The following is a 68,618-nucleotide window of genomic DNA, read 5'->3' as shown; positions in this document are numbered from 1 at the left end:
CCAGTTCCTGTCCTTTGCTCCGACCAAGCGGGAGCAGCTTGCCCAGTTCCTGTCTCTGTGTCCGACCATCCGGGAACCCGTGCCCAGTTTCCGTCTCTGATGCTGGGAGCGACTACACCGGGAGCCCCGTGCCCAGTTCCCGTCTCTATTACTGGGAGCGACTACACCGGGAGCCCCGTGCCCAGTTCCTGTCCCTGGGTCTGACCTCACCGGGAGCCCCGTGCACAGTTCCTGTCCCTGGGTCCGACCATCCGGGAGCCCCGTGCCCAACCGGGAGCCCCGTGCCCAGTTCATGTCCCTGGGTCCGACCAACCGGGAGCCCCGTGTTCAGTTCCTGTCCCTGGGTCCGACCAACCGGGAGTCCCGTGCCCAGTTCCTGTCCCTTGGTCCGACTACACCGGGAGCCCCGTGCACAGTCCCCGCCTCTGTGTTGCTGTGAGCGACTACACCGGGAGCCCCGTGCACAGTTCCAGCCTCTGTGTTGCTGGGAACGACTACACCGGGGCCCCGTGCACAGTTCCCAACTCTGTGTCGCTGGGACAGACCACACTAGGTGCCCCGTGCCCAGTTCCTGTCCCTGGGTCCGACCAACTGGGAGCCCTGTGCCCAGTTCCTGTCCCTGGGTCCGACCTCACCGGGAGCCCCGTGCACAGTTCCTGTCCCTGGGTCCGACTGCAACGGGAACCCCGTGCCCTGTTGCTGTCCCTGGGTCTTAATGCACCGTGAGTCCCGTGCATAGTTCCCATCTTTGTGTCGTTGGGACCTACCACACCCGGAGCCCCGTGCCCAGTTTCTATCCCTGGGTCCGCCCAACCGGGAGCCCCATGCCCAGTTCCTGTCTCTGGGTCCGACCAACCGGGAGCCCCGTGCCCAGTTCTTGTCCCTGGGTCCGAGCATGCGGGAGCTCCGTGCCCAGTTCCTGTCTCTGGGTCCGACCAACCGGGAGCCCAGTGCCCAGTTCCTGTCCCTGGGTCCGACCAACCGGGATCCTCGTGCTCAGTCTCTGTCCCTGGGTTCGTCCAACCGGGAACTCCGTGCCCAGTTCCTGTCCCTGGGTCCGACTACACCGGTAGCCCTGTGCACAGTTCCCGTCTCTGGGTCCGACCAACTGGGAGCCTCGTGCCCCGTCCCTGTCCTTAGGTCCGTCTCACCGAGAACCCCGTACCCAGTTCCTGTCCCTGGGTCCGACCAACCGGGATCCTCGTGCGCAGTCTCTGTCCCTGGGTTCGTCCAACCGGGAACTCCGTGCACAGTTCCCGTCTCTGGGTCCGACCAACTGGGAGCCTCGTGCCCCGTCGCTGTCCTTCGGTCCGTCTCACCGAGAACCCCGTACCCAGTTCCTGTCCCTGGGTCCGACTGCACCGGTAGCCCCGTGCACAGTTACCGTGTCTGTGTCGCTGGGACCGACCACACCGAGAGCCACGTGCCCAGTTCCTGTCCCTGGGTCCGACCAACCGGGTGCCCTGTGCCCAGTTCCTGTCCCTGGGTCCGACCAACCGGGAGCCCCGTGCCCATTTACTGTCCCTGGGTCCGAACATCCGGGATCCCCGTGCCCAGTTCCTGTCCCTTGCTCGGACCAAGCGGGAGCACCGTGCCCAGTTCCTGTCTCTGTGTCCGACCATCCGGGAACCCGTGCCCAGTTTCCGTCTCTGATGCTGGGAGCGACTACATCGGGAGCCCCGTGCCCAGTTCCCGTCTCTATTACTGGGAGCGACTACACCGGGAGCCCCGTGCCCAGATCCCGTCCCTGGGTCCGACCTCACCGGGAGCCCCGTGCACAGTTCCTGTCCCTGGGTCCGACCATCCGGGAGCCCAGTGCCCAGTTCATGTCCCTGGGTCCGACCAACCGGGAGCCCCGTGCCCAGTTCCTGTCCCTGTGTCCGACCAACCGGAGCCTCGTGCCCAGTCCCTGTCCTTGGGTCCGTCCAACCGAGAACCCCGTGCCCAGTTCCTGTCCCTGGGTCCGAATACACCGGTAGCCCCGTACACAGTTACCGTCTCTGTGTCGCTGGGACCGACCATACCAGGAGCCACGTGCCCAGTTCCTGTCCCTGGGTCCGACCAATCGGGATCCTTGTGCGCAGTCCCTGTCGCTGGGTTCGTCCAACCAGGAACCCCATGCCCAGTTCCTGTCCGTGGGTCCGACCAATCGGGAGCCTCGTGCCCAGTCCCTGTCCTTGGGTCCGTCCAACCGAGAACACCGTGCCCAGTTCCTGTCCCTGGGTCCGACTACACCGGTTGCCCCGTGCACAGTTACCGTCTCTGTGTTGCTGGGACCGACCACACCGGGAGCCACGTGCCCAGTTCCTGTCCCTGGGTCCGACCAACCGGGAACCCCGTGCCCAGTTCTTGTCCCTGGGTCCGACTACACCGGTAGCCCCGTGCATAGTTACTGTCTCTGTGTCGCTGGGACTGACCACACCGGGAGCCCCATGCCCATTTACTGTCCCTGGGTCCGACCATCCGGTAGCCCCGTGCCCATTTCCTGTCCCTTGCTCTGACCAACTGGGAGCCCCGTGCCCAGTTCCTGTCCCTGGGTCCGACTACACCGGTAGCCCCGTGCACAGTTCCTGTCCCTGGGTCCGACTGCAACGGGAACCCCGTGCCCAGTTCCTGTCCCTGGATCCGAATGCACCGTGAGCCCCTTGCACAGTTCCCATCTTTGTGTCGTTGGGACCTACCACACCCGGAGCCCCGTGCCCAGTTCCTATCCCTGGGTCCGCCCAACCGGGAGCCCCATGCCCAGTTCCTGTCTCTGGGTCCGACCAACCGGGAGCCCCGTGCCCAGTTCTTGTCCCTGGGTCCGAGCATGCGGGAGCTCCGTGCCCAGTTCCTGTCTCTGGGTCCGGCCCACCGGGAGCCCCGTGCCCAGTTCCTGTCCCTGGATCCGACCAACCGGGATCCTTGTGCGCAGTCTCTGTCCCTGGGTTCGTCCAACCCGGAACCCCGTGCCCAGTTCCTGTCCCTGGGTCCGACTACACCGGTAGCCCTGTGCACAGTTCCCATCTCTGGGTCCGACCAACTGGGAGCTTCGTGCCTCGTGCCCCGTCGCTGTCCTTAGGTCCGTCTCACCGAGAACCCCGTACCCAGTTCCTGTCCCTGGGTCCGACTGCAACGGTAGCCCCGTTCACAGTTACCGTGTCTGTGTCGCTGGGACCGACCACACCGGGAGCCACGTGCCCAGTTCCTGTCCCTGGGTCCGGCCAACCGGGTGCCCCGTGCCCAGTTCCTGTCCCTGGGTCCGACCAACCTGGAGCCCCGTGCCCAGTTCCTGTCCCTGGGTCCAACCAACCGGGACCCCGGGACCAGTTCTTGTCCCTGGGTCCGAGCATGCGGTAGCTCCGTGCCCAGTTCCTGTCTCTGGGTCCGGCCAACCGGGAGCCCCGTGCCCAGTTCCTGTCCCTGGGTCCGACCAACCGGGATCCTCATGCGCAGTCTCTGTCCCTGGGTTCGTCCAACCGGGAACCCCGTGCCCAGTTCCTGTCCCTGGGTCCGACGACACCGGTAGCCCTGTGCACAGTTCCCATCTCTGGGTCCGACCAACTGGGAGCTTCGTGCCTCGTGCCCCGTCGCTGTCCTTAGGTCCGTCTAACCGAGAACCCCGTGCCCAGTTCCTGTCCCTGGGTCCGACTACACCGGTAGCCCAGTGCACAGTTACCGTCTCTGTGTCGCTGGGACCGACCACAATGGGAGCCACGTGCCCAGTTCCTGTCCCTGTGTTAGTCCAACTGGGAACACCGTGCCCAGTTCCTGTCCCTGGGTCCGACCATCCGGGATCCTCGTGCGCAGTCCCTGTCCCTGGGTTAGTCCAACTGGGAACCCCGTGCCCAGTTCCTGTTCCTGGGTCCGACTACACCGGTAGCCCCGTGCATAGTTACCGTCTCTGTGTCGCTGGGACCGAACACAACGGGAGCCCCGTGCCCATTTACTGTCCCTGGGTCCGACCATTCGGGATCCCCGTGCCCAGTTCCTGTCCTTTGCTCCGACCAAGCGGGAGCAGCTTGCCCAGTTCCTGTCTCTGTGTCCGACCATCCGGGAACCCGTGCCCAGTTTCCGTCTCTGATGCTGGGAGCGACTACACCGGGAGACCCGTGCCCAGTTCCCGTCTGTATTACTGGGAGCGACTACACCGGGTGCCCCGTGCCCAGTTCCTGTCCCTGGGTCCGACCTCACCGGGAGCCCCGTGCACAGTTCCTGTCCCTGGGTCCGACCATCCGGGAGCCCCGTGCCCAACCGGGAGCCCCGTGCCCAGTTCATGTCCCTGGGTCCGACCAACCGGGAGCCCCGTGTTCAGTTCCTGTCCCTGGGTCCGACCAACCAGGAGTCCCGTGCCCAGTTCCTGTCCCTTGGTCCGACTACACCGGGAGCCCCGTGCACAGTCCCCGCCTCTGTGTTGCTGTGAGCGACTACACCGGGAGCCCCGTGCACAGTTCCAGCCTCTGTGTTGCTGGGAACGACTACACCGGGGCCCCGTGCACAGTTCCCGACTCTGTGTCGCTGGGACAGACCACACTAGGTGCCCCGTGCCCAGTTCCTGTCCCTGGGTCCGACCAACTGGGAGCCCTGTGCCCAGTTCCTGTCCCTGGGTCCGACCAACCGGGAGCCCCGTGCCCAGTTCCTGTCCCTGGGTCCGACCTCACCGGGAGCCCCGTGCACAGTTCCTGTCCCTGGGTCCGACTGCAACGGGAACCCCGTGCCCTGTTGCTGTCCCTGGGTCTTAATGCACCGTGAGTCCCGTGCATAGTTCCCATCTTTGTGTCGTTGGGACCTACCACACCCGGAGCCCCGTGCCCAGTTTCTATCCCTGGGTCCGCCCAACCGGGAGCCCCATGCCCAGTTCCTGTCTCTGGGTCCGACCAACCGGGAGCCCCGTGCCCAGTTCTTGTCCCTGGGTCCGAGCATGCGGGAGCTCCGTGCCCAGTTCCTGTCTCTGGGTCCGACCAACCGGGAGCCCAGTGCCCAGTTCCTGTCCCTGGGTCCGACCAACCGGGATCCTCGTGCGCAGTCTCTGTCCCTGGGTTCGTCCAACCGGGAACTCCGTGCCCAGTTCCTGTCCCTGGGTCCGACTACACCGGTAGCCCTGTGCACAGTTCCCGTCTCTGGGTCCGACCAACTGGGAGCCTCGTGCCCCGTCCCTGTCCTTAGGTCCGTCTCACCGAGAACCCCATACCCAGTTCCTGTCCCTGGGTCCGACTGCACCGGTAGCCCCGTGCACAGTTACCGTGTCTGTGTCGCTGGGACCGACCACACCGAGAGCCACGTGCCCAGTTCCTGTCCCTGGGTCCGACCAACCGGGTGCCCTGTGCCCAGTTCCTGTCCCTGGGTCCGACCAACTGGGAGCCCTGTGCCCAGTTCCTGTCCCTGGGTCCGACCAACCGGGAGCCCCGTGCCCAGTTCCTGTCCCTGGGTCCGACCTCACCGGGAGCCCCGTGCACAGTTCCTGTCCCTGGGTCCGACTGCAACGGGAACCCCGTGCCCAGTTGCTGTCCCTGGGTTTGAATGCACCGTGAGTCCCGTGCACAGTTCCCATCTTTGTGTCGTTGGGACCTACCACACCCGGAGCCCCGTGCCCAGTTCCTATCCCTGGGTCCGCCCAACCGGGAGCCCGGGCCCAGTTCTTGTCCCTGGGTCCGAGCATGCGGTAGCTCCGTGCCCAGTTCCTGTCTCTGGGTCCGGCCAACCGGGATCCCCGTGCCCAGTTCTTGTCCCTGGGTCCGAGCATGCGGGAGCTCCGTGCCCAGTTCCTGTCTCTGGGTCCGACCAACCGGGAGCCCAGTGCCAAGTTCCTGTCCCTGGGTCCAACCAACCGGGATCCTCGTGCGCAGTCTCTGTCCCTGGGTTCGTCCAACCGGGAACTCCGTGCCCAGTTCCTGTCCCTGGGTCCGACTTCACCGGTAGCCCTGTGCACAGTTCCCGTCTCTGGGTCCGACCAACTGGGAGCCTCGTGCCCCGTCGCTGTCCTTCGGTCCGTCTCACCGAGAACCCCGTACCCAGTTCCTGTCCCTGGGTCCGACTGCACCGGTAGCCCCGTGCACAGTTACCGTGTCTGTGTCGCTGGGACCGACCACACCGAGAGCCACGTGCCCAGTTCCTGTCCCTGGGTCCGACCAACCGGGTGCCCTGTGCCCAGTTCCTGTCCCTGGGTCCGACCAACCGGGAGCCCCGTGCCCATTTACTGTCCCTGGGTCCGAACATCCGGGATCCCCGTGCCCAGTTCCTGTCCCTTGCTCCGACCAAGCGGGAGCACCGTGCCCAGTTCCTGTCTCTGTGTCCGACCATCCGGGAACCCGTGCCCAGTTTCCGTCTCTGATGCTGGGAGCGACTACATCGGGAGCCCCGTGCCCAGTTCCCGTCTCTATTACTTGGAGCGACTACACCGGGAGCCCCGTGCCCATTTACTGTCCCTGGGTCCGAACATCCGGGATCCCCGTGCCCACTTCCTGTCCCTTGCTCCGACCAAGCGGGAGCACCGTGCCCAGTTCCTGTCTCTGTGTCCGACCATCCGGGAACCCGTGCCCAGTTTCCGTCTCTGATGCTGGGAGCGACTACATCGGGAGCCCCGTGCCCAGTTCCCGTCTCTATTACTGGGAGCGACTACACCGGGAGCCCCGTGCCCAGTTCCCGTCCCTGGGTCCGACCTCACCGGGAGCCCCGTGCACAGTTCCTGTCCCTGGGTCCGACCATCCGGGAGCCCCGTGCCCAGTTCATGTCCCTGGGTCCGACCAACCGGGAGCCCCGTGTTCAGTTCCTGTCCCTGGGTCCGACCAACCAGGAGCCCCGTGCCCAGTTCTTGTCCCTGGGTCCGAGCATGCGGGAGCTCCGTGCCCAGTTCCTGTCTCTGGGTCCGACCAACCGGGAGCCCAGTGCCCAGTTCCTGTCCCTGGGTCCGACCAACCGGGATCCTCGTGCGCAGTCTCTGTCCCTGGGTTCGTCCAACCGGGAACTCCGTGCCCAGTTCCTGTCCCTGGGTCCGTCTTCACCGGTAGCCCTGTGCACAGTTCCCGTCTCTGGGTCCGACCAACTGGGAGCCTCGTGCCCCATCGCAGTCCTTCGGTCCGTCTCACCGAGAACCCCGTACCCAGTTCCTGTCCCTGGGTCCGACTGCACCGGTAGCCCCGTGCACAGTTACCGTGTCTGTGTCGCTGGGACCGACCACACCGAGAGCCACGTGCCCAGTTCCTGTCCCTGGGTCCGACCAACCGGGTGCCCTGTGCCCAGTTCCTGTCCCTGGGTCCGACCAACCGGGAGCCCCGTGCCCATTTACTGTCCCTGGGTCCGAACATCCGGGATCCCCGTGCCCAGTTCCTGTCCCTTGCTCCGACCAAGCGGGAGCACCGTGCCCAGTTCCTGTCTCTGTGTCCGACCATCCGGGAACCCGTGCCCAGTTTCCGTCTCTGATGCTGGGAGCGACTACACCGGGAGCCCCGTGCCCAGTTCCCGTCCCTGGGTCCGACCTCACCGGGAGCCCCGTGCACAGTTCCTGTCCCTGGGTCCGACCATCCGGGAGCCCCGTGCCCAGTTCATGTCCCTGGGTCCGACCAACCGGGAGCCCCGTGCCCAGTTCCTGTCCCTGTGTCCAACCAACCGGGAGCCTCGTGCCCAGTCCCTGTCCTTGGGTCCGTCCAACCGAGAACCCCGTGCCCAGTTCCTGTCCCTGGGTCCGAATACACCGGTAGCCCCGTACACAGTTACCGTCTCTGTGTCGCTGGGACCGACCATACCAGGAGCCACGTGCCCAGTTCCTGTCCCTGGGTCCGACCAATCGGGATCCTTGTGCGCAGTCCCTGTCGCTGGGTTCGTCCAACCAGGAACCCCATGCCCAGTTCCTGTCCGTGGGTCCGACCAATCGGGAGCCTCGTGCCCAGTCCCTGTCCTTGGGTCCGTCCAACCGAGAACACCGTGCCCAGTTCCTGTCCCTGGGTCCGACTACACCGGTTGCCCCGTGCACAGTTACCGTCTCTGTGTTGCTGGGACCGACCACACCGGGAGCCACGTGCCCAGTTCCTGTCCCTGGGTCCGACCAACCGGGATCCTTGTGCGCAGTCCCTGTCCCTGGGTTCGTCCAACCGGGAACCCCGTGCCCAGTTCTTGTCCCTGGGTCCGACTACACCGGTAGCCCCGTGCATAGTTACTGTCTCTGTGTCGCTGGGACCGACCACACCGGGAGCCCCATGCCCATTTACTGTCCCTGGGTCCGACCATCCGGTAGACCCGTGCCCATTTCCTGTCCCTTGCTCTGACCAACTGGGAGCCCCGTGCCCAGTTCCTGTCCCTGGGTCCGACTACACCGGTAGCCCCGTGCATAGTTACCGTCTCTGTGTCGCTGGGACCGACCATACCGGGAGCCCCATGCCCATTTACTGTCCCTGGGTCCGACCATCCGGGAGACCCGTGCCCAGTTCCTGTCCCTGGGTCCGACCTTACCAGGAGCCCCGTGCACAGTTCCTGTCCCTGGGTCCGACTGCAACGGGAACCCCGTGCCCAGTTCCTGTCCCTGGGTCCGAATGCACCGTGAGCCCCGTGCACAGTTCCCATCTTTGTGTCGTTGGGACCTACCACACCCGGAGCCCCGTGCCCAGTTCCTATCCCTGGGTCCGACCAACCGGGAGCCCCGTGCCCAGTTCTTGTCCCTGGGTCCGAGCATGCGGGAGCTCCGTGCCCAGTTCCTGTCTCTGGGTCCGGCCAACCGGGAGCCCCGTGCCCAGTTCCTGTCCCTGGGTCCGACCAACCGGGATCCTTGTGCGCAGTCTCTGTCCCTGGGTTCGTCCAACCCGGAACCCCGTGCCCAGTTCCTGTCCCTGGGTCCGACTACACCGGTAGCCCTGTGCACAGTTCCCATCTCTGGGTCCGACCAACTGGGAGCTTCGTGCCTCGTGCCCCGTCGCTGTCCTTAGGTCCGTCTCACCGAGAACCCCATACCCAGTTCCTGTCCCTGGGTCCGACTGCAACGGTAGCCCCGTTCACAGTTACCGTGTCTGTGTCGCTGGGACCGACCACACCGGGAGCCACGTGCCCAGTTCCTGTCCCTGGGTCCGGCCAACCGGGTGCCCCGTGCCCAGTTCCTGTCCCTGGGTCCGACCAACCTGGAGCCCCGTGCCCAGTTCCTGTCCCTGGGTCCAACCAACCGGGACCCCGGGCCCAGTTCTTGTCCCTGGGTCCGAGCATGCGGTAGCTCCGTGCCCACTTCCTGTCTCTGGGTCGGGCCAACCGGGAGCCCCGTGCCCAGTTCCTGTCCCTGGGTCCGACCAACCGGGATCCTCATGCGCAGTCTCTGTCACTGGGTTCGTCCAACCGGGAACCCCGTGCCCAGTTCCTGTCCCTGGGTCCGACGACACCGGTAGCCCTGTGCACAGTTCCCATCTCTGGGTCCGACCAACTGGGAGCTTCGTGCCTCGTGCCCCGTCGCTGTCCTTAGGTCCGTCTAACCGAGAACCCCGTGCCCAGTTCCTGTCCCTGGGTCCGACTACACCGGTAGCCCCGTGCACAGTTACCGTCTCTGTGTCGCTGGGACCGACCACAATGGGAGCCACGTGCCCAGTTCCTGTCCCTGTGTTAGTCCAACTGGGAACACCGTGCCCAGTTCCTGTCCCTGGGTCCGACCATCCGGGATCCTCGTGCGCAGTCCCTGTCCCTGGGTTAGTCCAACTGGGAACCCCGTGCCCTGTTCCTGGGTCCGACTACACCGGTAGCCCCGTGCATAGTTACCGTCTCTGTGTCGCTGGGACCGAACACAACGGGAGCCCCGTGCCCATTTACTGTCCCTGGGTCCGACCATTCGGGATCCCCGTGCCCAGTTCCTGTCCTTTGCTCCGACCAAGCGGGAGCAGCTTGCCCAGTTCCTGTCTCTGTGTCCGACCATCCGGGAACCCGTGCCCAGTTTCCGTCTCTGATGCTGGGAGCGACTACACCGGGAGCCCCGTGCCCAGTTCCCGTCTCTATTACTGGGAGCGACTACACCGGGAGCCCCGTGCCCAGTTCCTGTCCCTGGGTCCGACCTCACCGGGAGCCCCGTGCACAGTTCCTGTCCCTGGGTCCGACCATCCGGGAGCCCCGTGCCCAACCGGGAGCCCCGTGCCCAGTTCATGTCCCTGGGTCCGACCAACCGGGAGCCCCGTGTTCAGTTCCTGTCCCTGGGTCCGACCAACCGGGAGTCCCGTGCCCAGTTCCTGTCCCTTGGTCCGACTACACCGGGAGCCCCGTGCACAGTCCCCGCCTCTGTGTTGCTGTGAGCGACTACACCGGGAGCCCCGTGCACAGTTCCAGCCTCTGTGTTGCTGGGAACGACTACACCGGGGCCCCGTGCACAGTTCCCAACTCTGTGTCGCTGGGACAGACCACACTAGGTGCCCCGTGCCCAGTTCCTGTCCCTGGGTCCGACCAACTGGGAGCCCTGTGCCCAGTTCCTGTCCCTGGGTCCGACCTCACCGGGAGCCCCGTGCACAGTTCCTGTCCCTGGGTCCGACTGCAACGGGAACCCCGTGCCCTGTTGCTGTCCCTGGGTCTTAATGCACCGTGAGTCCCGTGCATAGTTCCCATCTTTGTGTCGTTGGGACCTACCACACCCGGAGCCCCGTGCCCAGTTTCTATCCCTGGGTCCGCCCAACCGGGAGCCCCATGCCCAGTTCCTGTCTCTGGGTCCGACCAACCGGGAGCCCCGTGCCCAGTTCTTGTCCCTGGGTCCGAGCATGCGGGAGCTCCGTGCCCAGTTCCTGTCTCTGGGTCCGACCAACCGGGAGCCCAGTGCCCAGTTCCTGTCCCTGGGTCCGACCAACCGGGATCCTCGTGCTCAGTCTCTGTCCCTGGGTTCGTCCAACCGGGAACTCCGTGCCCAGTTCCTGTCCCTGGGTCCGACGACACCGGTAGCCCTGTGCACAGTTCCCGTCTCTGGGTCCGACCAACTGGGAGCCTCGTGCCCCGTCCCTGTCCTTAGGTCCGTCTCACCGAGAACCCCGTACCCAGTTCCTGTCCCTGGGTCCGACTGCACCGGTAGCCCCGTGCACAGTTACCGTGTCTGTGTCGCTGGGACCGACCACACCGAGAGCCACGTGCCCAGTTCCTGTCCCTGGGTCCGACCAACCGGGTGCCCTGTGCCCAGTTCCTGTCCCTGGGTCCGACCAACTGGGAGCCCTGTGCCCAGTTCCTGTCCCTGGGTCCGACCAACCGGGAGCCCCGTGCCCAGTTCCTGTCCCTGGGTCCGACCTCACCGGGAGCCCCGTGCACAGTTCCTGTCCCTGGGTCCGACTGCAACGGGAACCCCGTGCCCAGTTGCTGTCCCTGGGTTTGAATGCACCGTGAGTCCCGTGCACAGTTCCCATCTTTGTGTCGTTGGGACCTACCACACCCGGAGCCCCGTGCCTAGTTCCTATCCCTGGGTCCGCCCAACCGGGAGCCCCATGCCCAGTTCCTGTCTCTGGGTCCGACCAACCGGGAGCCCCGTGCCCAGTTCTTGTCCCTGGGTCCGAACATCCGGGATCCCCGTGCCCAGTTCCTGTCCCTTGCTCCGACCAAGCGGGAGCACCGTGCCCAGTTCCTGTCTCTGTGTCCGACCATCCGGGAACCCGTGCCCAGTTTCCGTCTCTGATGCTGGGAGCGACTACATCGGGAGCCCCGTGCCCAGTTCCCGTCTCTATTACTGGGAGCGACTACACCGGGAGCCCCGTGCCCAGTTCCCGTCCCTGGGTCCGACCTCACCGGGAGCCCCGTGCACAGTTCCTGTCCCTGGGTCCGACCATCCGGGAGCCCCGTGCCCAGTTCATGTCCCTGGGTCCGACCAACCGGGAGCCCCGTGTTCAGTTCCTGTCCCTGGGTCCGACCAACCAGGAGCCCCGTGCCCAGTTCCTGTCCCTGGGTCCGACTACACCGGGAGCCCCGTGCACAGTCCCCGCCTCTGTGTTGCTGTGAGCGACTACAACGGGAGCCCCGTGCACAGTTCCAGCCTCTGTGTTGCTGGGAACGACTACACCGGGACCCCGTGCACAGTTCCCGACTCTGTGTCGCTGGGACAGACCACACTGGGTGCCCCGTGCCCAGTTCCTGTCCCTGGGTCCGACCAACCGGGAGCCCCGTGCCCAGTTCCTGTCCCTGTGTCCGACCAACCGGGAGCCTCGTGCCCAGTCCCTGTCCTTGGGTCCGTCCAACCGAGAACCCCGTGCCCAGTTCCTGTCCCTGGGTCCGAATACACCGGTAGCCCCGTACACAGTTACCGTCTCTGTGTCGCTGGGACCGACCATACCAGGAGCCACGTGCCCAGTTCCTGTCCCTGGGTCCGACCAATCGGGATCCTTGTGCGCAGTCCCTGTCGCTGGGTTCGTCCAACCAGGAACCCCATGCCCAGTTCCTGTCCGTGGGTCCGACCAATCGGGAGCCTCGTGCCCAGTCCCTGTCCTTGGGTCCGTCCAACCGAGAACACCGTGCCCAGTTCCTGTCCCTGGGTCCGACTGCACCGGTTGCCCCGTGCACAGTTACCGTCTCTGTGTTGCTGGGACCGACCACACCGGGAGCCACGTGCCCAGTTCCTGTCCCTGGGTCCGACCAACCGGGATCCTTGTGCGCAGTCCCTGTCCCTGGGTTCGTCCAACCGGGAACCCCGTGCCCAGTTCTTGTCCCTGGGTCCGACTACACCGGTAGCCCCGTGCATAGTTACTGTCTCTGTGTCGCTGGGACCGACCACACCGGGAGCCCCATGCCCATTTACTGTCCCTGGGTCCGACCATCCGGTAGCCCCGTGCCCATTTCCTGTCCCTTGCTCTGACCAACTGGGAGCCCCGTGCCCAGTTCCTGTCCCTGGGTCCGACTACACCGGTAGCCCCGTGCATAGTTACCGTCTCTGTGTCGCTGGGACCGACCATACCGGGAGCCCCATGCCCATTTACTGTCCCTGGGTCCGACCATCCGGGAGACCCGTGCCCAGTTCCTGTCCCTGGGTCCGACCTTACCGGGAGCCCCGTGCACAGTTCCTGTCCCTGGGTCCGACTGCAACGGGAACCCCGTGCCCAGTTCCTGTCCCTGGGTCCGAATGCACCGTGAGCCCCGTGCACAGTTCCCATCTTTGTGTCGTTGGGACCTACCACACCCGGAGCCCCGTGCCCAGTTCCTATCCCTGGGTCCGCCCAACCGGGAGCCCCATGCCCAGTTCCTGTCTCTGGGTCCGACCAACCGGGAGCCCCGTGCCCAGTTCTTGTCCCTGGGTCCGAGCATGCGTGAGCTCCGTGCCCAGTTCCTGTCTCTGGGTCCGGCCAACCGGGAGCCCCGTGCCCAGTTCCTGTCCCTGGGTCCGACCAACCGGGATCCTTGTGCGCAGTCTCTGTCCCTGGGTTCGTCCAACCCGGAACCCCGTGCCCAGTTCCTGTCCCTGGGTCCGACTACACCGGTAGCCCTGTGCACAGTTCCCATCTCTGGGTCCGACCAACTGGGAGCTTCGTGCCTCGTGCCCCGTCGCTGTCCTTCGGTCCGTCTCACCGAGAACCCCGTACCCAGTTCCTGTCCCTGGGTCCGACTGCACCGGTAGCCCCGTGCACAGTTACCGTGTCTGTGTCGCTGGGACCGACCACACCGAGAGCCACGTGCCCAGTTCCTGTCCCTGGGTCCGACCAACCGGGTGCCCTGTGCCCAGTTCCTGTCCCTGGGTCCGACCAACCGGGAGCCCCGTGCCCATTTACTGTCCCTGGGTCCGAACATCCGGGATCCCCGTGCCCAGTTCCTGTCCCTTGCTCCGACCAAGCGGGAGCACCGTGCCCAGTTCCTGTCTCTGTGTCCGACCATCCGGGAACCCGTGCCCAGTTTCCGTCTCTGATGCTGGGAGCGACTACATCGGGAGCCCCGTGCCCAGTTCCCGTCTCTATTACTGGGAGCGACTACACCGGGAGCCCCGTGCCCAGTTCCCGTCCCTGGGTCCGACCTCACCGGGAGCCCCGTGCACAGTTCCTGTCCCTGGGTCCGACCATCCGGGAGCCCCGTGCCCAGTTCATGTCCCTGGGTCCGACCAACCGGGAGCCCCGTGTTCAGTTCCTGTCCCTGGGTCCGACCAACCAGGAGCCCCATGCCCAGTTCCTGTCCCTGGGTCCGACTACACCTGGAGCCCCGTGCACAGTCCCCGCCTCTGTGTTGCTGTGAGCGACTACAACGGGAGCCCCGTGCACATTTCCAGCCTCTGTGTTGCTGGGAACAGCTACACCGGGACCCCGTGCACAGTTCCCGACTCTGTGTCGCTGGGACAGACCACACTGGGTGCCCCGTGCCCAGTTCCTGTCCCTGCGTCCGACCAACTGGTAGCCCCGTGCCCAGTTCCTGTCCCTGTGTCCGACCAACCGGGAGCCTCGTGCCCAGTCCCTGTCCTTGGGTCCGTCCAACCGAGAACCCCGTGCCCAGTTCCTGTCCCTGGGTCCGAATACACCGGTAGCCCCGTACACAGTTACCGTCTCTGTGTCGCTGGGACCGACCATACCAGGAGCCACGTGCCCAGTTCCTGTCCCTGGGTCCGACCAACCGGGAGCACCGTGCCCAGTTCCTGTCCCTGGGTCCGACCTCACCGGGAGCCCCGTGCACAGTTCCTGTCCCTGGGTCCGACTGCAACGGGAACCCCGTGCCCAGTTGCTGTCCCTGGGTTTGAATGCACCGTGAGTCCCGTGCACAGTTCCCATCTTTGTGTCGTTGGGACCTACCACACCCGGAGCCCCGTGCCCAGTTCCTATCCCTGGGTCCGCCCAACCGGGAGCCCCATGCCCAGTTCCTGTCTCTGGGTCCGACCAACCGGGAGCCCCGTGCCCAGTTCTTGTCCCTGGGTCCGAGCATACGGGAGCTCCGTGCCCAGTTCCTGTCTCTGGGTCCGACCAACCGGGAGCCCAGTGCCCAGTTCCTGTCCCTGGGTCCGACCAACCGGGATCCTCGTGCGCAGTCTCTGTCCCTGGGTTCGTCCAACCGGGAACTCCGTGCCCAGTTCCTGTCCCTGGGTCCGACTACACCGGTAGCCCTGTGCACAGTTCCCGTCTCTGGGTCCGACCAACTGGGAGCCTCGTGCCCCGTCGCTGTCCTTCGGTCCGTCTCACCGAGAACCCCGTACCCAGTTCCTGTCCCTGGGTCCGACTGCACCGGTAGCCCCGTGCACAGTTACCGTGTCTGTGTCGCTGGGACCGACCACACCGAGAGCCACGTGCCCAGTTCCTGTCCCTGGGTCCGATCAACCGGGTGCCCTGTGCCCAGTTCCTGTCCCTGGGTCCGACCAACCGGGAGCCCCGTGCCCATTTACTGTCCCTGGGTCCGAACATCAGGGATCCCCGTGCCCAGTTCCTGTCCCTTGCTCCGACCAAGCGGGAGCACCGTGCCCAGTTCCTGTCTCTGTGTCCGACCATCCGGGAACCCGTGCCCAGTTTCCGTCTCTGATGCTGGGAGCGACTACATCGGGAGCCCCGTGCCCAGTTCCCGTCTCTATTACTGGGAGCGACTACACCGGGAGCCCCGTGCCCAGTTCCCGTCCCTGGGTCCGACCTCACCGGGAGCCCCGTGCACAGTTCCTGTCCCTGGGTCCGACCATCCGGGAGCCCCGTGCCCAGTTCATGTCCCTGGGTCCGACCAACCAGGAGCCCCGTGCCCAGTTCCTGTCCCTGTGTCCGACCAACCGGGAGCCTCGTGCCCAGTTCCTGTCCTTGGGTCCGTCCAACCGAGAACCCCGTGCCCAGTTCCTGTCCCTGGGTCCGAATACACCGGTAGCCCCGTACACAGTTACCGTCTCTGTGTCGCTGGGACCGACCATACCAGGAGCCACGTGCCCAGTTCCTGTCCCTGGGTCCGACCAATCGGGATCCTTGTGCGCAGTCCCTGTCGCTGGGTTCGTCCAACCAGGAACCCCATGCCCAGTTCCTGTCCGTGGGTCTCACCAATCGGGAGCCTCGTGCCCAGTCCCTGTCCTTGGGTCCGTCCAACCGAGAACACCGTGCCCAGTTCCTGTCCCTGGGTCCGACTACACCGGTTGCCCCGTGCACAGTTACCGTCTCTGTGTTGCTGGGACCGACCACACCGGGAGCCACGTGCCCAGTTCCTGTCCCTGGGTCCGACCAACCGGGATCCTTGTGCGCAGTCCCTGTCCCTGGGTTCGTCCAACCGGGAACCCCGTGCCCAGTTCTTGTCCCTGGGTCCGACTACACCGGTAGCCCCGTGCATTGTTACTGTCTCTGTGTCGCTGGGACCGACCACACCGGGAGCCCCATGCCCATTTGCTGTCCCTGGGTCCGACCATCCGGTAGCCCCGTGCCCATTTCCTGTCCCTTGCTCTGACCAACTGGGAGCCCCGTGCCCAGTTCCTGTCTCTGGGTCCGACCAACCGGGAGCCCAGTGCCCAGTTCCTGTCCCTGGGTCCGACCAACCGGGATCCTCGTGCGCAGTCTCTGTCCCTGGGTTCGTCCAACCGGGAACTCCGTGCCCAGTTCCTGTCCCTGGGTCCGACTACACCGGTAGCCCTGTGCACAGTTCCCGTCTCTGGGTCCGACCAACTGGGAGCCTCGTGCCCCGTCGCTGTCCTTCGGTCCGTCTCACCGAGAACCCCGTACCCAGTTCCTGTCCCTGGGTCCGACTGCACCGGTAGCCCCGTGCACAGTTACCGTGTCTGTGTCGCTGGGACCGACCACACCGAGAGCCACGTGCCCAGTTCCTGTCCCTGGGTCCGATCAACCGGGTGCCCAGTGCCCAGTTCCTGTCCCTGGGTCCGACCAACCGGGAGCCCCGTGCCCATTTACTGTCCCTGGGTCCGAACATCCGGGATCCCCGTGCCCAGTTCCTGTCCCTTGCTCCGACCAAGCGGGAGCACCGTGCCCAGTTCCTGTCTCTGTGTCCGACCATCCGGGAACCCGTGCCCAGTTTCCGTCTCTGATGCTGGGAGCGACTACATCGGGAGCCCCGTGCCCAGTTCCCGTCTCTATTACTGGGAACGACTACACCGGGAGCCCCGTGCCCAGTTCCCGTCCCTGGGTCCGACCTCACCGGGAGCCCCGTGCACAGTTCCTGTCCCTGGGTCTGACCATCCGGGAGCCCCGTGCCCAGTTCATGTCCCTGGGTCCGACCAACCGGGAGCCCCGTGCCCAGTTCCTGTCCCTGTGTCCGACCAACCGGGAGCCTCGTGCCCAGTCCCTGTCCTTGGGTCCGTCCAACCGAGAACCCCGTGCCCAGTTCCTGTCCCTGGGTCCGAATACACCGGTAGCCCCGTACACAGTTACCGTCTCTGTGTCGCTGGGACCGACCATACCAGGAGCCACGTGCCCAGTTCCTGTCCCTGGTTCCGACCAATCGGGATCCTTGTGCGCAGTCCCTGTCGCTGGGTTCGTCCAACCAGGAACCCCATGCCCAGTTCCTGTCCGTGGGTCCGACCAATCGGGAGCCTCGTGCCCAGTCCCTGTCCTTGGGTCCGTCCAACCGAGAACACCGTGCCCAGTTCCTGTCCCTGGGTCCGACTACCCCGGTTGCCCCGTGCACAGTTACCGTCTCTGTGTTGCTGGGACCGACCACACCGGGAGCCACGTGCCCAGTTCCTGTCCCTGGGTCCGACCAACCGGGATCCTTGTGCGCAGTCCCTGTCCCTGGGTTCGTCCAACCGGGAACCCCGTGCCCAGTTCTTGTCCCTGGGTCCGACTACACCGGTAGCCCCGTGCATTGTTACTGTCTCTGTGTCGCTGGGACCGACCACACCGGGAGCCCCATGCCCATTTACTGTCCCTGGGTCCGACCATCCGGTAGCCCCGTGCCCATTTCCTGTCCCTTGCTCTGACCAACTGGGAGCCCCGTGCCCAGTTCCTGTCCCTGGGTCCGAGCATGCGGGAGCTCCGTGCCCAGTTCCTGTCTCTGGGTCCGACCAACCGGGAGCCCAGTGCCCAGTTCCTGTCCCTGGGTCCGACCAACCGGGATCCTCGTGCGCAGTCTCTGTCCCTGGGTTCGTCCAACCGGGAACTCCGTGCCCAGTTCCTGTCCCTGGGTCCGACTACACCGGTAGCCCTGTGCACAGTTCCCGTCTCTGGGTCCGACCAACTGGGAGCCTCGTGCCCCGTCGCTGTCCTTCGGTCCGTCTCACCGAGAACCCCGTACCCAGTTCCTGTCCCTGGGTCCGACTGCACCGGTAGCCCCGTGCACAGTTACCGTGTCTGTGTCGCTGGGACCGACCACACCGAGAGCCACGTGCCCAGTTCCTGTCCCTGGGTCCGATCAACCGGGTGCCCTGTGCCCAGTTCCTGTCCCTGGGTCCGACCAACCGGGAGCCCCGTGCCCATTTACTGTCCCTGGGTCCGAACATCCGGGATCCCCGTGCCCAGTTCCTGTCCCTTGCTCCGACCAAGCGGGAGCACCGTGCCCAGTTCCTGTCTCTGTGTCCGACCATCCGGGAACCCGTGCCCAGTTTCCGTCTCTGATGCTGGGAGCGACTACATCGGGAGCCCCGTGCCCAGTTCCCGTCTCTATTACTGGGAACGACTACACCGGGAGCCCCGTGCCCAGTTCCCGTCCCTGGGTCCGACCTCACCGGGAGCCCCGTGCACAGTTCCTGTCCCTGGGTCTGACCATCCGGGAGCCCCGTGCCCAGTTCATGTCCCTGGGTCCGACCAACCGGGAGCCCCGTGCCCAGTTCCTGTCCCTGTGTCCGACCAACCGGGAGCCTCGTGCCCAGTCCCTGTCCTTGGGTCCGTCCAACCGAGAACCCCGTGCCCAGTTCCTGTCCCTGGGTCCGAATACACCGGTAGCCCCGTACACAGTTACCGTCTCTGTGTCGCTGGGACCGACCATACCAGGAGCCACGTGCCCAGTTCCTGTCCCTGGTTCCGACCAATCGGGATCCTTGTGCGCAGTCCCTGTCGCTGGGTTCGTCCAACCAGGAACCCCATGCCCAGTTCCTGTCCGTGGGTCCGACCAATCGGGAGCCTCGTGCCCAGTCCCTGTCCTTGGGTCCGTCCAACCGAGAACACCGTGCCCAGTTCCTGTCCCTGGGTCCGACTACCCCGGTTGCCCCGTGCACAGTTACCGTCTCTGTGTTGCTGGGACCGACCACACCGGGAGCCACGTGCCCAGTTCCTGTCCCTGGGTCCGACCAACCGGGATCCTTGTGCGCAGTCCCTGTCCCTGGGTTCGTCCAACCGGGAACCCCGTGCCCAGTTCTTGTCCCTGGGTCCGACTACACCGGTAGCCCCGTGCATTGTTACTGTCTCTGTGTCGCTGGGACCGACCACACCGGGAGCCCCATGCCCATTTACTGTCCCTGGGTCCGACCATCCGGTAGCCCCGTGCCCATTTCCTGTCCCTTGCTCTGACCAACTGGGAGCCCCGTGCCCAGTTCCTGTCCCTGGGTCCGAGCATGCGGGAGCTCCGTGCCCAGTTCCTGTCTCTGGGTCCGACCAACCGGGAGCCCAGTGCCCAGTTCCTGTCCCTGGGTCCGACCAACCGGGATCCTCGTGCGCAGTCTCTGTCCCTGGGTTCGTCCAACCGGGAACTCCGTGCCCAGTTCCTGTCCCTGGGTCCGACTACACCGGTAGCCCTGTGCACAGTTCCCGTCTCTGGGTCCGACCAACTGGGAGCCTCGTGCCCCGTCGCTGACCTTCGGTCCGTCTCACCGAGAACCCCGTACCCAGTTCCTGTCCCTGGGTCCGACTGCACCGGTAGCCCCGTGCACAGTTACCGTGTCTGTGTCGCTGGGACCGACCACACCGAGAGCCACGTGCCCAGTTCCTGTCCCTGGGTCCGATCAACCGGGTGCCCTGTGCCCAGTTCCTGTCCCTGGGTCCGACCAACCGGGAGCCCCGTGCCCATTTACTGTCCCTGGGTCCGAACATCCGGGATCCCCGTGCCCAGTTCCTGTCCCTTGCTCCGACCAAGCGGGAGCACCGTGCCCAGTTCCTGTCTCTGTGTCCGACCATCCGGGAACCCGTGCCCAGTTTCCGTCTCTGATGCTGGGAGCGACTACATCGGGAGCCCCGTGCCCAGTTCCCGTCTCTATTACTGGGAGCGACTACACCGGGAGCCCCGTGCCCAGTTCCCGTCCCTGGGTCCGACCTCACCGGGAGCCCCGTGCACAGTTCCTGTCCCTGGGTCCGACCATCCGGGAGCCCCGTGCCCAGTTCATGTCCCTGGGTCCGACCAACCGGGAGCCCCGTGCCCAGTTCCTGTCCCTGTGTCCGACCAACCGGGAGCCTCGTGCCCAGTCCCTGTCCTTGGGTCCGTCCAACCGAGAACCCCGTGCCCAGTTCCTGTCCCTGGGTCCGAATACACCGGTAGCCCCGTACACAGTTACCGTCTCTGTGTCGCTGGGACCGACCATACCAGGAGCCACGTGCCCAGTTCCTGTCCCTGGGTCCGACCAATCGGGATCCTTGTGCGCAGTCCCTGTCGCTGGGTTCGTCCAACCAGGAACCCCATGCCCAGTTCCTGTCCGTGGGTCCGACCAATCGGGAGCCTCGTGCCCAGTCCCTGTCCTTGGGTCCGTCCAACCGAGAACACCGTGCCCAGTTCCTGTCCCTGGGTCCGACTACACCGGTTGCCCCGTGCACAGTTACCGTCTCTGTGTTGCTGGGACCGACCACACCGGGAGCCACGTGCCCAGTTCCTGTCCCTGGGTCCGACCAACCGGGATCCTCGTGCGCAGTCTCTGTCCCTGGGTTCGTCCAACCGGGAACTCCGTGCCCAGTTCCTGTCCCTGGGTCCGACTACACCGGTAGCCCTGTGCACAGTTCCCGTCTCTGGGTACGACCAACTGGGAGCCTCGTGCCCCGTCGCTGTCCTTCGGTCCGTCTCACCGAGAACCCCGTACCCAGTTCCTGTCCCTGGGTCCGACTGCACCGGTAGCCCCGTGCACAGTTACCGTGTCTGTGTCGCTGGGACCGACCACACCGAGAGCCACGTGCCCAGTTCCTGTCCCTGGGTCCGATCAACCGGGTGCCCAGTGCCCAGTTCCTGTCCCTGGGTCCGACCAACCGGGAGCCCCGTGCCCATTTACTGTCCCTGGGTCCGAACATCCGGGATCCCCGTGCCCAGTTCCTGTCCCTTGCTCCGACCAAGCGGGAGCACCGTGCCCAGTTCCTGTCTCTGTGTCCGACCATCCGGGAACCCGTGCCCAGTTTCCGTCTCTGATGCTGGGAGCGACTACATCGGGAGCCCTGTGCCCAGTTCCCGTCTCTATTACTGGGAGCGACTACACCGGGAGCCCCGTGCCCAGTTCCCGTCCCTGGGTCCGACCTCACCGGGAGCCCCGTGCACAGTTCCTGTCCCTGGGTCCGACCATCCGGGAGCCCCGTGCCCAGTTCATGTCCCTGGGTCCGACCAACCGGGAGCCCCGTGCCCATTTCCTGTCCCTGTGTCCGACCAACCGGGAGCCTCGTGCCCAGTCCCTGTCCTTGGGTCCGTCCAACCGAGAACCCCGTGCCCAGTTCCTGTCCCTGGGTCCGAATACACCGGTAGCCCCGTACACAGTTACCGTCTCTGTGTCGCTGGGACCGACCATACCAGGAGCCACGTGCCCAGTTCCTGTCCCTGGGTCCGACCAATCGGGATCCTTGTGCGCAGTCCCTGTCGCTGGGTTCGTCCAACCAGGAACCCCATGCCCAGTTCCTGTCCGTGGGTCCGACCAATCGGGAGCCTCGTGCCCAGTCCCTGTCCTTGGGTCCGTCCAACCGAGAACACCGTGCCCAGTTCCTGTCCCTGGGTCCGACTACACCGGTTGCCCCGTGCACAGTTACCGTCTCTTTGTTGCTGGGACCGACCACACCGGGAGCCACGTGCCCAGTTCCTGTCCCTGGGTCCGACCAACCGGGATCCTTGTGCGCAGTCCCTGTCCCTGGGTTCGTCCAACCGGGAACCCCGTGCCCAGTTCTTGTCCCTGGGTCCGACTACACCGGTAGCCCCGTGCATAGTTACTGTCTCTGTGTTGCTGGGACCGACCACACCGGGAGCCCCATGCCCATTTACTGTCCCTGGGTCCGACCATCCGGTAGCCCCGTGCCCATTTCCTGTCCCTTGCTCTGACCAACCGGGAGCCCCGTGCCCAGTTCCTGTCCCTGGGTCCGACTACACCGGTAGCCCCGTGCATAGTTACCGTCTCTGTGTCGCTGGGACCGACCATACCGGGAGCCCCATGCCCATTTACTGTCCCTGGGTCCGACCATCCGGGAGACCCGTGCCCAGTTCCTGTCCCTGGGTCCGACCTTACCGGGAGCCCCGTGCACAGTTCCTGTCCCTGGGTCCGACTGCAACGGGAACCCCGTGCCCAGTTCCTGTCCCTGGGTCCGAATGCACCGTGAGCCCCGTGCACAGTTCCCATCTTTGTGTCGTTGGGACCTACCACACCCGGAGCCCCGTGCCCAGTTCCTATCCCTGGGTCCGCCCAACCGGGAGCCCCATGCCCAGTTCCTGTCTCTGGGTCCGACCAACCGGGAGCCCCGTGCCCAGTTCTTGTCCCTGGGTCCGAGCATGCGTGAGCTCCGTGCCCAGTTCCTGTCTCTGGGTCCGGCCAACCGGGAGCCCCGTGCCCAGTTCCTGTCCCTGGGTCCGACCAACCGGGATCCTTGTGCGCAGTCTCTGTCCCTGGGTTCGTCCAACCCGGAACCCCGTGCCCAGTTCCTGTCCCTGGGTCCGACTACACCGGTAGCCCTGTGCACAGTTCCCATCTCTGGGTCCGACCAACTGGGAGCTTCGTGCCTCGTGCCCCGTCGCTGTCCTGAGGTCCGTCTCACCGAGAACCCCGTACCCAGTTCCTGTCCCTGGGTCCGACTGCACCGGTAGCCCCGTTCACAGTTACCGTGTCTGTGTCGCTGGGACCGACCACACCGGGAGCCACGTGCCCAGTTCCTGTCCCTGGGTCCGCCCAACCGGGAGCCCCATGCCCAGTTCCTGTCTCTGGGTCCGACCAACCGGGAGCCCCGTGCCCAGTTCTTGTCCCTGGGTCCGAGCATGCGGGAGCTCCGTGCCCAGTTCCTGTCTCTGGGTCCGACCAACCGGGAGCCCAGTGCCCAGTTTCTGTCCCTGGGTCCGACCAACCGGGATCCTCGTGCGCAGTCTCTGTCCCTGGGTTCGTCCAACCGGGAACTCCGTGCCCAGTTCCTGTCCCTGGGTCCGACTACACCTGTAGCCCTGTGCACAGTTCCCGTCTCTGGGTCCGACCAACTGGGATCCTCGTCCTCCGTCGCTGTCCTTAGGTCCGTCTCACCGAGAACCCCGTACCCAGTTCCTGTCCCTGGGTCCGACTGCACCGGTAGCCCCGTGCACAGTTACCGTGTCTGTGTCGCTGGGACCGACCACACCGAGAGCCACGTGCCCAGTTCCTGTCCCTGGGTCAGACCAACCGGGTGCCCTGTGCCCAGTTCCTGTCCCTGGGTCCGACCAACCGGGAGCCCCGTGCCCATTTACTGTCCCTGGGTCCGAACATCCGGGATCCCCGTGCCCAGTTCCTGTCCCTTGCTCCGACCAAGCGGGAGCACCGTGCCCAGTTCCTGTCTCTGTGTCCGACCATCCGGGAACCCGTGCCCAGTTTCCGTCTCTGATGCTGGGAGCGACTACATCGGGAGCCCCGTGCCCAGTTCCCGTCTCTATTACTGGGAGCGACTACACCGGGAGCCCCGTGCCCAGTTCCCGTCCCTGGGTCCGACCTCACCGGGAGCCCCGTGCACAGTTCCTGTCCCTGGGTCCGACCATCCGGGAGCCCCGTGCCCAGTTCATGTCCCTGGGTCCGACCAACCGGGAGCCCCGTGTTCAGTTCCTGTCCCTGGGTCCGACCAACCAGGAGCCCCGTGCCCAGTTCCTGTCCCTGGGTCCGACTACACCGGGAGCCCCGTGCACAGTCCCCGCCTCTGTGTTGCTGTGAGCGACTGCAACGGGAGCCCCGTGCACAGTTCCAGCCTCTGTGTTGCTGGGAACGACTACACCGGGACCCCGTGCACAGTTCCCGACTCTGTGTCGCTGGGACAGACCACACTGGGTGCCCCGTGCCCAGTTCCTGTCCCTGCGTCCGACCAACTGGTAGCCCCGTGCCCAGTTCCTGTCCCTGGGTCCGACCAACCGGGAGCCCCGTGTCCAGTTCCTGTCCCTGTGTCCGACCAACCGGGAGCCTCGTGCCCAGTCCCTGTCCTTGGGTCCTTCCAACCGAGAACCCCGTGCCCAGTTCCTGTCCCTGGGTCCGAATACACCGGTAGCCCCGTACACAGTTACCGTCTCTGTGTCGCTGGGACCGACCATACCAGGAGCCACGTGCCCAGTTCCTGTCCCTGTGTCCGACCTCACCGGGAGCCCCGTGCACAGTTCCTGTCCCTGGGTCCGACCATCCGGGAGCCCCGTGCCCAGTTCATGTCCCTGGGTCCGACCAACCGGGAGCCCCGTGCCCAGTTCCTGTCCCTGTGTCCGACCAACTGGGAGCCTCGTGCCCAGTCCCTGTCCTTGGGTCCGTCCAACCGAGAACCCCGTGCCCAGTTCCTGTCCCTGGGTCCGAATACACCGGTAGCCCCGTACACAGTTACCGTCTCTGTGTCGCTGGGACCGACCATACCAGGAGCCACGTGCCCAGTTCCTGTCCCTGGGTCCGACCAATCGGGATCCTTGTGCGCAGTCCCTGTCGCTGGGTTCGTCCAACCAGGAACCCCATGCCCAGTTCCTGTCCGTGGGTCCGACCAATCGGGAGCCTCGTGCCCAGTCCCTGTCCTTGGGTCCGTCCAACCGAGAACACCGTGCCCAGTTCCTGTCCCTGGGTCCGACTACACCGGTTGCCCCGTGCACAGTTACCGTCTCTGTGTTGCTGGGACCGACCACACCGGGAGCCACGTGCCCAGTTCCTGTCCCTGGGTCCGACCAACCGGGATCCTTGTGCGCAGTCCCTGTCCCTGGGTTCGTCCAACCGGGAACCCCGTGCCCAGTTCTTGTCCCTGGGTCCGACTACACCGGTAGCCCCGTGCATAGTTACTGTCTCTGTGTCGCTGGGACCGACCACACCGGGAGCCCCATGCCCATTTACTGTCCCTGGGTCCGACCATCCGGTAGCCCCGTGCCCATTTCCTGTCCCTTGCTCTGACCAACTGGGAGCCCCGTGCCCAGTTCCTGTCCCTGGGTCCGACTACACCGGTAGCCCCGTGCATAGTTACCGTCTCTGTGTCGCTGGGACCGACCATACCGGGAGCCCCATGCCCATTTACTGTCCCTGGGTCCGACCATCCGGGAGACCCGTGCCCAGTTCCTGTCCCTGGGTCCGACCTTACCGGGAGCCCCGTGCACAGTTCCTGTCCCTGGGTCCGACTGCAACGGGAACCCCGTGCCCAGTTCCTGTCCCTGGGTCCGAATGCACCGTGAGCCCCGTGCACAGTTCCCATCTTTGTGTCGTTGGGACCTACCACACCCGGAGCCCCGTGCCCAGTTCCTATCCCTGGGTCCGCCAAACCGGGAGCCCCATGCCCAGTTCCTGTCTCTGGGTCCGACCAACCGGGAGCCCCGTGCCCAGTTCTTGTCCCTGGGTCCGAGCATGCGGGAGCTCCGTGCCCAGTTCCTGTCTCTGGGTCCGGCCAACCGGGAGCCCCGTGCCCAGTTCCTGTCCCTGGGTCCGACCAACCGGGATCCTTGTGCGCAGTCTCTGTCCCTGGGTTCGTCCAACCCGGAACCCCGTGCCCAGTTCCTGTCCCTGTGTCCGACTACACCGGTAGCCCTGTGCACAGTTCCCATCTCTGGGTCCGACCAACTGGGAGCTTCGTGCCTCGTGCCCCGTCGCTGTCCTTAGGTCCGTCTCACCGAGAACCCCGTACCCAGTTCCTGTCCCTGGGTCCGACTGCAACGGTAGCCCCGTTCACAGTTACCGTGTCTGTGTCGCTGGGACCGACCACACCGGGAGCCACGTGCCCAGTTCCTGTCCCTGGGTCCGGCCAACCGGGTGCCCCGTGCCCAGTTCCTGTCCCTGGGTCCGACCAACCTGGAGCCCCGTGCCCAGTTCCTGTCCCTGGGTCCAACCAACCGGGACCCCGGGCCCAGTTCTTGTCCCTGGGTCCGAGCATGCGGTAGCTCCGTGCCCAGTTCCTGTCTCTGGGTCCGGCCAACCGGGAGCCCCGTGCCCAGTTCCTGTCCCTGGGTCCGACCAACCGGGATCCTCATGCGCAGTCTCTGTCCCTGGGTTCGTCCAACCGGGAACCCCGTGCCCAGTTCCTGTCCCTGGGTCCGACGACACCGGTAGCCCTGTGCACAGTTCCCATCTCTGGGTCCGACCAACTGGGAGCTTCGTGCCTCGTGCCCCGTCGCTGTCCTTAGGTCCGTCTAACCGAGAACCCCGTGCCCAGTTCCTGTCCCTGGGTCCGACTACACCGGTAGCCCCGTGCACAGTTACCGTCTCTGTGTCGCTGGGACCGACCACAATGGGAGCCACGTGCCCAGTTCCTGTCCCTGTGTTAGTCCAACTGGGAACACCGTGCCCAGTTCCTGTCCCTGGGTCCGACCATCCGGGATCCTCGTGCGCAGTCCCTGTCCCTGGGTTAGTCCAACTGGGAACCCCGTGCCCAGTTCCTGTCTCTGGGTCCGACCAACCGGGAGCCCCGTGCCCAGTTCTTGTCCCTGGGTCCGAGCATGCGTGAGCTCCGTGCCCAGTTCCTGTCTCTGGGTCCGGCCAACCGGGAGCCCCGTGCCCAGTTCCTGTCCCTGGGTCCGACCAACCGGGATCCTTGTGCGCAGTCTCTGTCCCTGGGTTCGTCCAACCCGGAACCCCGTGCCCAGTTCCTGTCCCTGGGTCCGACTACACCGGTAGCCCTGTGCACAGTTCCCATCTCTGGGTCCGACCAACTGGGAGCTTCGTGCCTCGTGCCCCGTCGCTGTCCTGAGGTCCGTCTCACCGAGAACCCCGTACCCAGTTCCTGTCCCTGGGTCCGACTGCACCGGTAGCCCCGTTCACAGTTACCGTGTCTGTGTCGCTGGGACCGACCACACCGGGAGCCACGTGCCCAGTTCCTGTCCCTGGGTCCGCCCAACCGGGAGCCCCATGCCCAGTTCCTGTCTCTGGGTCCGACCAACCGGGAGCCCCGTGCCCAGTTCTTGTCCCTGGGTCCGAGCATGCGGGAGCTCCGTGCCCAGTTCCTGTCTCTGGGTCCGACCAACCGGGAGCCCAGTGCCCAGTTTCTGTCCCTGGGTCCGACCAACCGGGATCCTCGTGCGCAGTCTCTGTCCCTGGGTTCGTCCAACCGGGAACTCCGTGCCCAGTTCCTGTCCCTGGGTCCGACTACACCTGTAGCCCTGTGCACAGTTCCCGTCTCTGGGTCCGACCAACTGGGATCCTCGTCCTCCGTCGCTGTCCTTAGGTCCGTCTCACCGAGAACCCCGTACCCAGTTCCTGTCCCTGGGTCCGACTGCACCGGTAGCCCCGTGCACAGTTACCGTGTCTGTGTCGCTGGGACCGACCACACCGAGAGCCACGTGCCCAGTTCCTGTCCCTGGGTCAGACCAACCGGGTGCCCTGTGCCCAGTTCCTGTCCCTGGGTCCGACCAACCGGGAGCCCCGTGCCCATTTACTGTCCCTGGGTCCGAACATCCGGGATCCCCGTGCCCAGTTCCTGTCCCTTGCTCCGACCAAGCGGGAGCACCGTGCCCAGTTCCTGTCTCTGTGTCCGACCATCCGGGAACCCGTGCCCAGTTTCCGTCTCTGATGCTGGGAGCGACTACATCGGGAGCCCCGTGCCCAGTTCCCGTCTCTATTACTGGGAGCGACTACACCGGGAGCCCCGTGCCCAGTTCCCGTCCCTGGGTCCGACCTCACCGGGAGCCCCGTGCACAGTTCCTGTCCCTGGGTCCGACCATCCGGGAGCCCCGTGCCCAGTTCATGTCCCTGGGTCCGACCAACCGGGAGCCCCGTGTTCAGTTCCTGTCCCTGGGTCCGACCAACCAGGAGCCCCGTGCCCAGTTCCTGTCCCTGGGTCCGACTACACCGGGAGCCCCGTGCACAGTCCCCGCCTCTGTGTTGCTGTGAGCGACTGCAACGGGAGCCCCGTGCACAGTTCCAGCCTCTGTGTTGCTGGGAACGACTACACCGGGACCCCGTGCACAGTTCCCGACTCTGTGTCGCTGGGACAGACCACACTGGGTGCCCCGTGCCCAGTTCCTGTCCCTGCGTCCGACCAACTGGTAGCCCCGTGCCCAGTTCCTGTCCCTGGGTCCGACCAACCGGGAGCCCCGTGTCCAGTTCCTGTCCCTGTGTCCGACCAACCGGGAGCCTCGTGCCCAGTCCCTGTCCTTGGGTCCTTCCAACCGAGAACCCCGTGCCCAGTTCCTGTCCCTGGGTCCGAATACACCGGTAGCCCCGTACACAGTTACCGTCTCTGTGTCGCTGGGACCGACCATACCAGGAGCCACGTGCCCAGTTCCTGTCCCTGTGTCCGACCTCACCGGGAGCCCCGTGCACAGTTCCTGTCCCTGGGTCCGACCATCCGGGAGCCCCGTGCCCAGTTCATGTCCCTGGGTCCGACCAACCGGGAGCCCCGTGCCCAGTTCCTGTCCCTGTGTCCGACCAACTGGGAGCCTCGTGCCCAGTCCCTGTCCTTGGGTCCGTCCAACCGAGAACCCCGTGCCCAGTTCCTGTCCCTGGGTCCGAATACACCGGTAGCCCCGTACACAGTTACCGTCTCTGTGTCGCTGGGACCGACCATACCAGGAGCCACGTGCCCAGTTCCTGTCCCTGGGTCCGACCAATCGGGATCCTTGTGCGCAGTCCCTGTCGCTGGGTTCGTCCAACCAGGAACCCCATGCCCAGTTCCTGTCCGTGGGTCCGACCAATCGGGAGCCTCGTGCCCAGTCCCTGTCCTTGGGTCCGTCCAACCGAGAACACCGTGCCCAGTTCCTGTCCCTGGGTCCGACTACACCGGTTGCCCCGTGCACAGTTACCGTCTCTGTGTTGCTGGGACCGACCACACCGGGAGCCACGTGCCCAGTTCCTGTCCCTGGGTCCGACCAACCGGGATCCTTGTGCGCAGTCCCTGTCCCTGGGTTCGTCCAACCGGGAACCCCGTGCCCAGTTCTTGTCCCTGGGTCCGACTACACCGGTAGCCCCGTGCATAGTTACTGTCTCTGTGTCGCTGGGACCGACCACACCGGGAGCCCCATGCCCATTTACTGTCCCTGGGTCCGACCATCCGGTAGCCCCGTGCCCATTTCCTGTCCCTTGCTCTGACCAACTGGGAGCCCCGTGCCCAGTTCCTGTCCCTGGGTCCGACTACACCGGTAGCCCCGTGCATAGTTACCGTCTCTGTGTCGCTGGGACCGACCATACCGGGAGCCCCATGCCCATTTACTGTCCCTGGGTCCGACCATCCGGGAGACCCGTGCCCAGTTCCTGTCCCTGGGTCCGACCTTACCGGGAGCCCCGTGCACAGTTCCTGTCCCTGGGTCCGACTGCAACGGGAACCCCGTGCCCAGTTCCTGTCCCTGGGTCCGAATGCACCGTGAGCCCCGTGCACAGTTCCCATCTTTGTGTCGTTGGGACCTACCACACCCGGAGCCCCGTGCCCAGTTCCTATCCCTGGGTCCGCCAAACCGGGAGCCCCATGCCCAGTTCCTGTCTCTGGGTCCGACCAACCGGGAGCCCCGTGCCCAGTTCTTGTCCCTGGGTCCGAGCATGCGGGAGCTCCGTGCCCAGTTCCTGTCTCTGGGTCCGGCCAACCGGGAGCCCCGTGCCCAGTTCCTGTCCCTGGGTCCGACCAACCGGGATCCTTGTGCGCAGTCTCTGTCCCTGGGTTCGTCCAACCCGGAACCCCGTGCCCAGTTCCTGTCCCTGTGTCCGACTACACCGGTAGCCCTGTGCACAGTTCCCATCTCTGGGTCCGACCAACTGGGAGCTTCGTGCCTCGTGCCCCGTCGCTGTCCTTAGGTCCGTCTCACCGAGAACCCCGTACCCAGTTCCTGTCCCTGGGTCCGACTGCAACGGTAGCCCCGTTCACAGTTACCGTGTCTGTGTCGCTGGGACCGACCACACCGGGAGCCACGTGCCCAGTTCCTGTCCCTGGGTCCGGCCAACCGGGTGCCCCGTGCCCAGTTCCTGTCCCTGGGTCCGACCAACCTGGAGCCCCGTGCCCAGTTCCTGTCCCTGGGTCCAACCAACCGGGACCCCGGGCCCAGTTCTTGTCCCTGGGTCCGAGCATGCGGTAGCTCCGTGCCCAGTTCCTGTCTCTGGGTCCGGCCAACCGGGAGCCCCGTGCCCAGTTCCTGTCCCTGGGTCCGACCAACCGGGATCCTCATGCGCAGTCTCTGTCCCTGGGTTCGTCCAACCGGGAACCCCGTGCCCAGTTCCTGTCCCTGGGTCCGACGACACCGGTAGCCCTGTGCACAGTTCCCATCTCTGGGTCCGACCAACTGGGAGCTTCGTGCCTCGTGCCCCGTCGCTGTCCTTAGGTCCGTCTAACCGAGAACCCCGTGCCCAGTTCCTGTCCCTGGGTCCGACTACACCGGTAGCCCCGTGCACAGTTACCGTCTCTGTGTCGCTGGGACCGACCACAATGGGAGCCACGTGCCCAGTTCCTGTCCCTGTGTTAGTCCAACTGGGAACACCGTGCCCAGTTCCTGTCCCTGGGTCCGACCATCCGGGATCCTCGTGCGCAGTCCCTGTCCCTGGGTTAGTCCAACTGGGAACCCCGTGCCCAGTTCCTGTCTCTGGGTCCGACCAACCGGGAGCCCCGTGCCCAGTTCTTGTCCCTGGGTCCGAGCATGCGTGAGCTCCGTGCCCAGTTCCTGTCTCTGGGTCCGGCCAACCGGGAGCCCCGTGCCCAGTTCCTGTCCCTGGGTCCGACCAACCGGGATCCTTGTGCGCAGTCTCTGTCCCTGGGTTCGTCCAACCCGGAACCCCGTGCCCAGTTCCTGTCCCTGGGTCCGACTACACCGGTAGCCCTGTGCACAGTTCCCATCTCTGGGTCCGACCAACTGGGAGCTTCGTGCCTCGTGCCCCGTCGCTGTCCTGAGGTCCGTCTCACCGAGAACCCCGTACCCAGTTCCTGTCCCTGGGTCCGACTGCACCGGTAGCCCCGTTCACAGTTACCGTGTCTGTGTCGCTGGGACCGACCACACCGGGAGCCACGTGCCCAGTTCCTGTCCCTGGGTCCGCCCAACCGGGAGCCCCATGCCCAGTTCCTGTCTCTGGGTCCGACCAACCGGGAGCCCCGTGCCCAGTTCTTGTCCCTGGGTCCGAGCATGCGGGAGCTCCGTGCCCAGTTCCTGTCTCTGGGTCCGACCAACCGGGAGCCCAGTGCCCAGTTTCTGTCCCTGGGTCCGACCAACCGGGATCCTCGTGCGCAGTCTCTGTCCCTGGGTTCGTCCAACCGGGAACTCCGTGCCCAGTTCCTGTCCCTGGGTCCGACTACACCTGTAGCCCTGTGCACAGTTCCCGTCTCTGGGTCCGACCAACTGGGATCCTCGTCCTCCGTCGCTGTCCTTAGGTCCGTCTCACCGAGAACCCCGTACCCAGTTCCTGTCCCTGGGTCCGACTGCACCGGTAGCCCCGTGCACAGTTACCGTGTCTGTGTCGCTGGGACCGACCACACCGAGAGCCACGTGCCCAGTTCCTGTCCCTGGGTCAGACCAACCGGGTGCCCTGTGCCCAGTTCCTGTCCCTGGGTCCGACCAACCGGGAGCCCCGTGCCCATTTACTGTCCCTGGGTCCGAACATCCGGGATCCCCGTGCCCAGTTCCTGTCCCTTGCTCCGACCAAGCGGGAGCACCGTGCCCAGTTCCTGTCTCTGTGTCCGACCATCCGGGAACCCGTGCCCAGTTTCCGTCTCTGATGCTGGGAGCGACTACATCGGGAGCCCCGTGCCCAGTTCCCGTCTCTATTACTGGGAGCGACTACACCGGGAGCCCCGTGCCCAGTTCCCGTCCCTGGGTCCGACCTCACCGGGAGCCCCGTGCACAGTTCCTGTCCCTGGGTCCGACCATCCGGGAGCCCCGTGCCCAGTTCATGTCCCTGGGTCCGACCAACCGGGAGCCCCGTGTTCAGTTCCTGTCCCTGGGTCCGACCAACCAGGAGCCCCGTGCCCAGTTCCTGTCCCTGGGTCCGACTACACCGGGAGCCCCGTGCACAGTCCCCGCCTCTGTGTTGCTGTGAGCGACTGCAACGGGAGCCCCGTGCACAGTTCCAGCCTCTGTGTTGCTGGGAACGACTACACCGGGACCCCGTGCACAGTTCCCGACTCTGTGTCGCTGGGACAGACCACACTGGGTGCCCCGTGCCCAGTTCCTGTCCCTGCGTCCGACCAACTGGTAGCCCCGTGCCCAGTTCCTGTCCCTGGGTCCGACCAACCGGGAGCCCCGTGTCCAGTTCCTGTCCCTGTGTCCGACCAACCGGGAGCCTCGTGCCCAGTCCCTGTCCTTGGGTCCTTCCAACCGAGAACCCCGTGCCCAGTTCCTGTCCCTGGGTCCGAATACACCGGTAGCCCCGTACACAGTTACCGTCTCTGTGTCGCTGGGACCGACCATACCAGGAGCCACGTGCCCAGTTCCTGTCCCTGTGTCCGACCTCACCGGGAGCCCCGTGCACAGTTCCTGTCCCTGGGTCCGACCATCCGGGAGCCCCGTGCCCAGTTCATGTCCCTGGGTCCGACCAACCGGGAGCCCCGTGCCCAGTTCCTGTCCCTGTGTCCGACCAACTGGGAGCCTCGTGCCCAGTCCCTGTCCTTGGGTCCGTCCAACCGAGAACCCCGTGCCCAGTTCCTGTCCCTGGGTCCGAATACACCGGTAGCCCCGTACACAGTTACCGTCTCTGTGTCGCTGGGACCGACCATACCAGGAGCCACGTGCCCAGTTCCTGTCCCTGGGTCCGACCAATCGGGATCCTTGTGCGCAGTCCCTGTCGCTGGGTTCGTCCAACCAGGAACCCCATGCCCAGTTCCTGTCCGTGGGTCCGACCAATCGGGAGCCTCGTGCCCAGTCCCTGTCCTTGGGTCCGTCCAACCGAGAACACCGTGCCCAGTTCCTGTCCCTGGGTCCGACTACACCGGTTGCCCCGTGCACAGTTACCGTCTCTGTGTTGCTGGGACCGACCACACCGGGAGCCACGTGCCCAGTTCCTGTCCCTGGGTCCGACCAACCGGGATCCTTGTGCGCAGTCCCTGTCCCTGGGTTCGTCCAACCGGGAACCCCGTGCCCAGTTCTTGTCCCTGGGTCCGACTACACCGGTAGCCCCGTGCATAGTTACTGTCTCTGTGTCGCTGGGACCGACCACACCGGGAGCCCCATGCCCATTTACTGTCCCTGGGTCCGACCATCCGGTAGCCCCGTGCCCATTTCCTGTCCCTTGCTCTGACCAACTGGGAGCCCCGTGCCCAGTTCCTGTCCCTGGGTCCGACTACACCGGTAGCCCCGTGCATAGTTACCGTCTCTGTGTCGCTGGGACCGACCATACCGGGAGCCCCATGCCCATTTACTGTCCCTGGGTCCGACCATCCGGGAGACCCGTGCCCAGTTCCTGTCCCTGGGTCCGACCTTACCGGGAGCCCCGTGCACAGTTCCTGTCCCTGGGTCCGACTGCAACGGGAACCCCGTGCCCAGTTCCTGTCCCTGGGTCCGAATGCACCGTGAGCCCCGTGCACAGTTCCCATCTTTGTGTCGTTGGGACCTACCACACCCGGAGCCCCGTGCCCAGTTCCTATCCCTGGGTCCGCCAAACCGGGAGCCCCATGCCCAGTTCCTGTCTCTGGGTCCGACCAACCGGGAGCCCCGTGCCCAGTTCTTGTCCCTGGGTCCGAGCATGCGGGAGCTCCGTGCCCAGTTCCTGTCTCTGGGTCCGGCCAACCGGGAGCCCCGTGCCCAGTTCCTGTCCCTGGGTCCGACCAACCGGGATCCTTGTGCGCAGTCTCTGTCCCTGGGTTCGTCCAACCCGGAACCCCGTGCCCAGTTCCTGTCCCTGTGTCCGACTACACCGGTAGCCCTGTGCACAGTTCCCATCTCTGGGTCCGACCAACTGGGAGCTTCGTGCCTCGTGCCCCGTCGCTGTCCTTAGGTCCGTCTCACCGAGAACCCCGTACCCAGTTCCTGTCCCTGGGTCCGACTGCAACGGTAGCCCCGTTCACAGTTACCGTGTCTGTGTCGCTGGGACCGACCACACCGGGAGCCACGTGCCCAGTTCCTGTCCCTGGGTCCGGCCAACCGGGTGCCCCGTGCCCAGTTCCTGTCCCTGGGTCCGACCAACCTGGAGCCCCGTGCCCAGTTCCTGTCCCTGGGTCCAACCAACCGGGACCCCGGGCCCAGTTCTTGTCCCTGGGTCCGAGCATGCGGTAGCTCCGTGCCCAGTTCCTGTCTCTGGGTCCGGCCAACCGGGAGCCCCGTGCCCAGTTCCTGTCCCTGGGTCCGACCAACCGGGATCCTCATGCGCAGTCTCTGTCCCTGGGTTCGTCCAACCGGGAACCCCGTGCCCAGTTCCTGTCCCTGGGTCCGACGACACCGGTAGCCCTGTGCACAGTTCCCATCTCTGGGTCCGACCAACTGGGAGCTTCGTGCCTCGTGCCCCGTCGCTGTCCTTAGGTCCGTCTAACCGAGAACCCCGTGCCCAGTTCCTGTCCCTGGGTCCGACTACACCGGTAGCCCCGTGCACAGTTACCGTCTCTGTGTCGCTGGGACCGACCACAATGGGAGCCACGTGCCCAGTTCCTGTCCCTGTGTTAGTCCAACTGGGAACACCGTGCCCAGTTCCTGTCCCTGGGTCCGACCATCCGGGATCCTCGTGCGCAGTCCCTGTCCCTGGGTTAGTCCAACTGGGAACCCCGTGCCCAGTTCCTGTTCCTGGGTCCGACTACACCGGTAGCCCCGTGCATAGTTACCGTCTCTGTGTCGCTGGGACCGAACACAACGGGAGCCCCGTGCCCATTTACTGTCCCTGGGTCCGACCATCCGGGAACCCGTGCCCAGTTTCCGTCTCTGATGCTGGGAGCGACTACACCGGGAGCCCCGTGCCCAGTTCCCGTCTCTATTACTGGGAGCGACTACACCGGGAGCCCCGTGCCCAGTTCCTGTCCCTGGGTCCGACCTCACCGGGAGCCCCGTGCACAGTTCCTGTCCCTGGGTCCGACCATCCGGGAGCCCCGTGCCCAACCGGGAGCCCCGTGCCCAGTTCATGTCCCTGGGTCCGACAAACCGGGAGCCCCGTGTTCAGTTCCTGTCCCTGGGTCCGACCAACCAGGAGTCCCGTGCCCAGTTCCTGTCCCTTGGTCCGACTACACCGGGAGCCCCGTGCACAGTCCCCACCTCTGTGTTGCTGTGAGCGACTACACCGGGAGCCCCGTGCACAGTTCCAGCCTCTGTGTTGCTGGGAACGACTACACCGGGGCCCCGTGCACAGTTCCCGACTCTGTGTCGCTGGGACAGACCACACTAGGTGCCCCGTGCCCACTTCCTGTCCCTGGGTCCGACCAACTGGGAGCCCTGTGCCCAGTTCCTGTCCCTGGGTCCGACCAACCGGGAGCCCCGTGCCCAGTTCCTGTCCCTGGGTCCGACCTCACCGGGAGCCCCGTGCACAGTTCCTGTCCCTGGGTCCGACTGCAACGGGAACCCCGTGCCCTGTTGCTGTCCCTGGGTCTTAATGCACCGTGAGTCCCGTGCATAGTTCCCATCTTTGTGTCGTTGGGACCTACCACACCCGGAGCCCCGTGCCCAGTTCCTATCCCTGGGTCCGCCCAACCGGGAGCCCCATGCCCAGTTCCTGTCTCTGGGTCCGACCAACCGGGAGCCCCGTGCCCAGTTCTTGTCCCTGGGTCCGAGCATGCGGGAGCTCCGTGCCCAGTTCCTGTCTCTGGGTCCGACCAACCGGGAGCCCAGTGCCCAGTTCCTGTCCCTGGGTCCGACCAACCGGGATCCTCGTGCGCAGTCTCTGTCCCTGGGTTCGTTCAACCGGGAACTCCGTGCCCAGTTCCTGTCCCTGGGTCCGACTACACCGGTAGCCCTGTGCACAGTTCCCGTCTCTGGGTCCGACCAACTGGGAGCCTCGTGCCCCGTCCCTGTCCTTAGGTCCGTCTCACCGAGAACCCCGTACCCAGTTCCTGTCCCTGGGTCCGACTGCACCGGTAGCCCCGTGCAAAGTTACCGTGTCTGTGTCGCTGGGACCGACCACACCGAGAGCCACGTGCCCAGTTCCTGTCCCTGGGTCCGACCAACCGGGTGCCCTGTGCCCAGTTCCTGTCCCTGGGTCCGACCAACTGGGAGCCCTGTGCCCAGTTCCTGTCCCTGGGTCCGACCAACCGGGAGCCCCGTGCCCAGTTCCTGTCCCTGGGTCCGACCTCACCGGGAGCCCCGTGCACAGTTCCTGTCCCTGGGTCCGACTGCAACGGGAACCCCGTGCCCAGTTGCTGTCCCTGGGTTTGAATGCACCGTGAGTCCCGTGCACAGTTCCCATCTTTGTGTCGTTGGGACCTACCACACCCGGAGCCCCGTGCCCAGTTCCTATCCCTGGGTCCGCCCAACCGGGAGCCCCATGCCCAGTTCCTGTCTCTGGGTCCGACCAACCGGGAGCCCCGTGCCCAGTTCCTGTCCCTGGGTCCGACCAACCGGGATCCTCATGCGCAGTCTCTGTCCCTGGGTTCGTCCAACCGGGAACCCCGTGCCCAGTTCCTGTCCCTGGGTCCGACGACACCGGTAGCCCTGTGCACAGTTCCCATCTCTGGGTCCGACCAACTGGGAGCTTCGTGCCTCGTGCCCCGTCGCTGTCCTTAGGTCCGTCTAACCGAGAACCCCGTGCCCAGTTCCTGTCCCTGGGTCCGACTACACCGGTAGCCCCGTGCACAGTTACCGTCTCTGTGTCGCTGGGACCGACCACAATGGGAGCCACGTGCCCAGTTCCTGTCCCTGTGTTAGTCCAACTGGGAACACCGTGCCCAGTTCCTGTCCCTGGGTCCGACCATCCGGGATCCTCGTGCGCAGTCCCTGTCCCTGGGTTAGTCCAACTGGGAACCCCGTGCCCAGTTCCTGTTCCTGGGTCCGACTACACCGGTAGCCCCGTGCATAGTTACCGTCTCTGTGTCGCTGGGACCGAACACAACGGGAGCCCCGTGCCCATTTACTGTCCCTGGGTCCGACCATCCGGGAACCCGTGCCCAGTTTCCGTCTCTGATGCTGGGAGCGACTACACCGGGAGCCCCGTGCCCAGTTCCCGTCTCTATTACTGGGAGCGACTACACCGGGAGCCCCGTGCCCAGTTCCTGTCCCTGGGTCCGACCTCACCGGGAGCCCCGTGCACAGTTCCTGTCCCTGGGTCCGACCATCCGGGAGCCCCGTGCCCAACCGGGAGCCCCGTGCCCAGTTCATGTCCCTGGGTCCGACAAACCGGGAGCCCCGTGTTCAGTTCCTGTCCCTGGGTCCGACCAACCAGGAGTCCCGTGCCCAGTTCCTGTCCCTTGGTCCGACTACACCGGGAGCCCCGTGCACAGTCCCCACCTCTGTGTTGCTGTGAGCGACTACACCGGGAGCCCCGTGCACAGTTCCAGCCTCTGTGTTGCTGGGAACGACTACACCGGGGCCCCGTGCACAGTTCCCGACTCTGTGTCGCTGGGACAGACCACACTAGGTGCCCCGTGCCCACTTCCTGTCCCTGGGTCCGACCAACTGGGAGCCCTGTGCCCAGTTCCTGTCCCTGGGTCCGACCAACCGGGAGCCCCGTGCCCAGTTCCTGTCCCTGGGTCCGACCTCACCGGGAGCCCCGTGCACAGTTCCTGTCCCTGGGTCCGACTGCAACGGGAACCCCGTGCCCTGTTGCTGTCCCTGGGTCTTAATGCACCGTGAGTCCCGTGCATAGTTCCCATCTTTGTGTCGTTGGGACCTACCACACCCGGAGCCCCGTGCCCAGTTCCTATCCCTGGGTCCGCCCAACCGGGAGCCCCATGCCCAGTTCCTGTCTCTGGGTCCGACCAACCGGGAGCCCCGTGCCCAGTTCTTGTCCCTGGGTCCGAGCATGCGGGAGCTCCGTGCCCAGTTCCTGTCTCTGGGTCCGACCAACCGGGAGCCCAGTGCCCAGTTCCTGTCCCTGGGTCCGACCAACCGGGATCCTCGTGCGCAGTCTCTGTCCCTGGGTTCGTTCAACCGGGAACTCCGTGCCCAGTTCCTGTCCCTGGGTCCGACTACACCGGTAGCCCTGTGCACAGTTCCCGTCTCTGGGTCCGACCAACTGGGAGCCTCGTGCCCCGTCCCTGTCCTTAGGTCCGTCTCACCGAGAACCCCGTACCCAGTTCCTGTCCCTGGGTCCGACTGCACCGGTAGCCCCGTGCAAAGTTACCGTGTCTGTGTCGCTGGGACCGACCACACCGAGAGCCACGTGCCCAGTTCCTGTCCCTGGGTCCGACCAACCGGGTGCCCTGTGCCCAGTTCCTGTCCCTGGGTCCGACCAACTGGGAGCCCTGTGCCCAGTTCCTGTCCCTGGGTCCGACCAACCGGGAGCCCCGTGCCCAGTTCCTGTCCCTGGGTCCGACCTCACCGGGAGCCCCGTGCACAGTTCCTGTCCCTGGGTCCGACTGCAACGGGAACCCCGTGCCCAGTTGCTGTCCCTGGGTTTGAATGCACCGTGAGTCCCGTGCACAGTTCCCATCTTTGTGTCGTTGGGACCTACCACACCCGGAGCCCCGTGCCCAGTTCCTATCCCTGGGTCCGCCCAACCGGGAGCCCCATGCCCAGTTCCTGTCTCTGGGTCCGACCAACCGGGAGCCCCGTGCCCAGTTCTTGTCCCTGGGTCCGAGCATGCGGGAGCTCCGTGCCCAGTTCCTGTCTCTGGGTCCGACCAACCGGGAGCCCAGTGCCCAGTTCCTGTCCCTGGGTCCGACCAACCGGGATCCTCGTGCGCAGTCTCTGTCCCTGGGTTCGTCCAACCGGGAACTCCGTGCCCAGTTCCTGTCCCTGGGTCCGACTACACCGGTAGCCCTGTGCACAGTTCCCGTCTCTGCGTCCGACCAACTGGGAGCCTCGTGCCCCGTCGCTGTCCTTAGGTCCATCTCACCGAGAACCCCGTACCCAGTTCCTGTCCCTGGGTCCGACTGCACCGGTAGCCCCGTGCACAGTTACCGTGTCTGTGTCGCTGGGACCGACCACACCGAGAGCCACGTGCCCAGTTCCTGTCCCTGGGTCCGACCAACCGGGTGCCCTGTGCCCAGTTCCTGTCCCTGGGTCCGACCAACCGGGAGCCCCGTGCCCATTTACTGTCCCTGGGTCCGAACATCCGGGATCCCCGTGCCCAGTTCCTGTCCCTTGCTCCGACCAAGCGGGAGCACCGTGCCCAGTTCCTGTCTCTGTGTCCGACCATCCGGGAACCCGTGCCCAGTTTCCGTCTCTGATGCTGGGAGCGACTACATCGGGAGCCCCGTGCCCAGTTCCCGTCTCTATTACTGGGAGCGACTACACCGGGAGCCCCGTGCCCAGTTCCCGTCCCTGGGTCCGACCTCACCGGGAGCCCCGTGCACAGTTCCTGTCCCTGGGTCCGACCATCCGGGAGCCCCGTGCCCAGTTCATGTCCCTGGGTCCGACCAACCGGGAGCCCCGTGTTCAGTTCCTGTCCCTGGGTCCGACCAACCAGGAGCCCCGTGCCCAGTTCCTGTCCCTGGGTCCGACTACACCGGGAGCCCCGTGCACAGTCCCCGCCTCTGTGTTGCTGTGAGCGACTACAACGGGAGCCCCGTGCACAGTTCCAGCCTCTGTGTTGCTGGGAACGACTACACCGGGACCCCGTGCACAGTTCCCGACTCTGTGTCGCTGGGACAGACCACACTGGGTGCCCTGTGCCCAGTTCCTGTCCCTGGGTCCGACCAACCGGGAGCCCCGTGCCCAGTTCCTGTCCCTGTGTCCGACCAACCGGGAGCCTCGTGCCCAGTCCCTGTCCTTGGGTCCGTCCAACCGAGAACCCCGTGCCCAGTTCCTGTCCCTGGGTCCGAATACACCGGTAGCCCCGTACACAGTTACCGTCTCTGTGTCGCTGGGACCGACCATACCAGGAGCCACGTGCCCAGTTCCTGTCCCTGGGTCCGACCAATCGGGATCCTTGTGCGCAGTCCCTGTCGCTGGGTTCGTCCAACCAGGAACCCCATGCCCAGTTCCTGTCCGTGGGTCCGACCAATCGGGAGCCTCGTGCCCAGTCCCTGTCCTTGGGTCCGTCCAACCGAGAACACCGTGCCCAGTTCCTGTCCCTGGGTCCGACTACACCGGTTGCCCCGTGCACAGTTACCGTCTCTGTGTTGCTGGGACCGACCACACCGGGAGCCACGTGCCCAGTTCCTGTCCCTGGGTCCGACCAACCGGGATCCTTGTGCGCAGTCCCTGTCCCTGGGTTCGTCCAACCGGGAACCCCGTGCCCAGTTCTTGTCCCTGGGTCCGACTACACCGGTAGCACCGTGCATAGTTACTGTCTCTGTGTCGCTGGGACCGACCACACCGGGAGCCCCATGCCCATTTACTGTCCCTGGGTCCGACCATCCGGTAGCCCCGTGCCCATTTCCTGTCCCTTGCTCTGACCAACCGGGAGCCCCGTGCCCAGTTCCTGTCCCTGGGTCCGACTACACCGGTAGCCCCGTGCATAGTTACCGTCTCTGTGTCGCTGGGACCGACCATACCGGGAGCCCCATGCCCATTTACTGTCCCTGGGTCCGACCATCCGGGAGACCCGTGCCCAGTTCCTGTCCCTGGGTCCGACCTTACCGGGAGCCCAGTGCACAGTTCCTGTCCCTGGGTCCGACTGCAACGGGAACCCCGTGCCCAGTTCCTGTCCCTGGGTCCGAATGCACCGTGAGCCCCGTGCACAGTTCCCATCTTTGTGTCGTTGGGACCTACCACACCCGGAGCCCCGTGCCCAGTTCCTATCCCTGGGTCCGACCAACCGGGAGTCCCGTGCCCAGTTCTTGTCCCTGGGTCCGAGCATGCGTGAGCTCCGTGCCCAGTTCCTGTCTCTGGGTCCGGCCAACCGGGAGCCCCGTGCCCAGTTCCTGTCCCTGGGTCCGACCAACCGGGATCCTTGTGCGCAGTCTCTGTCCCTGGGTTCGTCCAACCCGGAACCCCGTGCCCAGTTCCTGTCCCTGGGTCCGACTACACCGGTAGCCCTGTGCACAGTTCCCATCTCTGGGTCCGACCAACTGGGAGCTTCGTGCCTCGTGCCCCGTCGCTGTCCTGAGGTCCGTCTCACCGAGAACCCCGTACCCAGTTCCTGTCCCTGGGTCCGACTGCACCGGTAGCCCCGTTCACAGTTACCGTGTCTGTGTCGCTGGGACCGACCACACCGGGAGCCACGTGCCCAGTTCCTGTCCCTGGGTCCGCCCAACCGGGAGCCCCATGCCCAGTTCCTGTCTCTGGGTCCGACCAACCGGGAGCCCCGTGCCCAGTTCTTGTACCTGGGTCCGAGCATGCGGGAGCTCCGTGCCCAGTTGCTGTCTCTGGGTCCGACCAACCGGGAGCCCAGTGCCCAGTTCCTGTCCCTGGGTCCGACCAACCGGGATCCTCGTGCGCAGTCTCTGTCCCTGGGTTCGTCCAACCGGGAACTCCGTGCCCAGTTCCTGTCCCTGGGTCCGACTACACCGGTAGCCCTGTGCACAGTTCCCGTCTCTGGGTCCGACCAACTGGGAGCCTCGTGCCCCGTCGCTGTCCTTAGGTCAGTCTCACCGAGAACCCCGTACCCAGTTCCTGTCCCTGGGTCCGACTGCACCGGTAGCCCCGTGCACAGTTACCGTGTCTGTGTCGCTGGGACCGACCACACCGAGAGCCACGTGCCCAGTTCCTGTCCCTGGGTCCGACCAACCGGGTGCCCTGTGCCCAGTTCCTGTCCCTGGGTCCGACCAACCGGGAGCCCCGTGCCCAGTTCCCGTCCCTGGGTCCGACCTCACCGGGAGCCCCGTGCACAGTTCCTGTCCCTGGGTCCGACCATCCGGGAGCCCTGTGCCCAGTTCCTGACCCTGGGTCCGACCAACCGGGAGCCCCGTGCCCATTTACTGTCCCTGGGTCCGAACATCCGGGATCCCCGTGCCCAGTTCCTGTCCCTTGCTCCGACCAAGCGGGAGCACCGTGCCCAGTTCCTGTCTCTGTGTCCGACCATCCGGGAACCCGTGCCCAGTTTCCGTCTCTGATGCTGGGAGCGACTACATCGGGAGCCCCGTGCCCAGTTCCCGTCTCTATTACTGGGAGCGACTACACCGGGAGCCCCGTGCCCAGTTCCCGTCCCTGGGTCCGACCTCACCGGGAGCCCCGTGCACAGTTCCTGTCCCTGGGTCCGACCATCCGGGAGCCCCGTGCCCAGTTCATGTCCCTGGGTCCGACCAACCGGGAGCCCCGTGTTCAGTTCCTGTCCCTGGGTCCGACCAACCAGGAGCCCCGTGCCCAGTTCCTGTCCCTGGGTCCGACTACACCGGGAGCCCCGTGCACAGTCCCCGCCTCTGTGTTGCTGTGAGCGACTGCAACGGGAGCCCCGTGCACAGTTCCAGCCTCTGTGTTGCTGGGAACGACTACACCGGGACCCCGTGCACAGTTCCCGACTCTGTGTCGCTGGGACAGACCACACTGGGTGCCCCGTGCCCAGTTCCTGTCCCTGCGTCCGACCAACTGGTAGCCCCGTGCCCAGTTCCTGTCCCTGGGTCCGACCAACCGGGATCCTTGTGCGCAGTCCCTGTCCCTGGGTTCGTCCAACCGGGAACCCCGTGCCCAGTTCTTGTCCCTGGGTCCGACTACACCGGTAGCCCCGTGCATAGTTACTGTCTCTGTGTCGCTGGGACCGACCACACCGGGAGCCCCATGCCCATTTACTGTCCCTGGGTCCGACCATCCGGTAGCCCCGTGCCCATTTCCTGTCCCTTGCTCTGACCAACTGGGAGCCCCGTGCCCAGTTCCTGTCCCTGGGTCCGACTACACCGGTAGCCCCGTGCATAGTTACCGTCTCTGTGTCGCTGGGACCGACCATACCGGGAGCCCCATGCCCATTTACTGTCCCTGGGTCCGACCATCCGGGAGACCCGTGCCCAGTTCCTGTCCCTGGGTCCGACCTTACCAGGAGCCCCGTGCACAGTTCCTGTCCCTGGGTCCGACTGCAACGGGAACCCCGTGCCCAGTTCCTGTCCCTGGGTCCGAATGCACCGTGAGCCCCGTGCACAGTTCCCATCTTTGTGTCGTTGGGACCTACCACACCCGGAGCCCCGTGCCCAGTTCCTATCCCTGGGTCCGCCAAACCGGGAGCCCCATGCCCAGTTCCTGTCTCTGGGTCCGACCAACCGGGAGCCCCGTGCCCAGTTCTTGTCCCTGGGTCCGAGCATGCGGGAGCTCCGTGCCCAGTTCCTGTCTCTGGGTCCGGCCAACCGGGAGCCCCGTGCCCAGTTCCTGTCCCTGGGTCCGACCAACCGGGATCCTTGTGCGCAGTCTCTGTCCCTGGGTTCGTCCAACCCGGAACGCCGTGCCCAGTTCCTGTCCCTGTGTCCGACTACACCGGTAGCCCTGTGCACAGTTCCCATCTCTGGGTCCGACCAACTGGGAGCTTCGTGCCTCGTGCCCCGTCGCTGTCCTTAGGTCCGTCTCACCGAGAACCCCGTACCCAGTTCCTGTCCCTGGGTCCGACTGCAACGGTAGCCCCGTTCACAGTTACCGTGTCTGTGTCGCTGGGACCGACCACACCGGGAGCCACGTGCCCAGTTCCTGTCCCTGGGTCCGGCCAACCGGGTGCCCCGTGCCCAGTTCCTGTCCCTGGGTCCGACCAACCTGGAGCCCCGTGCCCAGTTCCTGTCCCTGGGTCCAACCAACCGGGACCCCGGGCCCAGTTCTTGTCCCTGGGTCCGAGCATGCGGTAGCTCCGTGCCCAGTTCCTGTCTCTGGGTCCGGCCAACCGGGAGCCCCGTGCCCAGTTCCTGTCCCTGGGTCCGACCAACCGGGATCCTCATGCGCAGTCTCTGTCCCTGGGTTCGTCCAACCGGGAACCCCGTGCCCAGTTCCTGTCCCTGGGTCCGACGACACCGGTAGCCCTGTGCACAGTTCCCATCTCTGGGTCCGACCAACTGGGAGCTTCGTGCCTCGTGCCCCGTCGCTGTCCTTAGGTCCGTCTAACCGAGAACCCCGTGCCCAGTTCCTGTCCCTGGGTCCGACTACACCGGTAGCCCAGTGCACAGTTACCGTCTCTGTGTCGCTGGGACCGACCACAATGGGAGCCACGTGCCCAGTTCCTGTCCCTGTGTTAGTCCAACTGGGAACACCGTGCCCAGTTCCTGTCCCTGGGTCCGACCATCCGGGATCCTCGTGCGCAGTCCCTGTCCCTGGGTTAGTCCAACTGGGAACCCCGTGCCCAGTTCCTGTTCCTGGGTCCGACTACACCGGTAGCCCCGTGCATAGTTACCGTCTCTGTGTCGCTGGGACCGAACACAACGGGAGCCCCGTGCCCATTTACTGTTCCTGGGTCCGACCATCCGGGAACCCGTGCCCAGTTTCCGTCTCTGATGCTGGGAGCGACTACACCGGGAGCCCCGTGCCCAGTTCCCGTCTCTATTACTGGGAGCGACTACACCGGGAGCCCCGTGCCCAGTTCCTGTCCCTGGGTCCGACCTCACCGGGAGCCCCGTGCACAGTTCCTGTCCCTGGGTCCGACCATCCGGGAGCCCCGTGCCCAACCGGGAGCCCCGTGCCCAGTTCATGTCCCTGGGTCCGACAAACCGGGAGCCCCGTGTTCAGTTCCTGTCCCTGGGTCCGACCAACCAGGAGTCCCGTGCCCAGTTCCTGTCCCTTGGTCCGACTACACCGGGAGCCCCGTGCACAGTCCCCACCTCTGTGTTGCTGTGAGCGACTACACCGGGAGCCCCGTGCACAGTTCCAGCCTCTGTGTTGCTGGGAACGACTACACCGGGGCCCCGTGCACAGTTCCCGACTCTGTGTCGCTGGGACAGACCACACTAGGTGCCCCGTGCCCACTTCCTGTCCCTGGGTCCGACCAACTGGGAGCCCTGTGCCCAGTTCCTGTCCCTGGGTCCGACCAACCGGGAGCCCCGTGCCCAGTTCCTGTCCCTGGGTCCGACCTCACCGGGAGCCCCGTGCACAGTTCCTGTCCCTGGGTCCGACTGCAACGGGAACCCCGTGCCCTGTTGCTGTCCCTGGGTCTTAATGCACCGTGAGTCCCGTGCATAGTTCCCATCTTTGTGTCGTTGGGACCTACCACACCCGGAGCCCCGTGCCCAGTTCCTATCCCTGGGTCCGCCCAACCGGGAGCCCCATGCCCAGTTCCTGTCTCTGGGTCCGACCAACCGGGAGCCCCGTGCCCAGTTCTTGTCCCTGGGTCCGAGCATGCGGGAGCTCCGTGCCCAGTTCCTGTCTCTGGGTCCGACCAACCGGGAGCCCAGTGCCCAGTTCCTGTCCCTGGGTCCGACCAACCGGGATCCTCGTGCGCAGTCTCTGTCCCTGGGTTCGTCCAACCGGGAACTCCGTGCCCAGTTCCTGTCCCTGGGTCCGACTACACCGGTAGCCCTGTGCACAGTTCCCGTCTCTGGGTCCGACCAACTGGGAGCCTCGTGCCCCGTCCCTGTCCTTAGGTCCGTCTCACCGAGAACCCCGTACCCAGTTCCTGTCCCTGGGTCCGACTGCACCGGTAGCCCCGTGCACAGTTACCGTGTCTGTGTCGCTGGGACCGACCACACCGAGAGCCACATGCCCAGTTCCTGTCCCTGGGTCCGACCAACCGGGTGCCCTGTGCCCAGTTCCTGTCCCTGGGTCCGACCAACTGGGAGCCCTGTGCCCAGTTCCTGTCCCTGGGTCCGACCTCACCGGGAGCCCCGTGCCCAGTTCCTGTCCCTGGGTCCGACCTCACCGGGAGCCCCGTGCACAGTTCCTGTCCCTGGGTCCGACTGCAACGGGAACCCCGTGCCCAGTTGCTGTCCCTGGGTTTGAATGCACCGTGAGTCCCGTGCACAGTTCCCATCTTTGTGTCGTTGGGACCTACCACACCCGGAGCCCCGTGCCCAGTTCCTATCCCTGGGTCCGCCCAACCGGGAGCCCCATGCCCAGTTCCTGTCTCTGGGTCCGACCAACCGGGAGCCCCGTGCCCAGTTCTTGTCCCTGGGTCCGAGCATGCGGGAGCTCCGTGCCCAGTTCCTGTCTCTGGGTCCGACCAACCGGGAGCCCAGTGCCCAGTTCCTGTCCCTGGGTCCGACCAACCGGGATCCTCGTGCGCAGTCTCTGTCCCTGGGTTCGTCCAACCGGGAACTCCGTGCCCAGTTCCTGTCCCTGGGTCCGACTACACCGGTAGCCCTGTGCACAGTTCCCGTCTCTGGGTCCGACCAACTGGGAGCCTCGTGCCCCGTCGCTGTCCTTAGGTCCATCTCACCGAGAACCCCGTACCCAGTTCCTGTCCCTGGGTCCGACTGCACCGGTAGCCCCGTGCACAGTTACCGTGTCTGTGTCGCTGGGACCGACCACACCGAGAGCCACGTGCCCAGTTCCTGTCCCTGGGTCCGACCAACCGGGTGCCCTGTGCCCAGTTCCTGTCCCTGGGTCCGACCAACCGGGAGCCCCGTGCCCATTTACTGTCCCTGGGTCCGAACATCCGGGATCCCCGTGCCCAGTTCCTGTCCCTTGCTCCGACCAAGCGGGAGCACCGTGCCCAGTTCCTGTCTCTGTGTCCGACCATCCGGGAACCCGTGCCCAGTTTCCGTCTCTGATGCTGGGAGCGACTACATCGGGAGCCCCGTGCCCAGTTGCCGTCTCTATTACTGGGAGCGACTACACCGGGAGCCCCGTGCCCAGTTCCCGTCCCTGGGTCCGACCTCACCGGGAGCCCCGTGCACAGTTCCTGTCCCTGGGTCCGACCATCCGGGAGCCCCGTGCCCAGTTCATGTCCCTGGGTCCGACCAACCGGGAGCCCCGTGTTCAGTTCCTGTCCCTGGGTCCGACCAACCAGGAGCCCCGTGCCCAGTTCCTGTCCCTGGGTCCGACTACACCGGGAGCCCCGTGCACAGTCCCCGCCTCTGTGTTGCTGTGAGCGACTACAACGGGAGCCCCGTGCACAGTTCCAGCCTCTGTGTTGCTGGGAACGACTACACCGGGACCCCGTGCACAGTTCCCGACTCTGTGTCGCTGGGACAGACCACACTGGGTGCCCTGTGCCCAGTTCCTGTCCCTGGGTCCGACCAACCGGGAGCCCCGTGCCCAGTTCCTGTCCCTGTGTCCGACCAACCGGGAGCCTCGTGCCCAGTCCCTGTCTTTGGGTCCGTCCAACCGAGAACCCCGTGCCCAGTTCCTGTCCCTGGGTCCGAATACACCGGTAGCCCCGTACACAGTTACCGTCTCTGTGTCGCTGGGACCGACCATACCAGGAGCCACGTGCCCAGTTCCTGTCCCTGGGTCCGACCAATCGGGATCCTTGTGCGCAGTCCCTGTCGCTGGGTTCGTCCAACCAGGAACCCCATGCCCAGTTCCTGTCCGTGGGTCCGACCAATCGGGAGCCTCGTGCCCAGTCCCTGTCCTTGGGTCCGTCCAACCGGGAACCCCGTGCCCAGTTCTTGTCCCTGGGTCCGACTACACCGGTAGCCCCGTGCATAGTTACTGTCTCTGTGTCGCTGGGACCGACCACACCGGGAGCCCCATGCCCATTTACTGTCCCTGGGTCCGACCATCCGGTAGCCCCGTGCCCATTTCCTGTCCCTTGCTCTGACCAACTGGGAGCCCCGTGCCCAGTTCCTGTCCCTGGGTCCGACTACACCGGTAGCCCCGTGCATAGTTACCGTCTCTGTGTCGCTGGGACCGACCATACCGGGAGCCCCATGCCCATTTACTGTCCCTGGGTCCGACCATCCGGGAGACCCGTGCCCAGTTCCTGTCCCTGGGTCCGACCTTACCAGGAGCCCCGTGCACAGTTCCTGTCCCTGGGTCCGACTGCAACGGGAACCCCGTGCCCAGTTCCTGTCCCTGGGTCCGAATGCACCGTGAGCCCCGTGCACAGTTCCCATCTTTGTGTCGTTGGGACCTACCACACCCGGAGCCCCGTGCCCAGTTCCTATCCCTGGGTCCGCCAAACCGGGAGCCCCATGCCCAGTTCCTGTCTCTGGGTCCGACCAACCGGGAGCCCCGTGCCCAGTTCTTGTCCCTGGGTCCGAGCATGCGGGAGCTCCGTGCCCAGTTCCTGTCTCTGGGTCCGGCCAACCGGGAGCCCCGTGCCCAGTTCCTGTCCCTGGGTCCGACCAACCGGGATCCTTGTGCGCAGTCTCTGTCCCTGGGTTCGTCCAACCCGGAACGCCGTGCCCAGTTCCTGTCCCTGTGTCCGACTACACCGGTAGCCCTGTGCACAGTTCCCATCTCTGGGTCCGACCAACTGGGAGCTTCGTGCCTCGTGCCCCGTCGCTGTCCTTAGGTCCGTCTCACCGAGAACCCCGTACCCAGTTCCTGTCCCTGGGTCCGACTGCAACGGTAGCCCCGTTCACAGTTACCGTGTCTGTGTCGCTGGGACCGACCACACCGGGAGCCACGTGCCCAGTTCCTGTCCCTGGGTCCGGCCAACCGGGTGCCCCGTGCCCAGTTCCTGTCCCTGGGTCCGACCAACCTGGAGCCCCGTGCCCAGTTCCTGTCCCTGGGTCCAACCAACCGGGACCCCGGGCCCAGTTCTTGTCCCTGGGTCCGAGCATGCGGTAGCTCCGTGCCCAGTTCCTGTCTCTGGGTCCGGCCAACCGGGAGCCCCGTGCCCAGTTCCTGTCCCTGGGTCCGACCAACCGGGATCCTCATGCGCAGTCTCTGTCCCTGGGTTCGTCCAACCGGGAACCCCGTGCCCAGTTCCTGTCCCTGGGTCCGACGACACCGGTAGCCCTGTGCACAGTTCCCATCTCTGGGTCCGACCAACTGGGAGCTTCGTGCCTCGTGCCCCGTCGCTGTCCTTAGGTCCGTCTAACCGAGAACCCCGTGCCCAGTTCCTGTCCCTGGGTCCGACTACACCGGTAGCCCAGTGCACAGTTACCGTCTCTGTGTCGCTGGGACCGACCACAATGGGAGCCACGTGCCCAGTTCCTGTCCCTGTGTTGGTCCAACTGGGAACACCGTGCCCAGTTCCTGTCCCTGGGTCCGACCATCCGGGATCCTCGTGCGCAGTCCCTGTCCCTGGGTTAGTCCAACTGGGAACCCCGTGCCCAGTTCCTGTTCCTGGGTCCGACTACACCGGTAGCCCCGTGCATAGTTACCGTCTCTGTGTCGCTGGGACCGAACACAACGGGAGCCCCGTGCCCATTTACTGTTCCTGGGTCCGACCATCCGGGAACCCGTGCCCAGTTTCCGTCTCTGATGCTGGGAGCGACTACACCGGGAGCCCCGTGCCCAGTTCCCGTCTCTATTACTGGGAGCGACTACACCGGGAGCCCCGTGCCCAGTTCCTGTCCCTGGGTCCGACCTCACCGGGAGCCCCGTGCACAGTTCCTGTCCCTGGGTCCGACCATCCGGGAGCCCCGTGCCCAACCGGGAGCCCCGTGCCCAGTTCATGTCCCTGGGTCCGACAAACCGGGAGCCCCGTGTTCAGTTCCTGTCCCTGGGTCCGACCAACCAGGAGTCCCGTGCCCAGTTCCTGTCCCTTGGTCCGACTACACCGGGAGCCCCGTGCACAGTCCCCACCTCTGTGTTGCTGTGAGCGACTACACCGGGAGCCCCGTGCACAGTTCCAGCCTCTGTGTTGCTGGGAACGACTACACCGGGGCCCCGTGCACAGTTCCCGACTCTGTGTCGCTGGGACAGACCACACTAGGTGCCCCGTGCCCACTTCCTGTCCCTGGGTCCGACCAACTGGGAGCCCTGTGCCCAGTTCCTGTCCCTGGGTCCGACCAACCGGGAGCCCCGTGCCCAGTTCCTGTCCCTGGGTCCGACCTCACCGGGAGCCCCGTGCACAGTTCCTGTCCCTGGGTCCGACTGCAACGGGAACCCCGTGCCCTGTTGCTGTCCCTGGGTCTTAATGCACCGTGAGTCCCGTGCATAGTTCCCATCTTTGTGTCGTTGGGACCTACCACACCCGGAGCCCCGTGCCCAGTTCCTATCCCTGGGTCCGCCCAACCGGGAGCCCCATGCCCAGTTCCTGTCTCTGGGTCCGACCAACCGGGAGCCCCGTGCCCAGTTCTTGTCCCTGGGTCCGAGCATGCGGGAGCTCCGTGCCCAGTTCCTGTCTCTGGGTCCGACCAACCGGGAGCCCAGTGCCCAGTTCCTGTCCCTGGGTCCGACCAACCGGGATCCTCGTGCGCAGTCTCTGTCCCTGGGTTCGTCCAACCGGGAACTCCGTGCCCAGTTCCTGTCCCTGGGTCCGACTACACCGGTAGCCCTGTGCACAGTTCCCGTCTCTGGGTCCGACCAACTGGGAGCCTCGTGCCCCGTCCCTGTCCTTAGGTCCGTCTCACCGAGAACCCCGTACCCAGTTCCTGTCCCTGGGTCCGACTGCACCGGTAGCCCCGTGCACAGTTACCGTGTCTGTGTCGCTGGGACCGACCACACCGAGAGCCACGTGCCCAGTTCCTGTCCCTGGGTCCGACCAACCGGGTGCCCTGTGCCCAGTTCCTGTCCCTGGGTCCGACCAACTGGGAGCCCTGTGCCCATTTACTGTCCCTGGGTCCGACCAACCGGGAGCCCCGTGCCCAGTTCCTGTCCCTGGGTCCGACCTCACCGGGAGCCCCGTGCACAGTTCCTGTCCCTGGGTCCGACTGCAACGGGAACCCCGTGCCCAGTTGCTGTCCCTGGGTTTGAATGCACCGTGAGTCCCGTGCACAGTTCCCATCTTTGTGTCGTTGGGACCTACCACACCCGGAGCCCCGTGCCCAGTTCCTATCCCTGGGTCCGCCCAACCGGGAGCCCCATGCCCAGTTCCTGTCTCTGGGTCCGACCAACCGGGAGCCCCGTGCCCAGTTCTTGTCCCTGGGTCCGAGCATGCGGGAGCTCCGTGCCCAGTTCCTGTCTCTGGGTCCGACCAACCGGGAGCCCAGTGCCCAGTTCCTGTCCCTGGGTCCGACCAACCGGGATCCTCGTGCGCAGTCTCTGTCCCTGGGTTCGTCCAACCGGGAACTCCGTGCCCAGTTCCTGTCCCTGGGTCCGACTACACCGGTAGCCCTGTGCACAGTTCCCGTCTCTGGGTCCGACCAACTGGGAGCCTCGTGCCCCGTCGCTGTCCTTAGGTCCATCTCACCGAGAACCCCGTACCCAGTTCCTGTCCCTGGGTCCGACTGCACCGGTAGCCCCGTGCACAGTTACCGTGTCTGTGTCGCTGGGACCGACCACACCGAGAGCCACGTGCCCAGTTCCTGTCCCTGGGTCCGACCAACCGGGTGCCCTGTGCCCAGTTCCTGTCCCTGGGTCCGACCAACCGGGAGCCCCGTGCCCATTTACTGTCCCTGGGTCCGAACATCCGGGATCCCCGTGCCCAGTTCCTGTCCCTTGCTCCGACCAAGCGGGAGCACCGTGCCCAGTTCCTGTCTCTGTGTCCGACCATCCGGGAACCCGTGCCCAGTTTCCGTCTCTGATGCTGGGAGCGACTACATCGGGAGCCCCGTGCCCAGTTGCCGTCTCTATTACTGGGAGCGACTACACCGGGAGCCCCGTGCCCAGTTCCCGTCCCTGGGTCCGACCTCACCGGGAGCCCCGTGCACAGTTCCTGTCCCTGGGTCCGACCATCCGGGAGCCCCGTGCCCAGTTCATGTCCCTGGGTCCGACCAACCGGGAGCCCCGTGTTCAGTTCCTGTCCCTGGGTCCGACCAACCAGGAGCCCCGTGCCCAGTTCCTGTCCCTGGGTCCGACTACACCGGGAGCCCCGTGCACAGTCCCCGCCTCTGTGTTGCTGTGAGCGACTACAACGGGAGCCCCGTGCACAGTTCCAGCCTCTGTGTTGCTGGGAACGACTACACCGGGACCCCGTGCACAGTTCCCGACTCTGTGTCGCTGGGACAGACCACACTGGGTGCCCTGTGCCCAGTTCCTGTCCCTGGGTCCGACCAACCGGGAGCCCCGTGCCCAGTTCCTGTCCCTGTGTCCGACCAACCGGGAGCCTCGTGCCCAGTCCCTGTCTTTGGGTCCGTCCAACCGAGAACCCCGTGCCCAGTTCCTGTCCCTGGGTCCGAATACACCGGTAGCCCCGTACACAGTTACCGTCTCTGTGTCGCTGGGACCGACCATACCAGGAGCCACGTGCCCAGTTCCTGTCCCTGGGTCCGACCAATCGGGATCCTTGTGCGCAGTCCCTGTCGCTGGGTTCGTCCAACCAGGAACCCCATGCCCAGTTCCTGTCCGTGGGTCCGACCAATCGGGAGCCTCGTGCCCAGTCCCTGTCCTTGGGTCCGTCCAACCGAGAACACCGTGCCCAGTTCCTGTCCCTGGGTCCGACTACACCGGTTGCCCCGTGCACAGTTACCGTCTCTGTGTTGCTGGGACCGACCACACCGGGAGCCACGTGCCCAGTTCCTGTCCCTGGGTCCGACCAACCGGGATCCTTGTGCGCAGTCCCTGTCCCTGGGTTCGTCCAACCGGGAACCCCGTGCCCAGTCCTTGTCCCTGGGTCCGACTACACCGGTAGCACCGTGCATAGTTACTGTCTCTGTGTCGCTGGGACCGACCACACCGGGAGCCCCATGCCCATTTACTGTCCCTGGGTCCGACCATCCGGTAGCCCCGTGCCCATTTCCTGTCCCTTGCTCTGACCAACCGGGAGCCCCGTGCCCAGTTCCTGTCCCTGGGTCCGACTACACCGGTAGCCCCGTGCATAGTTACCGTCTCTGTGTCGCTGGGACCGACCATACCGGGAGCCCCATGCCCATTTACTGTCCCTGGGTCCGACCATCCGGGAGACCCGTGCCCAGTTCCTGTCCCTGGGTCCGACCTTACCGGGAGCCCAGTGCACAGTTCCTGTCCCTGGGTCCGACTGCAACGGGAACCCCGTGCCCAGTTCCTGTCCCTGGGTCCGAATGCACCGTGAGCCCCGTGCACAGTTCCCATCTTTGTGTCGTTCGGACCTACCACACCCGGAGCCCCGTGCCCAGTTCCTATCCCTGGGTCCGCCCAACCGGGAGCCCCATGCCCAGTTCCTGTCTCTGGGTCCGACCAACCGGGAGTCCCGTGCCCAGTTCTTGTCCCTGGGTCCGAGCATGCGTGAGCTCCGTGCCCAGTTCCTGTCTCTGGGTCCGGCCAACTGGGAGCCTCGTGCCCCGTCGCTGTCCTTAGGTCCATCTCACCGAGAACCCCGTACCCAGTTCCTGTCCCTGGGTCCGACTGCACCGGTAGCCCCGTGCACAGTTACCGTGTCTGTGTCGCTGGGACCGACCACACCGAGAGCCACGTGCCCAGTTCCTGTCCCTGGGTCCGACCAACCGGGTGCCCTGTGCCCAGTTCCTGTCCCTGGGTCCGACCAACCGGGAGCCCCGTGCCCATTTACTGTCCCTGGGTCCGAACATCCGGGATCCCCGTGCCCAGTTCCTGTCTCTGGGTCCGACCAACCGGGAGTCCCGTGCCCAGTTCTTGTCCCTGGGTCCGAGCATGCGTGAGCTCCGTGCCCAGTTCCTGTCTCTGGGTCCGGCCAACCGGGAGCCCCGTGCCCAGTTCCTGTCCCTGGGTCCGACCAACCGGGATCCTTGTGCGCAGTCTCTGTCCCTGGGTTCGTCCAACCCGGAACCCCGTGCCCAGTTCCTGTCCCTGGGTCCGACTACACCGGTAGCCCTGTGCACAGTTCCCATCTCTGGGTCCGACCAACTGGGAGCTTCGTGCCTCGTGCCCCGTCGCTGTCCTGAGGTCCGTCTCACCGAGAACCCCGTACCCAGTTCCTGTCCCTGGGTCCGACTGCACCGGTAGCCCCGTTCACAGTTACCGTGTCTGTGTCGCTGGGACCGACCACACCGGGAGCCACGTGCCCAGTTCCTGTCCCTGGGTCCGCCCAACCGGGAGCCCCATGCCCAGTTCATGTCTCTGGGTCCGACCAACCGGGAGCCCCGTGCCCAGTTCTTGTACCTGGGTCCGAGCATGCGGGAGCTCCGTGCCCAGTTCCTGTCTCTGGGTCCGACCAACCGGGAGCCCAGTGCCCAGTTCCTGTCCCTGGGTCCGACCAACCGGGATCCTCGTGCGCAGTCTCTGTCCCTGGGTTCGTCCAACCGGGAACTCCGTGCCCAGTTCCTGTCCCTGGGTCCGACTACACCGGTAGCCCTGTGCACAGTTCCCGTCTCTGGGTCCGACCAACTGGGAGCCTCGTGCCCCGTCGCTGTCCTTAGGTCCGTCTCACCGAGAACCCCGTACCCAGTTCCTGTCCCTGGGTCCGACTGCACCGGTAGCCCCGTGCACAGTTACCGTGTCTGTGTCGCTGGGACCGACCACACCGAGAGCCACGTGCCCAGTTCCTGTCCCTGGGTCCGACCAACCGGGAGCCCCGTGCCCAGTTCCCGTCCCTGGGTCCGACCTCACCGGGAGCCCCGTGCACAGTTCCTGTCCCTGGGTCCGACCATCCGGGAGCCCCGTGCCCAGTTCATGTCCCTGGGTCCGACCAACCGGGAGCCCCGTGTTCAGTTCCTGTCCCTGGGTCCGACCAACCAGGAGCCCCGTGCCCAGTTCCTGTCCCTGGGTCCGACTAAACCGGGAGCCCCGTGCACAGTCCCCGCCTCTGTGTTGCTGTGAGCGACTGCAACGGGAGCCCCGTGCACAGTTCAAGCCTCTGTGTTGCTGGGAACGACTACACCGGGACCCCGTGCACAGTTCCCGACTCTGTGTCGCTGGGACAGACCACACTGGGTGCCCCGTGCCCAGTTCCTGCCCCTGCGTCCGACCAACTGGTAGCCCCGTGCCCAGTTCCCATCTCTGGGTCCGACCAACTGGGAGCTTCGTGCCTCGTGCCCCGTCGCTGTCCTGAGGTCCGTCTCACCGAGAACCCCGTACCCAGTTCCTGTCCCTGGGTCCGACTGCACCGGTAGCCCCGTTCACAGTTACCGTGTCTGTGTCGCTGGGACCGACCACACCGGGAGCCACGTGCCCAGTTCCTGTCCCTGGGTCCGCCCAACCGGGAGCCCCATGCCCAGTTCCTGTCTCTGGGTCCGACCAACCGGGAGCCCCGTGCCCAGTTCTTGTACCTGGGTCCGAGCATGCGGGAGCTCCGCGCCCAGTTCCTGTCTCTGGGTCCGACCAACCGGGAGCCCAGTGCCCAGTTCCTGTCCCTGGGTCCGACCAACCGGGATCCTCGTGCGCAGTCTCTGTCCATGGGTTCGTCCAACCGGGAACTCCGTGCCCAGTTCCTGTCCCTGGGTCCGACTACACCGGTAGCCCTGTGCACAGTTCCCGTCTCTGGGTCCGACCAACTGGGAGCCTCGTGCCCCGTCGCTGTCCTTAGGTCCGTCTCACCGAGAACCCCGTACCCAGTTCCTGTCCCTGGGTCCGACTGCACCGGTAGCCCCGTGCACAGTTACCGTGTCTGTGTCGCTGGGACCGACCACACCGAGAGCCACGTGCCCAGTTCCTGTCCCTGGGTCCGACCAACCGGGTGCCCTGTGCCCAGTTCCTGTCCCTGGGTCCGACCAACCGGGAGCCCCGTGCCCAGTTCCCGTCCCTGGGTCCGACCTCACCGGGAGCCCCGTGCACAGTTCCTGTCCCTGGGTCCGACCATCCGGGAGCCCCGTGCCCAGTTCATGTCCCTGGGTCCGACCAACCGGGAGCCCCGTGTTCAGTTCCTGTCCCTGGGTCCGACCAACCAGGAGCCCCGTGCCCAGTTCCTGTCCCTGGGTCCGACTAAACCGGGAGCCCCGTGCACAGTCCCCGCCTCTGTGTTGCTGTGAGCGACTGCAACGGGAGCCCCGTGCACAGTTCAAGCCTCTGTGTTGCTGGGAACGACTACACCGGGACCCCGTGCACAGTTCCCGACTCTGTGTCGCTGGGACAGACCACACTGGGTGCCCCGTGCCCAGTTCCTGCCCCTGCGTCCGACCAACTGGTAGCCCCGTGCCCAGTTCCTGTCCCTGGGTCCGACCAACCGGGAGCCCCGTGCCCAGTTCCTGTCCCTGTGTCCGACCAACCGGGAGCCTCGTGCCCAGTCCCTGTCCTTGGGTCCGTCCAACCGAGAACCCCGTGCCCAGTTCCTGTCCCTGGGTCCGAATACACCGGTAGCCCCGTACACAGTTACCGTCTCTGTGTCGCTGGGACCGACCATACCAGGAGCCACGTGCCCAGTTCCTGTCCCTGGGTCCGACCAACCGGGAGCACCGTGCCCAGTTCCTGTCCCTGGGTCCGACCTCACCGGGAGCCCCGTGCACAGTTCCTGTCCCTGGGTCCGACTGCAACGGGAACCCCGTGCCCAGTTGCTGTCCCTGGGTTTGAATGAACCGTGAGTCCCGTGCACAGTTCCCATCTTTGTGTCGTTGGGACCTACCACACCCGGAGCCCCGTGCCCAGTTCCTATCCCTGGGTCCGCCCAACCGGGAGCCCCATGCCCAGTTCCTGTCTCTGGGTCCGACCAACCGGGAGCCCCGTGCCCAGTTCTTGTCCCTGGGTCCGAGCATGCGGGAGCTCCGTGCCCAGTTCCTGTCTCTGGGTCCGACCAACCGGGAGCCCAGTGCCCAGTTCCTGTCCCTGGGTCCGACCAACCGGGATCCTCGTGCGCAGTCTCTGTCCCTGGGTTCGTCCAACCGGGAACTCCGTGACCAGTTCCTGTCCCTGGGTCCGACTACACCGGTAGCCCTGTGCACAGTTCCCGTCTCTGGGTCCGACCAACTGGGAGCCTCGTGCCCCGTCGCTGTCCTTCGGTCCGTCTCACCGAGAACCCCGTACCCAGTTCCTGTCCCTGGGTCCGACTGCACCGGTAGCCCCGTGCACAGTTACCGTGTCTGTGTCGCTGGGACCGACCACACCGAGAGCCACGTGCCCAGTTCCTGTCCCTGGGTCCGATCAACCGGGTGCCCTGTGCCCAGTTCCTGTCCCTGGGTCCGACCAACCGGGAGCCCCGTGCCCATTTACTGTCCCTGGGTCCGAACATCCGGGATCCCCGTGCCCAGTTCCTGTCCCTTGCTCCGACCAAGCGGGAGCACCGTGCCCAGTTCCTGTCTCTGTGTCCGACCATCCGGGAACCCGTGCCCAGTTTCCGTCTCTGATGCTGGGAGCGACTACATCGGGAGCCCCGTGCCCAGTTCCCGTCTCTATTACTGGGAGCGACTACACCGGGAGCCCCGTGCCCAGTTCCCGTCCCTGGGTCCAACCTCACCGGGAGCCCCGTGCACAGTTCCTGTCCCTGGGTCCGACCATCCGGGAGCCCCGTGCCCAGTTCATGTCCCTGGGTCCGACCAACCGGGAGCCCCGTGCCCAGTTCCTGTCCCTGTGTCCGACCAACCGGGAGCCTCGTGCCCAGTCCCTGTCCTTGGGTCCGTCCAACCGAGAACCCCGTGCCCAGTTCCTGTCCCTGGGTCCGAATACACCGGTAGCCCCGTACACAGTTACCGTCTCTGTGTCGCTGGGACCGACCATACCAGGAGCCACGTGCCCAGTTCCTGTCCCTGGGTCCGACCAATCGGGATCCTTGTGCGCAGTCCCTGTCGCTGGGTTCGTCCAACCAGGAACCCCATGCCCAGTTCCTGTCCGTGGGTCCGACCAATCGGGTGCCTCGTGCCCAGTCCCTGTCCTTGGGTCCGTCCAACCGAGAACACCATGCCCAGTTCCTGTCCCTGGGTCCGACTACACCGGTTGCCCCGTGCACAGTTACCGTCTCTGTGTTGCTGGGACCGACCACACCGGGAGCCACGTGCCCAGTTCCTGTCCCTGGGTCCGACCAACCGGGATCCTTGTGCGCAGTCCCTGTCCCTGGGTTCGTCCAACCGGGAACCCCGTGCCCAGTTCTTGTCCCTGGGTCTGACTACACCGGTAGCCCCGTGCATAGTTACTGTCTCTGTGTCGCTGGGACCGACCACACCGGGAGCCCCATGCCCATTTACTGTCCCTGGGTCCGACCATCCGGTAGCCCCGTGCCCATTTCCTGTCCCTTGCTCTGACCAACTGGGAGCCCTGTGCCCAGTTCCTGTCCCTGGGTCCGAGCATGCGGGAGCTCCGTGCCCAGTTCCTGTCTCTGGGTCCGACCAACCGGGAGCCCAGTGCCCAGTTCCTGTCCCTGGGTCCGACCAACCGGGATCCTCGTGCGCAGTCTCTGTCCCTGGGTTCGTCCAACCGGGAACTCCGTGCCCAGTTCCTGTCCCTGGGTCCGACTACACCGGTAGCCCTGTGCACAGTTCCCGTCTCTGGGTCCGACCAACTGGGAGCCTCGTGCCCCGTCGCTGTCCTTCGGTCCGTCTCACCGAGAACCCCGTACCCCGTTCCTGTCCCTGGGTCCGACTGCACCGGTAGCCCCGTGCACAGTTAGCGTGTCTGTGTCGCTGGGACCGACCACACCGAGAGCCACGTGCCCAGTTCCTGTCCCTGGGTCCGATCAACCGGGTGCCCTGTGCCCAGTTCCTGTCCCTGGGTCCGACCAACCGGGAGCCCCGTGCCCATTTACTGTCCCTGGGTCCGAACATCCGGGATCCCCGTGCCCAGTTCCTGTCCCTTGCTCCGACCAAGCGGGAGCACCGTGCCCAGTTCCTGTCTCTGTGTCCGACCATCCGGGAACCCGTGCCCAGTTTCCGTCTCTGATGCTGGGAGCGACTACATCGGGAGCCCCGTGCCCAGTTCCCGTCTCTATTACTGGGAGCGACTACACCGGGAGCCCCGTGCCCAGTTCCCGTCCCTGGGTCCGACCTCACCGGGAGCCCCGTGCACAGTTCCTGTCCCTGGGTCCGACCATCCGGGAGCCCCGTGCCCAGTTCATGTCCCTGGGTCCGACCAACCGGGAGCCCCGTGCCCAGTTCCTGTCCCTGTGTCCGACCAACTGGGAGCCTCGTGCCCAGTCCCTGTCCTTGGGTCCGTCCAACCGAGAACCCCGTGCCCAGTTCCTGTCCCTGGGTCCGAATACACCGGTAGCCCCGTACACAGTTACCGTCTCTGTGTCGCTGGGACCGACCATACCAGGAGCCACGTGCCCAGTTCCTGTCCCTGGGTCCGACCAATCGGGATCCTTGTGCGCAGTCCCTGTCGCTGGGTTCGTCCAACCAGGAACCCCATGCCCAGTTCCTGTCCGTGGGTCCGACCAATCGGGAGCCTCGTGCCCAGTCCCTGTCCTTGGGTCCGTCCAACCGAGAACACCGTGCCCAGTTCCTGTCCCTGGGTCCGAATACACCGGTTGCCCCGTGCACAGTTCTTGTCCCTGGGTCCGAGCATGCGGGAGCTCCGTGCCCAGTTCCTGTCTCTGGGTCCGGCCAACCGGGATCCTTGTGCGCAGTCCCTGTCCCTGGGTTCGTCCAACCGGGAACCCCGTGCCCAGTTCTTGTCCCTGGGTCCGACTACACCGGTAGCCCCGTGCATAGTTACTGTCTCTGTGTCGCTGGGACCGACCACACCGGGAGCCCCATGCCCATTTACTGTCCCTGGGTCCGACCATCCGGTAGCCCCGTGCCCATTTCCTGTCCCTTGCTCTGACCAACTGGGAGCCCCGTGCCCAGTTCCTGTCCCTGGGTCCGACTACACCGGTAGCCCCGTGCATAGTTACCGTCTCTGTGTCGCTGGGACCGACCATACCGGGAGCCCCATGCCCATTTACTGTCCCTGGGTCCGACCATCCGGGAGACCCGTGCCCAGTTCCTGTCCCTGGGTCCGACCTTACCAGGAGCCCCGTGCACAGTTCCTGTCCCTGGGTCCGACTGCAACGGGAACCCCGTGCCCAGTTCCTGTCCCTGGGTCCGAATGCACCGTGAGCCCCGTGCACAGTTCCCATCTTTATGTCGTTGGGACCTACCACACCCGGAGCCCCGTGCCCAGTTCCTATCCCTGGGTCCGCCAAACCGGGAGCCCCATGCCCAGTTCCTGTCTCTGGGTCCGACCAACCGGGAGCCCCGTGCCCAGTTCTTGTCCCTGGGTCCGAGCATGCGGGAGCTCCGTGCCCAGTTCCTGTCTCTGGGTCCGGCCAACCGGGAGCCCCGTGCCCAGTTCCTGTCCCTGGGTCCGACCAACCGGGATCCTTGTGCGCAGTCTCTGTCCCTGGGTTCGTCCAACCCGGAACCCCGTGCCCAGTTCCTGTCCCTGTCTCCGACTACACCGGTAGCCCTGTGCACAGTTCCCATCTCTGGGTCCGACCAACTGGGAGCTTCGTGCCTCGTGCCCCGTCGCTGTCCTTAGGTCCGTCTCACCGAGAACCCCGTACCCAGTTCCTGTCCCTGGGTCCGACTGCAACGGTAGCCCCGTTCACAGTTACCGTGTCTGTGTCGCTGGGACCGACCACACCGGGAGCCACGTGCCCAGTTCCTGTCCCTGGGTCCGGCCAACCGGGTGCCCCGTGCCCAGTTCCTGTCCCTGGGTCCAACCAACCTAGAGCCCCGTGCCCAGTTCCTGTCCCTGGGTCCAACCAACCGGGACCCCGGGCCCAGTTCTTGTCCCTGGGTCCGAGCATGCGGTAGCTCCGTGCCCAGTTCCTGTCTCTGGGTCCGGCCAACCGGGAGCCCCGTGCCCAGTTCCTGTCCCTGGGTCCGACCAACCGGGATCCTCATGCGCAGTCTCTGTCCCTGGGTTCGTCCAACCGGGAACCCCGTGCCCAGTTCCTGTCCCTGGGTCCGACGACACCGGTAGCCCTGTGCACAGTTCCCATCTCTGGGTCCGACCAACTGGGAGCTTCGTGCCTCGTGCCCCTTCGCTGTCCTTAGGTCCGTCTAACCGAGAACCCCGTGCCCAGTTCCTGTCCCTGGGTCCGACTACACCGGTAGCCCCGTGCACAGTTACCGTCTCTGTGTCGCTGGGACCGACCACAATGGGAGCCACGTGCCCAGTTCCTGTCCCTGTGTTAGTCCAACTGGGAACACCGTGCCCAGTTCCTGTCCCTGGGTCCGACCATCCGGGATCCTCGTGCGCAGTCCCTGTCCCTGGGTTAGTCCAACTGGGAACCCCGTGCCCATTTACTGTCCCTGGGTCCGACCATCCGGTAGCCCCGTGCCCATTTCCTGTCCCTTGCTCTGACCAACTGGGAGCCCTGTGCCCAGTTCCTGTCCCTGGGTCCGAGCATGCGGGAGCTCCGTGCCCAGTTCCTGTCTCTGGGTCCGACCAACCGGGAGCCCAGTGCCCAGTTCCTGTCCCTGGGTCCGACCAACCGGGATCCTCGTGCGCAGTCTCTGTCCCTGGGTTCGTCCAACCGGGAACTCCGTGCCCAGTTCCTGTCCCTGGGTCCGACTACACCGGTAGCCCTGTGCACAGTTCCCGTCTCTGGGTCCGACCAACTGGGAGCCTCGTGCCCCGTCGCTGTCCTTCGGTCCGTCTCACCGAGAACCCCGTACCCCGTTCCTGTCCCTGGGTCCAACTGCACCGGTAGCCCCGTGCACAGTTAGCGTGTCTGTGTCGCTGGGACCGACCACACCGAGAGCCACGTGCCCAGTTCCTGTCCCTGGGTCCGATCAACCGGGTGCCCTGTGCCCAGTTCCTGTCCCTGGGTCCGACCAACCGGGAGCCCCGTGCCCATTTACTGTCCCTGGGTCCGAACATCCGGGATCCCCGTGCCCAGTTCCTGTCCCTTGCTCCGACCAAGCGGGAGCACCGTGCCCAGTTCCTGTCTCTGTGTCCGACCATCCGGGAACCCGTGCCCAGTTTCCGTCTCTGATGCTGGGAGCGACTACATCGGGAGCCCCGTGCCCAGTTCCCGTCTCTATTACTGGGAGCGACTACACCGGGAGCCCCGTGCCCAGTTCCCGTCCCTGGGTCCGACCTCACCGGGAGCCCCGTGCACAGTTCCTGTCCCTGGGTCCGACCATCCGGGAGCCCCGTGCCCAGTTCATGTCCCTGGGTCCGACCAACCGGGAGCCCCGTGCCCAGTTCCTGTCCCTGTGTCCGACCAACTGGGAGCCTCGTGCCCAGTCCCTGTCCTTGGGTCCGTCCAACCGAGAACCCCGTGCCCAGTTCCTGTCCCTGGGTCCGAATACACCGGTAGCCCCGTACACAGTTACCGTCTCTGTGTCGCTGGGACCGACCATACCAGGAGCCACGTGCCCAGTTCCTGTCCCTGGGTCCGACCAATCGGGATCCTTGTGCGCAGTCCCTGTCGCTGGGTTCGTCCAACCAGGAACCCCATGCCCAGTTCCTGTCCGTGGGTCCGACCAATCGGGAGCCTCGTGCCCAGTCCCTGTCCTTGGGTCCGTCCAACCGAGAACACCGTGCCCAGTTCCTGTCCCTGGGTCCGAATACACCGGTTGCCCCGTGCACAGTTCTTGTCCCTGGGTCCGAGCATGCGGGAGCTCCGTGCCCAGTTCCTGTCTCTGGGTCCGGCCAACCGGGATCCTTGTGCGCAGTCCCTGTCCCTGGGTTCGTCCAACCGGGAACCCCGTGCCCAGTTCTTGTCCCTGGGTCCGACTACACCGGTAGCCCCGTGCATAGTTACTGTCTCTGTGTCGCTGGGACCGACCACACCGGGAGCCCCATGCCCATTTACTGTCCCTGGGTCCGACCATCCGGTAGCCCCGTGCCCATTTCCTGTCCCTTGCTCTGACCAACTGGGAGCCCCGTGCCCAGTTCCTGTCCCTGGGTCCGACTACACCGGTAGCCCCGTGCATAGTTACCGTCTCTGTGTCGCTGGGACCGACCATACCGGGAGCCCCATGCCCATTTACTGTCCCTGGGTCCGACCATCCGGGAGACCCGTGCCCAGTTCCTGTCCCTGGGTCCGACCTTACCAGGAGCCCCGTGCACAGTTCCTGTCCCTGGGTCCGACTGCAACGGGAACCCCGTGCCCAGTTCCTGTCCCTGGGTCCGAATGCACCGTGAGCCCCGTGCACAGTTCCCATCTTTATGTCGTTGGGACCTACCACACCCGGAGCCCCGTGCCCAGTTCCTATCCCTGGGTCCGCCAAACCGGGAGCCCCATGCCCAGTTCCTGTCTCTGGGTCCGACCAACCGGGAGCCCCGTGCCCAGTTCTTGTCCCTGGGTCCGAGCATGCGGGAGCTCCGTGCCCAGTTCCTGTCTCTGGGTCCGGCCAACCGGGAGCCCCGTGCCCAGTTCCTGTCCCTGGGTCCGACCAACCGGGATCCTTGTGCGCAGTCTCTGTCCCTGGGTTCGTCCAACCCGGAACCCCGTGCCCAGTTCCTGTCCCTGTCTCCGACTACACCGGTAGCCCTGTGCACAGTTCCCATCTCTGGGTCCGACCAACTGGGAGCTTCGTGCCTCGTGCCCCGTCGCTGTCCTTAGGTCCGTCTCACCGAGAACCCCGTACCCAGTTCCTGTCCCTGGGTCCGACTGCAACGGTAGCCCCGTTCACAGTTACCGTGTCTGTGTCGCTGGGACCGACCACACCGGGAGCCACGTGCCCAGTTCCTGTCCCTGGGTCCGGCCAACCGGGTGCCCCGTGCCCAGTTCCTGTCCCTGGGTCCAACCAACCTGGAGCCCCGTGCCCAGTTCCTGTCCCTGGGTCCAACCAACCGGGACCCCGGGCCCAGTTCTTGTCCCTGGGTCCGAGCATGCGGTAGCTCCGTGCCCAGTTCCTGTCTCTGGGTCCGGCCAACCGGGAGCCCCGTGCCCAGTTCCTGTCCCTGGGTCCGACCAACCGGGATCCTCATGCGCAGTCTCTGTCCCTGGGTTCGTCCAACCGGGAACCCCGTGCCCAGTTCCTGTCCCTGGGTCCGACGACACCGGTAGCCCTGTGCACAGTTCCCATCTCTGGGTCCGACCAACTGGGAGCTTCGTGCCTCGTGCCCCTTCGCTGTCCTTAGGTCCGTCTAACCGAGAACCCCGTGCCCAGTTCCTGTCCCTGGGTCCGACTACACCGGTAGCCCCGTGCACAGTTACCGTCTCTGTGTCGCTGGGACCGACCACAATGGGAGCCACGTGCCCAGTTCCTGTCCCTGTGTTAGTCCAACTGGGAACACCGTGCCCAGTTCCTGTCCCTGGGTCCGACCATCCGGGATCCTCGTGCGCAGTCCCTGTCCCTGGGTTAGTCCAACTGGGAACCCCGTGCCCAGTTCCTGTTCCTGGGTCCGACTACACCGGTAGCCCCGTGCATAGTTACCGTCTCTGTGTCGCTGGGACCGAACACAACGGGAGCCCCGTGCCCATTTACTGTCCCTGGGTCCGACCATCCGGGAACCCGTGCCCAGTTTCCGTCTCTGATGCTGGGAGCGACTACACCGGGAGCCCCGTGCCCAGTTCCCGTCTCTATTACTGGGAGCGACTACACCGGGAGCCCCGTGCCCAGTTCCTGTCCCTGGGTCCGACCTCACCGGGAGCCCCGTGCACAGTTCCTGTCCCTGGGTCCGACCATCCGGGAGCCCCGTGCCCAACCGGGAGCCCCGTGCCCAGTTCATGTCCCTGGGTCCGACAAACCGGGAGCCCCGTGTTCAGTTCCTGTCCCTGGGTCCGACCAACCAGGAGTCCCGTGCCCAGTTCCTGTCCCTTGGTCCGACTACACCGGGAGCCCCGTGCACAGTCCCCGCCTCTGTGTTGCTGTGAGCGACTACACCGGGAGCCCCGTGCACAGTTCCAGCCTCTGTGTTGCTGGGAACGACTACACCGGGGCCCCGTGCACAGTTCCCGACTCTGTGTCGCTGGGACAGACCACACTAGGTGCCCCGTGCCCACTTCCTGTCCCTGGGTCCGACCAACTGGGAGCCCTGTGCCCAGTTCCTGTCCCTGGGTCCGACCAAGCGGGAGCCCCGTGCCCAGTTCCTGTCCCTGGGTCCGACCTCACCGGGAGCCCCGTGCACAGTTCCTGTCCCTGGGTCCGACTGCAACGGGAACCCCGTGCCCTGTTGCTGTCCCTGGGTCTTAATGCACCGTGAGTCCCGTGCATAGTTCCCATCTTTGTGTCGTTGGGACCTACCACACCCGGAGCCCCGTGCCCAGTTCCTATCCCTGGGTCCGCCCAACCGGGAACCCCATGCCCAGTTCCTGTCTCTGGGTCCGACCAACCGGGAGCCCCGTGCCCAGTTCTTGTCCCTGGGTCCGAGCATGCGGGAGCTCCGTGCCCAGTTCCTGTCTCTGGGTCCGACCAACCGGGAGCCCAGTGCCCAGTTCCTGTCCCTGGGTCCGACCAACCGGGATCCTCGTGCGCAGTCTCTGTCCCTGGGTTCGTCCAACCGGGAACTCCGTGCCCAGTTCCTGTCCCTGGGTCCGACTACACCGGTAGCCCTGTGCACAGTTCCCGTCTCTGGGTCCGACCAACTGGGTGCCTCGTGCCGCGTCCCTGTCCTTAGGTCCGTCTCACCGAGAACCCCGTACCCAGTTCCTGTCCCTGGGACCGACTGCACCGGTAGCCCCGTGCACAGTTACCGTGTCTGTGTCGCTGGGACCGACCACACCGAGAGCCACGTGCCCAGTTCCTGTCCCTGGGTCCGACCAACCGGGAGCCCCGTGCCCAGTTCCTGTCCCTGGGTCCGACCTCACCGGGAGCCCCGTGCACAGTTCCTGTCCCTGGGTCCGACTGCAACGGGAACCCCGTGCCCAGTTGCTGTCCCTGGGTTTGAATGCACCGTGAGTCCCGTGCACAGTTCCCATCTTTGTGTCGTTGGGACCTACCACACCCGGAGCCCCGTGCCCAGTTCCTATCCCTGGGTCCGCCCAACCGGGAGCCCCATGCCCAGTTCCTGTCCCTGGGTCCGACCAACCGGGTGCCCTGTGCCCAGTTCCTGTCCCTGGGTCCGACCAACCGGGAGCCCCGTGCCCATTTACTGTCCCTGGGTCCGAACATCCGGGATCCCCGTGCCCAGTTCCTGTCTCTGGGTCCGACCAACCGGGAGCCCAGTGCCCAGTTCCTGTCCCTGGGTCCGACCAACCGGGATCCTCGTGCGCAGTCTCTGTCCCTGGGTTCGTCCAACCGGGAACTCCGTGCCCAGTTCCTGTCCCTGGGTCCGACTACACCGGTAGCCCTGTGCACAGTTCCCGTCTCTGGGTCCGACCAACTGGGAGCCTCGTGCCCCGTCGCTGTCCTTAGGTCCGTCTCACCGAGAACCCCGTACCCAGTTCCTGTCCCTGGGTCCGACTGCACCGGTAGCCCCGTGCACAGTTACCGTGTCTGTGTCGCTGGGACCGACCACACCGAGAGCCACGTGCCCAGTTCCTGTCCCTGGGTCCGACCAACCGGGTGCCCTGTGCCCAGTTCCTGTCCCTGGGTCCGACCAACCGGGAGCCCCGTGCCCATTTACTGTCCCTGGGTCCGAACATCCGGGATCCCCGTGCCCAGTTCCTGTCCCTTGCTCCGACCAAGCGGGAGCACCGTGCCCAGTTCCTGTCTCTGTGTCCGACCATCCGGGAACCCGTGCCCAGTTTCCGTCTCTGATGCTGGGAGCGACTACATCGGGAGCCCCGTGCCCAGTTCCCGTCTCTATTACTGGGAGCGACTACACCGGGAGCCCCGTGCACAGTTCCCGTCCCTGGGTCCGACCTCACCGGGAGCCCCGTGCACAGTTCCTGTCCCTGGGTCCGACCATCCGGGAGCCCCGTGCCTAGTTCATGTCCCTGGGTCCGACCAACCGGGAGCCCCGTGTTCAGTTCCTGTCCCTGGGTCCGACTACACCGGGAGCCCCGTGCACAGTCCCCGCCTCTGTGTTGCTGTGAGCGACTACAACGGGAGCCCCGTGCACAGTTCCAGCCTCTGTGTTGCTGGGAACGACTACACCGGGACCCCGTGCACAGTTCCCGACTCTGTGTCGCTGGGACAGACCACACTGGGTGCCCCGTGCCCAGTTCCTGTCCCTGCGTCCGACCAACTGGGAGCCCCGTGCCCAGTTCCTGTCCCTGGGTCCGACCAACCGGGAGCCCCGTGCCCAGTTCCTGTCCCTGTGTCCGACCAACCGGGAGCCTCGTGCCCAGTCCCTGTCCTTGGGTCCGTCCAACCGAGAACCCCGTGCCCAGTTCCTGTCCCTGGGTCCGAATACACCGGTAGCCCCGTACACAGTTACCGTCTCTGTGTCGCTGGGACCGACCATACCAGGAGCCACGTGCCCAGTTCCTGTCCCTGGGTCCGACCAATCGGGATCCTTGTGCGCAGTCCCTGTCGCTGGGTTCGTCCAACCAGGAACCCCATGCCCAGTTCCTGTCCGTGGGTCCGACCAATCGGGAGCCTCGTGCCCAGTCCATGTCCTTGGGTCCGTCCAACCGAGAACACCGTGCCCAGTTCCTGTCCCTGGGTCCGACTACACCGGTTGCCCTGTGCACAGTTACCGTCTCTGTGTTGCTGGGACCGACCACACCGGGAGCCACGTGCCCAGTTCCTGTCCCTGGGTCCGACCAACCGGGATCCTTGTGCGCAGTCCCTGTCCCTGGGTTCGTCCAACCGGGAACCCCGTGCCCAGTTCTTGTCCCTGGGTCCGACTACACCGGTAGCCCCGTGCATAGTTACTGTCTCTGTGTCGCTGGGACCGACCACACCGGGAGCCCCATGCCCATTTACTGTCCCTGGGTCCGACCATCCGGTAGCCCCGTGCCCATTTCCTGTCCCTTGCTCTGACCAACCGGGAGCCCCGTGCCCAGTTCCTGTCCCTGGGTCCGACTACACCGGTAGCCCCGTGCATAGTTACCGTCTCTGTGTCGCTGGGACCGACCATACCGGGAGCCCCATGCCCATTTACTGTCCCTGGGTCCGACCATCCGGGAGACCCGTGCCCAGTTCCTGTCCCTGGGTCCGACCTTACCAGGAGCCCCGTGCACAGTTCCTGTCCCTGGGTCCGACTGCAACGGGAACCCCGTGCCCAGTTCCTGTCCCTGGGTCCGAATGCACCGTGAGCCCCGTGCACAGTTCCCATCTTTGTGTCGTTGGGACCTACCACACCCGGAGCCCCGTGCCCAGTTCCTATCCCTGGGTCCGCCAAACCGGGAGCCCCATGCCCAGTTCCTGTCTCTGGGTCCGACCAACCGGGAGCCCCGTGCCCAGTTCTTGTCCCTGGGTCCGAGCATGCGGGAGCTCCGTGCCCAGTTCCTGTCTCTGGGTCCGGCCAACCGGGAGCCCCGTGCCCAGTTCCTGTCCCTGGGTCCGACCAACCGGGATCCTTGTGCGCAGTCTCTGTCCCTGGGTTCGTCCAACCCGGAACCCCGTGCCCAGTTCCTGTCCCTGTGTCCGACTACACCGGTAGCCCTGTGCACAGTTCCCATCTCTGGGTCCGAGCAACTGGGAGCTTCGTGCCTCGTGCCCCGTTCCTGTCCTTAGGTCCGTCTCACCGAGAACCCCGTACCCAGTTCCTGTCCCTGGGTCCGACTGCAACGGTAGCCCCGTTCACAGTTACCGTGTCTGTGTCGCTGGGACCGACCACACCGGGAGCCACGTGCCCAGTTCCTGTCCCTGGGTCCGGCCAACCGGGTGCCCCGTGCCCAGTTCCTGTCCCTGGGTCCGACCAACCTGGAGCCCCGTGCCCAGTTCCTGTCCCTGGGTCCAACCAACCGGGACCCCGGGCCCAGTTCTTGTCCCTGGGTCCGAGCATGCGGTAGCTCCGTGCCCAGTTCCTGTCTCTGGGTCCGGCCAACCGGGAGCCCCGTGCCCAGTTCCTGTCCCTGGGTCCGACCAACCGGGATCCTCATGCGCAGTCTCTGTCCCTGGGTTCGTCCAACCGGGAACCCCGTGCCCAGTTCCTGTCCCTGGGTCCGACGACACCGGAAGCCCTGTGCACAGTTCCCATCTCTGGGTCCGACCAACTGGGAGCTTCGTGCCTCGTGCCCCGTCGCTGTCCTTAGGTCCGTCTAACCGAGAACCCCGTGCCCAGTTCCTGTCCCTGGG

General features: G+C 65.5%; 1 protein-coding gene across 1 annotated transcript; it reads right to left on the bottom strand.

Annotated features, from left to right (window-relative positions):
- Positions 1-31,378: 31,378 nt before the first annotated feature.
- On the bottom strand, positions 31,379-68,325 carry LOC138746633 (uncharacterized). Its single transcript, XM_069904921.1, has 24 exons — positions 68,244-68,325; positions 68,066-68,186; positions 64,597-64,765; positions 63,118-63,405; positions 60,089-60,362; positions 56,111-56,274; positions 55,759-55,874; positions 54,591-54,732; positions 52,669-52,801; positions 49,749-49,912; positions 48,851-48,990; positions 48,443-48,552; positions 48,265-48,385; positions 44,931-45,099; positions 43,630-43,739; positions 43,452-43,529; positions 42,441-42,556; positions 40,600-40,669; positions 37,617-37,780; positions 35,436-35,599; positions 34,130-34,239; positions 33,952-34,072; positions 32,154-32,269; positions 31,379-31,430 (listed from the first exon to the last, which is right to left on the bottom strand). Exons 1-24 carry the CDS (start codon positions 68,323-68,325, stop codon positions 31,379-31,381), a joined length of 3,294 nt encoding a protein of 1,097 aa, XP_069761022.1.
- Positions 68,326-68,618: the final 293 nt, after the last annotated feature.

This window comes from Narcine bancroftii, chromosome 12 (assembly GCF_036971445.1).
Source record: "Narcine bancroftii isolate sNarBan1 chromosome 12, sNarBan1.hap1, whole genome shotgun sequence".
Lineage (NCBI taxonomy): Eukaryota > Metazoa > Chordata > Chondrichthyes > Torpediniformes > Narcinidae > Narcine > Narcine bancroftii.
Note: the sequence above shows the minus strand (reverse complement) of the source record. Positions and strands in the feature narration are given on the sequence as shown.

Bases quoted from the DNA above. Each gene is read 5' to 3' on its own strand.
- LOC138746633 (XM_069904921.1), bottom strand. From the start codon at position 68,325: ATGCTCGGACCCAGGGACAAGAACTGGGCCCGGGGTCCCGGTTGGTTG. The intron at 60,363-63,117 runs GTGAGACGGACC...GGCCGGACCCAG, and splicing joins AACTGGGTACGGGGTTCTCG to AGACAGGAACTGGGCACGGA. The intron at 32,270-33,951 runs GTGAGACGGACC...GGTCGGACACAG, and splicing joins AACTGGGTACGGGGTTCTCG to GGACAGGAACTGGACACGGG.